Source organism: Pseudopodoces humilis, chromosome 3, assembly GCF_049639895.1.
Source record: "Pseudopodoces humilis isolate 2021_Gansu_Grassland_sample_001 chromosome 3, ASM4963989v1, whole genome shotgun sequence".
Classification (NCBI taxonomy): domain Eukaryota; kingdom Metazoa; phylum Chordata; class Aves; order Passeriformes; family Paridae; genus Pseudopodoces; species Pseudopodoces humilis.
The window spans coordinates 4,089,613-4,161,701 of record NC_142202.1 but is presented as its reverse complement, the minus strand read 5'-3'; the positions used below and the strand labels follow the sequence as shown (position 1 = coordinate 4,161,701).

Sequence of the window (72,089 nt, the reverse complement as noted above, 5' to 3'; positions counted from 1 at the left end):
CTTCAGGATTCATTGAACTTTGCTAGTCTTGGCAATGTCTCTGTTACACTTTTGCTGGGGTTTTACTTCATCCTTACAGTGCAAAAGTAACATCTTAGGATGGTAAAGACAAATTAAAGGGGAAAAAGAATTGATGCAGTGAATGAAGTTCCATTCTAATTTGAGTCTTACTTAACACACCTGTTCCCTTAGCTAAAATTTTGCTGAAGTAGCCATGATGTTCTAGGGAAAATTAAAATTTCCATTGTTTCAGGAAATGTTTCTTATTTGGACCTCTCTTCACTTCCCTTTCATCATCTCATGCTGATTTTTACAAAGGTTTTTGTGCAAAGCACTGTAATCTCTGGACAAATTCTGTTCCTTGGGATAAATGCTGTCTCCAGGTTTTGATGCCAAAATGGAATTGGTTTTTTTTTGCTTAGCATTTGCTCCTCAGCAGCTGTGGTTTTAGGCAGATGGTGACGGATCCAAAAGGGACCAAGAGACTGCTGCAAGTCAGTTAAGTCTGTCACATTGCACTTAAATGATATTAAATGAAGATGCTTTACCAAACACTTTCATCTGCTCATCGTGCACTGACAAATACCCTGATGCCACTGTTAAGTGTTTCTTCTATTCCTCGGACTTCACAGATGGAAAAACTCATTCAATTCCCCATGATGTAACTCCTGTCTTGAAAAATCTAAACAAGTTGGACATTTTTTTGTTCCACATCTAAGTCAGGTCATGACAGTGACCTGCAGTCCTTCAGAGCAGCAGGATCATTCTTTGTAGCCTCACTAGGAATGAGAAGTGGAAACAGAATGTGCAAAAAAGTGTTATCAGAATACCACCAGCCTTTTCTTCCTGTGTCATTTTCATGTCTAGATACAGGAGACAATAATTTCTACTGGTTACTATGAGAAGGTAATTCTAACAGACCAAAATTAAGGAGTTACCAGTATTTACAGAAGTAAATAGCACAGTGTATCAAGCACTAGAAGAACCTTTCCTCATAAGAAAGAAAGGGCCTATTTACAACTCATCTGTACATGCACAAAGTATTCTGCCTTTCTGGTCCTTGGGTCAAATTTTGTGTTATAAACCCCAAACAGATTGTGTGGTTTGCAGGGAGCTGTAAAACTAAATGAAGCACATTCAAAATACATTTTTGGTCTAATTCCATTTTCCAAATCCATGTATTAGACATGAATATAACAGCCCAGGTTTCAAAACCAACAATGTTCTCCTTAGAAAGCAGCATCTTTGTTTGCAGAGGAGTTCCCAGAATTACAGCACTCTCCTGGCACACTGGGGTGGGTGTGGGTGGTGGGACCCTGGCCTTCACGGAGCTGGGAGAGCTCAGGACATTGGGAGAACGTGAAGGTTAAGAGGTAATGGGCAGGTTTGCAGCCTTCATTGCAAGTTTCTCAAAATGATTTTCTCAGCTGGGGACTCAGATTTAAGTTCCAGACTTCAAGGATGTAACTACTTTTCTAGAAATAGCTCTGTGATGCAGCTCACCATTTTCTGTTTGTGGGCTGTGCCCCTTTGCGAATCCTCAGACTCTCCAAGTCCATCATCCGACATTTCCACTGGACCTGTGGGAACACAGCAGTGGGGCTGACCACAAAAATGTGCTATTTGATTGGCCATGGGCAAACAAATAAGGCTTTGGTCAAAATGGTTACCAAAGACCAAGGTGACAAGCTAGCCTTTCTGGAAGTCTTGTGAGTCCTGGGGAGTTTTGGGCTTAGCTGGAAACCTTGGATGTCATTACTGAGCCACTGTGTGTTACTTAAGAGCCTTCCTTCAGTGTAAGGTTGAAAGGTGAAGGAAAGAAATCCCAGACCTGCACACCATGCTGCAGAACACACATATTTCTCCTGCACACATCTCTGGAGGAGTCCCCCACCAAGCTGACACTAACCCTGACAGCCAGATGTGCAACTCGGATCAGACAAAAACCAAAATAGACTGTGGTTTACAACTGCTTGCAACAATAAACAAAGCATATCAAAGGATCCCCCAAAACACACTTTCTCTGTATAAACCTCCATGGTTTTATTATTCTAGTCTCCAGCTTTAAAGCATTTTTGTAATTTTTGTAGAGCAAGAATTAAATAGTTGCAGATTCCAACCAGGGACGATTGTCAGGGACTGGACTGGGCTTACTGGTCAACCACATCCATCCCAGTGAGACTGTGCATCGTCAGCAAAAGTTTCCTTAAGGATGATGTTACTTGCCAAAATCTGCTTTCTTCAGTTTGTAATGAATTTTTATAGGGACATTACTTATATAAAGCTCTCCCCACTGCCCCATGCGAATAATTACAAGTACCATTTTATGTAGCCCCAGTTGGCCTGTGCAATATTCAGTCTTTCCCTTGGCTGCTGGTGAGTTCTTTCTGTTAAACAGAATGAAACAGGAGCATACATCCCCTCCAAGCAGATCTTAATTGTTTTCTCCAGGTAAACATAAATATCACAGATTGGCATTACAAAATGTCTTAAGTCTTGGAAACACATTTCAGTATGAAAGTGTATAAAATATATATGGTGTAAGTTGGAAGTGTTGCCCTGCAGAAAATTAATTCATCTTTGCACACCCATCTGGATGAACTAAGCTGGGAAGGGGAAAGTGAGAAAAGCTACTCTAATATGAAAACAAGTAAAGCTTCTGTTTCAACCTGCTTTTTTTTCTTGAATGTATTTTAAATCTTTAGCGTTCTTTTAGCCTCCAGATTTCTATAAAGTTGAAAGATGTTTTGTTCTCCAAGGCTGGTATTACCTTACTAGGAAAGCCATGGAGGAGGACTCATAATGTCTTCTATTATACAGCTCTATCTCTACTTAATGTTGACATGAAATTCTTTGCTAAAACTCTGGCAATAAAATTAGAGAAACTTATTCTCTAAATTGTTTCAGCTGATCAAGCAAAATTTGGAATTCTTTCTATGTCCTGAAACTTCAGAAAGTTAATAGTTTGTGTTATCCTGACTCAGTCAAACTCTTGTCACTTTCCTGGAATCTTTGTAGGCTGAAATACTTGGGTATTTTTACTTTTGCAGACATGTACATTCTCCTGTGGAATTAAATGTGAGAAAATGTTAGTTGTATTTTATTACTTCAGCAAGAACAGACAAAATAATTGTTCTTGGATTAGTTTCTTCTGTTCTGGCCCTTCCCTTTTTACCTTAGTGTACCATTTCTCAGGTCTCTGGCTTTTCTAACTCAAGCTAGGAATAATCATCAAGCAACAAAATATGTAGGTGATTCTTTCACCCATCCATGCTAGATCTTCAGGTTTCAAATGGCCATCCAAAATGTCATCATTTCCTTGGTTCTTGAGGTCACAATTTAGGAAGCCAGTTGTTAAGGGAGGACATCAGTAAAAGAATTCCTGCAAAGAAACCTGTGAGCTCGCTGAGTTACAGGAGAATGAAGGGGGGAAGCCACATGACAGTCCTTGTCACAGCAGCCTTTGTCTCTGGTGGGTGTTGCTCCAGATGGCAAAGTGGAACCTGTTGTTCTTTAACATTGAAGATGAAGCTTCCTTGGAAGGTGAGATACAGGAAAAAATGGCAAAAGGAATCAAAGCAGATCTGCCTGTCAGAGTTGGTGGCTCTAAAATTCTAGGTGTGAACAATTGTGACCTCTGGAGTTTTAAGATGAGATGAAAATATTCAGAAAGTAGAGACAAGGACAGGCTGTACAGGTGCTTCTGCTCACTGTCCTGAAGACCCAGAGAGCTTGACACTGTTCATTGCACCACAGCATGGCTACAGAAACAGGGAGAGTTAATCCTGGCTGCAAAGTGGGAATAAACAGGAGACTGAAGAAGGCCAAGAGCTTCTGCTTCCCACATTCTGGGCAGACACTGATCCTGGTGTCACCTGTGAGAAGGGCAGGTAGTGTTTCCTGGGAGTCTTTATCACCATCTGCATATTTATTGTCACTACTCTAGGTAAGCCAGGAGCTGGCCCACTGTCCCACTCTTTTCCCAGTATTCCCAGTAGACTTGTCCATGAGTCGGAGCGGGCTGGAAGCTGGACCGCTTCCCTAACTCACTGGATAGTCTTTACATGCTGCAGCAGACAAGCTCTTGTGGTCATGGCATTAAAATATTACAAGCTATGTTTTGAAACAATGACACAGAAATGTTCGCAATGACTCCTTGTGCAGTGGTTTGGGATTTTAGCTCATGTCTGGAAACCACAGTTTCTAGATTGCAGGACAGCTCATAGCTTGGGAATTTCCAAAGTGACTATTAACTGGAATGTCAGTTTATATAACTGTGTCTGTGTTAGTTCAAGGTTTGTCCTCTTGCAGGTGGCAGTGCTGCTGGGCAGGGAAGGGGGAACAGGAGGAAACCTCTCACCATTCATTTTGCGTGGGTGCGGTGGAAATCCAAATTTTGACTAACCCACCATGTCTGGAATTAATCTCTCTGGCAAACCAAGTACAATCATGGCTAGAAATTGTACTTGCTGTGCTGAAGCCTTTCCTATGGGGCTGATCCAGCTTCTTATGAGGTCAGTGGAAAAGCCTTTGTAGGCTTTGCTGAGTGTAGTGTACTAAGTGGGTTCCATAGGTTCTTCAGTCTTGAATGGATGCAAGAGCCTCTGTTCTATTCTGAAGTTCATTCTGAACCAGGCACTGCCAGTGGGTAGGTTCAGAAAGAACACTAGAGGGGTCAGAGACCCTTTGCTAAGAACAAGAGGTACCATTTCTGCTTGGGCTTGGTCATCTCTTTTTTATTCAGTAATTAGTGCTAAGGTAGAGCACTTAGTGAGCCCTTACGGAACACTGGGAACTAAACAAGGTAACAGCAAGAAATGTCTTCAGTCTGACCTTCTGCTCCTGCAGAGGAGCTGCACTGCACCTGTCCATCGAGTACCCAGCATCAGGCAGGGCTTTACACACTCTCCTGTTACTGCTTTGCACAGGGCTTCTTAGAGATCTCAGCTTAAGAGCTCTGCTTTTTCCTTTTCCCTCACCTTCACTGTTCATGAAACTAAGGCATGAGTTCAGCACCACCAGTGCCAGCTGGCACAGTGGTGCCCAGCTCTGCTTCCTTATGGAATTCCTGCTGGAACTGACCCACACAGCTCCCACTCTATGGAACAGCATGGCTTCTGAGCATGAGGCCACAGAAGGGCAGAGAAGACTGAGAATCAGGGACTGTTATTTTCTAAAGACACCATGAGCTGCAAGAATCTGTGTCCTCCAAACTCTTGTTCAGATTCTGAGCACGTCTGAGCTGCCTGTCCAGACACTAAGGAGTGAGAAAAGACATTAGAGAAGAATGACAGGCAAGAGATTCTGTTCAGAACCTAATTTGTTTGTTTGGCTTGTTCTTCTCCAAGATGAAGATGGAAGATTCTTCAAGCTGTGTGCTCTTCTGCTTTCATTGCCACTTTTTGTCCTGCCAGGAGGGGTGTCTGCTGCAGATTTTGTGCCTTGGGAATGCAATAGGGAAGCCAGGAAAAGACACAGAACAGCAGGACACTCAGTTCAGTGGAGTACAATGAACTTCTGGGGAAGAGCTGCTTCCAGAGGACCAAACACAGGAACCCAGGGAGGTCTCAGCTCTGGACAAACACAGCAGGATAAGAATGGCTATCCTGAATTTTTCTATAATTGTCTTTCCAGGCTCCCTAAATAACAATACCAGCCTAAATTTTTAAAAAAGTACCAATATAGCCATAGTATCGTACCATAGCATTACCACTGAATTATTTTGATTTGATTTCTCATCCATTTCACTTGAAGGTGACTCATTCTGTGTTGCTTCAATCCTTTTGGAATTGGATACACTTAGGATCCCTCATAAGAGGAACACCAAACTTTCTCCAGTGCCTATTTAGTGCCTATCTTCAGTTCTCAGTGTTTGTTTTTTTTTTATTTTTTTCTCCTATCACAATTAGAAAACTTTGCCTTTAAGGTGAGAGGTCTGATTTCAGTTTAGTATCTGACTGGCAGAGCCAAATCTTTTCTACAAGAACTACAAATGTTGAAGGATTCCTAACACAGCGTTGTGAAATGCAAACTTTAAAGTGGTACAAATGTAGTAAAATGAAAGCTAATGAACCCTGCTGTAGAAAATTAAAGCTGCATTCATAGCTGAGACCCTCATGTCACAAAATGTGATGGCATGCTTTCTTCATAACCATGTGTTAGCAGAGTTTACAGCACCCTGAACCTGTTGTAGGTATTTGCCAGAGTTGAATCTGCTCAGACTCTGTGCACCTGAGGTTTCATGGACAAAAAAAGGGATAGCAATCCTTTCTTCTGAGTAGATCTTGGATTACTTTGTAAAATGCAGAATTTTGCTAATACCTTAAATGTAAGAAAAACAAGAATGAAAGGGTTTTAAGGTGGATTTTATCTTTACAAATGAGTGATGCATTTTAATGCACCATAAACATGTAACTCTCACCTCTCCTGCATTGCAAGGTAACATATTGTTTTGTTTTCATTTTACCTCCCACCTTCTAACTGTTGTTCTGTTTTCCATTACTGCAACTTGCAGTGTAACAACAGAATCGTTGAATCATATGAGAAGGGTCCAGCAAATCTTATTTGTTCCACCAAAATTCCTTCCATGTGTTGAAGCTTCCTTTTTTCTTCTGCTAATTTTTGTCATGTGCTTAATTTTAGTCATTTCTCCCACACATTGGAGGCCAGCATCCTTCCCTCACCACTGACAGGTTTCGAGGCCTTACAAGAAGTAACTGAAGCCTGTTGGATTTACCACATCCTTAGAAGAACGTAACCATGTGCATAACTTGGAGCTGCCCTCACAAAGAGGGGAGAGCAGAAGAGCAAAACAGAAGAGCAGGAAAATAGGAGTTGGGCTGGAGAATGCAATTGTGATTCAAATTAGAGATGCTAAATGGTACAAGAAGAGAACAAGACAAGAGCTAGGCCTCTCTCTAATATTGGAGGAACGTGCTTTGAAAATGGCTGTCGAGACATAAAATCAATTATCTGGACTCAAATGAAGGGAAATGTTGCACCTCCAAGGTTAACTGAGCAAATTCCCATGGGATGGTGCCAGGAAGTGTGGGATTTTGAGCCCATTTCTGCTGGAGGCCCTTTGAAGTCTCTCAGCTTGAGCTCAGGATCATACAGGATTTGGGCAGGAACTACTGTGCACTTCATTTGCTCAACACTGCATTTTGTGCATATATGTTTGGAGGCAGATTTCCAAGCTTTGAATACTTCTTTCCTTTGCAAAAGGATAATTTGGGTCATTGGTCTTCAAAGAACTTTTTCCAACAACGGTTTTGATTTGCTCAAGGAAAGTGAATGGGAATTCTATTAGAAGCAAATGCATAGCAGAGACATCTACTACTGCCCTTTAACTGCTGGAGACTTTGCTCTTGTGTGTTTTATTCATCTCATAAAAAACAGCTTAGAACCTTGTAAAAAAAAAATATCACAGAAAAGATGTGAGACTTAGCACAAATATATACCACACACATAGGGTGGTCTTTTCTTTGCGTGTATCCAATAAACTTCCCTTTTTTCTTCATGTTGTTTTTGCCAACTTCCCATTGTTTCCTCATATATGAATTTCCTTTGGCTTGGGCCATGCTACCCCCATTGTTGTTGTAGGCTTTTTCTCTCACTATAAATTTATAGCTCCCCAATAAAAAAAAAAAAAAAGAGAGTGAGGATACACTTTATTAGCAGAGCCAAAGTATGTAAATGTTTATAAGAAACGATGCTTATAGTAATCCTAAGTAAACTGTAAGAACATATAAAACTTAAATGATTAAAACTTTCTGGACACTACATTTTGGTACAGGATTAGAACTTTTGCTAGCCAAAATGTTAAGGATTAGAGAACTGGAGCTGTGACCTAGTGATGTCCCATATAAGTTTAGAATATGGAAGGTTTTTTAAAACAGTGTTTGAAAAAAGCATTTGGGAATGTTTTGGTGATGTTTATCGCCAGGCCCCAGAGGGATCTTTGGATTCTTCCATTGGGTCAAAGGCCTGGATTTAAAGAGGTGGAGGATCCAATGGGCTTCTCATGACCAGGCATCCATCAGTACAACTAGTGTCACACTTGTGCTGATCTGCAGTTGCTGTTCCTCATTCTCATTCTCATGGAGAAGCCAAAGATTCCAGAATGTGGGTGCAGAAGCATGGTCTAAATTATCTGTCTTTTGCAAAGCAGAAGTTTGCTTTTCAACACAGTCTTTAATTGCACAGAAGAAGTTAGGCAGGGTATTTGCACCAGCATGCTACTTATTATCAACATGTTTTTCATTTGAGGACTTTTTTTTTTCATTCAAATCTGCTTGAGAGTACTCTCCTTTTCTAAGATGTTGGACTTTATTTTCTTAATCTAAGGATCTCTCAAATTTCCTGTAAAGGAAGAATTCATCCATGACCATCATCTATCTGTTTTATTCTGCTCTTATTCATATGAGATGAGTTTGTACTGCTGTCTTTTAGCATGGATGAAGGCTTTCAAGGGTCAGAAAAACCTGTGCAAATCACTATTTTGATGTACTGGACATCACTGATATTTAAAAAGCACAATTGTATCCCTTTCTGGAGGCAATAGCTACAGCTAGACTGAAATATTCTAGCGGAAAAAAACCTACAATTTTGACCAATAAACCATTGCCATTCTTTGGAAGTACTGCAGCAGCCTCTGTAAGTTGATTTTTCTTTTTTAACATTTTTTTGTTTTTTTCACAAATGAATTTTTTGTTGGGAAAGAAAAGTGCATTTCTTCCTTCTCTCACCTGTGTGAGCATGACTGTGCATTTTACCAAAGCACAAATCAATCCCAGTGAGTTTTTGAAAGCAATTGGTAAACTGTAAAGTTGTCTGGGGAGTGGTAGGGATTCCATGGGATTCCCCCTTCCAGGCTATAGTGGGTAGGGTGTGCTTGTGCTCTCAAGTGTCATTTCTTGTTTGTCCCAGCAATGACACCCCCATCTCATGACAACTTCCAGGTATCTGAAATTTCTCTTTATTCTGCTTTGGAATGAAGACACCTCCATGCAAACCAGTGGCTCTTTCCATGCTTTCACAAAAAACAATGACTTCTATTTCAAACTGAAAAACCAAAATTTTGGAGCAAATTCCTTTTTCCTGAAAGGGATTAGAAAACTCTCCTCCATGTTAGGAACATTACCATCAAAATCTCTTTCCATGGGAAATTTATCAGAATTATCTCCTTTTATGAAGGAAAGCTCTGTGAAAAATATTCTGGCCATCTCCTCCGAATGTTTCACAAACATTTTTTAAGCATCTTATTTGGATTTGCACTTGTGGCTGGGTTATGTGTCTACAATGAAATGTGTTGTTATTTCTTTGGACAGTTGCTGTTTCTCTGTTGAGTCTGAACTGAGAATATCTCCTGTTAGAGGTATGGGTTCTTTTGTGCTGCTTCTCACCTCCTTCAAGCTAAGCCACCAAGGAAGTGTCCCAATGAAACCTGTCTTTATCCATTCCAGCTTGTTCTGCTGGCTGCAGAAACACTGTTCACACTTGAACAACTTATTGAACCCTCCTAACTTGGATCTTTTCTCAGTCATCCTCTCTGTCCTAAACCCAACCAAGGAAAAGCTGGTTTTATTGAAGCTGAACTTCGAAATCTTCATTACTTAAGTAGGTTTGATACTGGTTTACAGTCAGACCAAAGGAAAAGGACTTCACAAATGTCCACTAATAATATTTCCTTTTCACTGGTCTCCAGCTGTAGTTGTGTCTCTTTTACAGCCTGTGTCTCTTTGGTGGTCTTAAACCCAGAAGACTCCTTCCAGAGCTCTGCTGCTCATGCCAGATGCCTGCAGTGAAATTCAAGGGTGGTAGGAATGGGCTCCAGCCATTATACAACCACAAAAATCTCCTGATGATTCAGAAATTTCATTTAAACAATAAAATGCAGGGCACAGATAACAGAGAAAAGAAGAAAAAAAATAAGATGCAAGTGTCTCTCCCTTCCATTTCATAGCTGACATCTGGTGTAACTAAAGATTTCATTAGTGCAGCTGTTGTACTGCACTGTCTGCTTTATACTCAGTTCTTCCTATGAAAATGTAATTCGCTAAATCTGGGCTGACTGCATTGAATGTCCTGTTCTTAAGATACTTGTGTGACTGGGGGGGTTGCTCTCACTTTATAGATCAGGCTATTATCTGTGTGGAGCTTTATAGGATAGCAAAAAGGGATAGCGGTGGTGGAAGTTACTTGAGTCAGCAGCTGGGGGAAAAAAGGAATAAAAGATTGGAACATTTCTTTTTATATGCTTGGCAATAAAATTGAGACCAAAGGCCAAACTAGCAGCTGCTCATTCTCGCTGAGATGTAGAAGTTTCTTGGGGGGATCCTGAGTCCCATTTTCCACTTGTGACAGCAACATTAATCCAATGATTCTGGCACAGGGGGTGTCTGACCTCGTGACTTTTCCTTAGTGATTGTAAAGCCAGAGAAAGACAAGGACTGCTCCTCTAGAGCAGGAGTTCTCCTGAGTGCTTCTAATGTGCACAGCTTTGTTGCTGATGCCTCTGATACCAACTCTCATTTTCAACTCCATCATGATACAGATGGGAGACTGGTTCTGAATCAGCTCCTTGGCTGCCAGGAGTCAGCAGGTTACCTGTCAAAGGTGGAGGTTTGCTGCACAAACCAGGGGACTGAAGGTGACCAGCTTCAAGTTTTGTCTGCTCCCAGCGTTTTTGGTACGCATCAATTGACATGAAAGAAAGCCTTCATGGTGGAAAGGGAAAAGAGGAAACCTGTAGGAACTTAAAGGCAGTAACTGCCTGATGATGGACAATACTGTATTTCACAGACAGTGGGGGAGGCAGCTCTGGTATGAATGATATAAATAACCAGCTTTTTCTACACTGACTTTGATTTTTTTAGTCCTCTGCCAACAGTGCCCCTTTTTTTTGATGTTCCTGTTTCAGGTGTGGCTATTAAATCCTCTCTGGTTGCATTTTCCAAGAATAAGTAGCCCAGTCCAGTGTGTGTCCCAGTGTCAGTTGCGAGCAACATGCCCTGCGAGTCACTGTCATGACTATTCACAGTTGGCAACACACATTTGGACACACAGAGGAGCTGGAAACAGTGTTACAAACCTGTGGGATGAGCTGTCATCTGACCATGAATTTTGACACAAAATGTAGGGTTACATGCAAGTTAATTGCTGACATCCTTTTTCTGGGTCTAGTCTTGGTCCCCCTGTTCCAACCAAATTAGTTCTTTGTGCTCCTTTGAAAAACCAAGCTGATGACTGTTAAAAGGCCTAGAAATGTTTTGCCTTTGCAGGGAAAAAAAAAAAAAATGTCTGAATCCTAACTTTGAGCTTTGTGTACTGGGATGAAGAATGTTATCACATAATAATTCAGGGGAATTATCTCCACTGAAAGCATCTTCAACTGACCACAGATATGTTCTATCACATTCTTTGATACATCTTTAATGTGTTAGTGGACTTTTATATCCCATTCCATTTGTGCCTTTCCTCTTGGCCTGTCACGAGAATTTTTGTTTCATCTAATTCTCCAGCTAACAAACAAGGTTATAAGAATAAGATTGTTCAAATTATTTGCTGTTGGGAAGTAAGTTTTAATCAATCAAATGTCTTACATGTTTAACGACCACTTTAAAACAAACAAAAAATTTATGGGGGAAAATCCACACACAAATAATGATGGCTCTAGTTTATGTTCTTTATTCAACTGAAAATACCATTGAAGTCACTCACATTTTTGGAGAAGTGAGAACACAGAACATCAAGTCTTGATTCTTTTAAATATGGCTTTTTACTGCATTGACAGGAACATGTTTTCCTTTGATATTTAAGTTCTGAGAAAACTCTATCAACTGGCAGCAATGTAATTAAGGAGAAGAACAAGTGAAATCCTCTCCAGGCTAACCACAGGCTTTGGAGAAAGCTTAGTTTTCTCAAGCACAGTAGCAATTAAAATCTCTTCACTCAGCTCCATTGCTATAAAGCGTGATGGGTATCTGCAGCTGTTTATTAACACCTACTCTGCGTATTGCCCAAGGTTCAAATGCCCCTGAAAAACAGAAAGTTACCACTTAAAGTGAACCTGCTAAGCTTCCAGGCAGATAATTCTCTAATTATAGAATCACAGAATAATAGAAAGGTTTGGGTTGGAAGGGAACTTAAAAACCATCTCATTCCAGCCCCACTGCCATGGGCAGGGACACCTTTCACTATCCCAGGTTGTTCCAAGCCCCATCCAACCTGGCCTTGGACACTTCCAGGGATGGGGCATCTGCAGCTTCTCTGGGTAACCTGTGCCAGGGCCTCACCACCCTGCCAGGGAACAATTTTTTCCTAATATCTGATCTAAGCCTATTCCCTTTTAGTTTGAATCCATTCCTCCCTGTTCTTGTAAATAGCGTCTCTCCACATTTCTTGTAGGCTCCCTTCAGGTACTGGAAGGATGATATGATCTTCAGTGGGGCTCCATGTTATTATAAAGGAGAGACAGCTCATGTTTGTGTTCCTTATAGTGCTAATAAAAAACAGCTGAAGAAACCCTGATCAATTAAGCAGAGGACAAGGCAGGAATTTTTGAGGAAAGTGTAATTTGGAGATTCTGATTTTTTTCCAAGCCAGAAGAGTTTCAAAGATAGAAGTATGTTTCAATCAGTTTCTGGTTTTTACACTTGATTTTGAGCAAAACCAGCCAGAAGTTGCACTTTTGGCATAATTTATGTGAAATACTTAGTTTTCCAGAGGTAAATAATTATTTGTGATGCAAATGCCTGTTTAAACAAAGAAGTTGACAGTGAAATATCATGTATCTTAAAGAAGCAGTTCTGTCCAGCTGCTGAGAGAGAGGGTTTATTTGCTTGGTCACAGCTCTTGGAGCACAGGCAGGTGAGTTTGCATCTGCTTGTCCAAATGGAGGCAGAAGTGTCATGTGGCAGCTGCACAGTCAACCACAGGAGTGAAACTATGTTGTCTTGTCCAGCCTGGTGCTCACATGTGTGTATCTGCTTGGGAGCAGGTAGAAAATATCGTGGGTAGAAAATAGCAGATAGAAATAGAGGTGAGAGTTGGACCTTCCCCTCTATTGTCTTCTGGAAGTCATCTGGTCAAGCCTCTTGCTCAGAGCAGGTCAGCTTCAAAATGGATTCCAATTCAGACTTGGATCAAGGTCCCACTTCAGGATTCCAGACAGCAATTCACAGGGTTTAGGTGATGTTTTGAGCAGATTTGTATTCCAGCTCTGAGAGAAGCCATTTTACAACAATTTACATTTATTATTCAGATAATGTGGGCATTAAAGTCTCACAAACTCTGTGAGCTGTTGAGATAAAGAATGGAAGTAATGCCAGTTCAGGTCAACATGTAATATCTGTGCAAGCAGACACCTGATAGAGCAGCACCAAATGCCACGATAAATGGCTGCCTGAGAGGAGCAGCTGCTTTGTCAGGAGAGCAGCAGCAGCTTGGAGCACGCTGGCAGGTGATTCCACAAGCACTGGCCCTGATGTGGCACAGCACAGTGCTGCCAGCAGCCCAGCACAGGTGTTGGCAGCTGGATGAGTGACTGTATTCAGTGTCTCTGTGCAAATGGGGACAGTGGCTCAGTGACCCTCTGATGATCTGGCCAGTCTGTCTGGGGCACAGCCCTGACTACGAAGCTGTGACACAGTTCTGGAGCCTGACACCCTGCCAAGTGCTCCTGGCTGGGACCAACCACCCTCTAGAGCATCTGCTCATCTTTTCTCTAGTTTGCTTGAAACTGTGCCCTCCTGTTCAGGCTGGCCATACTGAACTGCTGTGACCTAACCCAAGAGCTGCTCTGACAGTGATTCCAGGAATGAGACAGATCCCTGGGGAAGGTGGTTGTGTACAATGGCTTGTGACCTCTGGCTGTGGTTGCAGCTGAGAAGTCGCAGTGGGGTGTGGGTTGTAAAGCTCGTGCTTGTGGAACAATCTACTCAGGCAGTCTTGGCATGGGATGGGGATTTAGCACTGAAGCACCATGTTGAGACAGTAACTGGTTCATGGGGAACTATGCAGCATCTGGATCACCTCCAGAAGAGTCACAGGAAGCTTGGGAGGGGGTGAGACAACTTTTCATTTGCAGGCACTGTCACTGGCCCTGGCTGTGCCAGCCTCCCTGGGGCCTGACGGGCTCCTGCTCTCTGTGCTAACAGCAGCAGTGGCCTTGTGGCTGCCTGGCCAGTTGCTCCTCCTGCCACCTCCCACTTGCTGGACTGAGGCAGGGAAAGCCAGCAGGGACCAGCAAGGAGCAGCTGCAGCCCAGAACTGGGTGTAGGAATGGGAAGGCTGTGAGGAACAGTCCGCCAGGAGGCCAGGATGTGGGTTTGTGTGTTGGCATGGAAGGGATGCATCTTGCAAGTAGCCTCTGCAGGGAGTGCTGCTGTGGACATTGGGCCATGCCCCTCTGACTGTGGTAGAGCTAAAAAAGATGAGATGAATATTTTCCTTTTAGAAATGTCCTAGAGGTGTAGTTCAGCTTGTGGAGATAATAATGTAAGAATTCAAAGACAATTGCTGGCAGAAGGAGAAGTTGATGTGGCCCAAAGCATTAGGAATTTTTTCTTGAGCAAAAACTTCTATTTTAGTGATCTTGAGACTGAATAAGATCTCCTAGGCAGTAAGGGACTGCAGGTACTAAATGCAAGTTGAATAATTATCCATACCCTCTGACAAAGACCAATAGGACAAACTCTCAGGGGTTAGAAATGGGTGTGAAATTTTAGAGAGTGTAACAATTATTGTAATATTAATAGTTTGAAGTACCTGATCAGAGAAGCTGGTTGCTGATATTCTCAAAGCAGGTATTGATTTAGATGGGTAGGAAAGGATATCACAGTGTTCACAGTTAAACTGGAATACCCTTTGCATCTTATGGGAAGTACAAAGCCAACTGAGTCTGGCCAGTGCTGTCGTCTGGTCATAAAGTATTTGCCCTACTGAGGAGTAGGTTCTGGTGTCAGTACATTGATATATTTCAGGAATGCCAAAAAAGAGGCTGAAGGACAGCTGTAAGAAATTTAACATTAGAGTCACTCAGGAGATGCTTATGAGTTCAGTAAATTGTTGCGGGGATTGTGAATGTTTTCCAGAGACTGCCAGTGAATATGTCAGTGCTCAGTACAGGATAACCTGTGCTGGGGAGTGAAAGTTCTAGCAGAAATAATGCTGAAAATGTGTCAGTATTACAGAAGGAGCTGGGAAGAGACACAGCCAACAAATCCATGTTCTACAATATCCTTTGGATTTCCTGGAGATGAGAAATAGTGTGTCTGAGCTACTGCATAGGCTGGGAAGGTGGAATCATGGCAGCTGAATACAGTGAAGGCTTTGAATACAACAGAATTCTGAGAGTATTTCTTGTATAAGAGAATGTCTAATCTTTGTTCCAGAGCTTCAGCCTTGTTAAAGCCCTAATGTCAGCTTATGAGGAAGGACGCAGGAAATGTTTAAAAAACAATCTGAATAGTTTAACCTCCCTAGTGACTCTCTGCCCTAGGCAAAGATTTAATCTGTCATGTGATGTGCTGCCTTGAGGGTTGGGGTACTCCTGTCACCCTGTTCTAGTGATTTCAGGGAATACCAAATTGGATATACATCCAGATACTGGCATCATGATTTCACAGGGTTATGTGAAGTACATCCTGCATTTTTCATTTGGCTTGGAGCTATTTAGGTCACCAGGAAAAACTGGAAAAAACAGTTAAATATAATCAGTGTCACTAGTTATGCCAAGAGATCATCTTGCTCCAATACATGTTCTATGCAAATAGCTGGGACATCTGTGACTGCAAAATAAATACTCAGTGGCCTTCCACCTTGGGAAAATGGCATCAGGATGTGCACACTGAAATAAGTAAAAGAGGATGCTACATCTTTCACTTTGGAAAAACTCACCCATTTTCTCACCAGACATGGACAGGACACTTGCTGAGCAAAATGAAATTAAATCTATTCAAAATTTCTGTGTCATCCAGGTTCAAATTACCAGAGTGGGATAATCTCTATGGTAGAGATGAAAAATAAATGATTAATAGGAGCTTGGAAATGATTTGTTTGGACTGTTATGAGCCCAGCCCAGATTTTGATAGGAAGGAATGTTAGATTCTCAGCATGCAAGTGGGTGTGAAAAGGAAATAATCCTTCGAAAAATAGTCCTGGAACTTACAGTGGAGACCAAAAGTTATTTCTGAAGTTGGGTCAGTCACTAGTAACAAGTCAGTTTCTAGGCTGGATGCTGGAATGGCCTGGATTCCTGGTTCTGAGTGATGATCATGAGAAGTTAATACCAGGATTCCTTGGGAGTTACGCAGAAACAGCAGAGTTTTTGCACTCGGGTGGTGACAGGAACAGAGGCCAAGAGGAGATGACATTATTTTGGGAATGCCCAAATCAGACACATGTAGAGCTGCTCTGCCAGATGTAGCCTCTTGGCCTAAGGACAGAGCCAGCAGCTGTGTTTAGACTCTGCCCTTTGAAAGAGATGGCTGTGATGTGGATGGAGAGGGGGAGGCTTAAGGAGAACAGCCGTATAATCCAGAGTATTGTTGCATTATCCAGGATATTACAGGTGGGTTCTGTGCTTTGCTCCTCCCATATTTACATCCTGCTTTGCAAGTGGAATCTCAGGTTCTCCTCCAGATACCCTGTGATGGTGAGAGGTCCTGCCTGGGGTACTTTGAAGGAGATCTTAAGGAGAAAAGGGGGACTGTACAAATGGCTTGGGGTTTTGTGTGTGTACAGTGCTGTTTAACAAGTAAATCCCACTGCTTGTTCCACAGCTGAAAAACAACCTCAGAAAAGGGTTTGTCAACAAGGGAAATAAGACTCATTTTGAAAAAGGCAGGAAGGTCTAAGGAAGATCCTCAATGTGAATGAGAAAGTATTCAGCTTGCTGACATTGGGGATATCTTGATTTGGGGGAAGTGGAATAAGGAAGTCCCTTTCTGCAGGTGCAGTTTTGGCCATGCCTGTGTTTTCCTAGACATGTTTCCATATGCCCTGTATAAATAGACATGATCTTCCTCTCAGCTGGAGCAGCTGCTTATCAGGTGGAAGGTTAATACCATGGAGAAGGTGAATTTGAACACAGCAGTTTCTGGAGCTGAACCACACCCAAAGTCCAAGGGATTGTGGTGTCCTTTTGCTGCTCCATTTTTCACACAGAGGAATTGCCTACTCTGATGGCAGAACTTACAGTGTGCATGGAAGGCACAGGGGGCCTTGACAAGTAACCAGTCTGCTATGTTAAGCTTCTGGAAATGGTTCTTCATTGAATCCCAATGAAAAAGCATCTGGTTATTTCCTCTAGAGATGTGCAGTATGGATTGATAAAAACACCTCTGTGCTGCCCATTTGTAAGGTCATTTTTCATCAAAGGAAGCCTTTACACAGAGTGTAATCATCTCATAATTCAGGAAAAAAATCTATGAGAAATATGTGATGGCCTCTCCTGATCTTCAGGCAGGGGAGCACAGAGAAGCAGCTTCTGCAGCTGTTGGTAAATAACTGAGAAAACATATTGTTTACTATAAAATAAATGAACAAACTACAAAGGCTGTGATTGCATGCATGGAACAACTTGAACATTTTAAGCCTGTTTGCAGAATCCAGCCTGGCCCTGTGGAAGCTGCACAGCCATTAGAGGATCTCATGGAAACAGAGGAATTTCCTCAGAGTTGTCATAGCTAGCAGCAGCAGAACTGGCTGCATGTGGATCTGTAGTGAACAGACCACTGTTTCACCTTCCCCAGTTTTGCCTCTCTCCTTGCTGGCCCTCTGGAGCTGTCCAGCAGAAGTCACAAAGGTGCTTTGTGACAGAGCCTGGTGGGAGGACAATCCTCAGGCTGATCTCACCCAAAGTACCCCGGAGGAAGCCCTGGCATACTTTCTGCTTAGACAATCATTTATCTTCCATGACAGCTGACAAAAAGAGCTGAGCAACTTTCCCCTGAATTTCCATCTTGAAGAAAACCTGACAAACTGCTGTTTGTCTCAGTTCCAAATCTGAATGAAAAAATAATATAATGGAAGATTTCTTGTGGGTTGAAAAGCTCTGAGGAGTTATCATGAGAAATAACTCCTTGGCAGAGTAAGGCAGTTTAGTCAAAACCAGTCTGTCCTTCCACACACTGTGCACAAGTCATGGAGAGCTGTGGTTTCAGGGCTGTTAACTTATTATTTTGCTTTTCAAGTCATGGTCTTGACTTTGTGGATGTGTCTTTTCATGCCTGTCATTCCTACCTTTGACCTTATTTCCAAACAGAAGTATTGTTGGTCTGCAATTTTATTATGAGCTTGGCACAAATAAAGACTTGATTCTTCATTGACAGTACAAAATGTTTTCTTAAACAGATGAAATGAAACTAGACCAATGGTGCACTGACTTTTGCTTCTGGTGTATTAAAACAAATGAATGTGATTCCTCCTGTAGCTTTGTATTCAAACAATAAATGAGGCCAGAAAAGACAATCCAGACCAAATCTTTCCCCATTAGAAAATGGGATTTTGTTACAACAGAAATAAATCTTTGCATCTGTTTTGTGGTGGTGTCCCATGGGACCCATAGTTCTGAGCCTCTCCTGTTTTATTCTCTCCCCCAGGACCTGAGTGGTGTCTGAATTGCACTGCAGGGGCTGCTCTGATACCACACTGTTTTATAAGTGATGAGGTCTGGCAAGAAAAGTAGGTTTTATCATGCAGTTGCTGTAAGACGGAGCTATTCACCTTCAGCCATAGAAGGGATTATTTATTTACCAAGATGGATATTGACACCCAGAAAAGTATTTGGATGTAATCTTTCTTTCTGGTGACAATTCTTGGCAATCAGTTTTTTTCTTGCAGAATAATAAGAATGTAATTACTGCTTATTTTTCAATAGGAGAAATAATTCTTTGGGGTGTTTTCTAATTTGTTTTTCTTTGGATTCCAGTCACTTTCATGGGTCCCGTCTGTTTGAGAGTCGCTTCCCTGGGCATTTTGCATCCTCTCAGTGAGAATCAAATGAAAAGTTGGGGAGTGACTGGACATGTAGATATTTTGCATTCCTTTCCTGAAGAAAGTCTGTAAGAGCAGGATTCAGAGTTGTTACAGAGGTAACAGAAACTGAAGCATTCGAACCAGGTGTTCTGCAGTCTCAGGTAAAATAAGTTTTATTTATTTGAAATAAACTGATTTCAATTACGTTTTCTTATCTCTCAAATATTCACTCTGCACTGGAGGTTTCTCACATCCATCTGACGATACTGGTTTTTTGGCCAATCCAAATCACCCCAACTGTTTCATGCTCCTGCTGATGTCTCTCTCCTCTGCCAAGGCAGAGCCCTCTCTTTGCCTCCCTCTCAGTAAGGAATCCCAAAATGCTTGAAACTCTTCAGGGAATGTAAACAGCAGGGTTTGGTCGAGTGATTGTCCAGTTTCCCTTCCTTGTTTCTTGTATCAGGGACAGATCATTAGGAACTGAGCAATGATACTGTAGTGTGCCTTAAAGGGAAGGGTAAAAGGATGCCTAAGGTTAGGAAAGAACACTAGACCCATCTACATCTTGAAGCCTCACAGAACATATCTTTTACTCCTCATCAGCCAGTAGCACATAATACGTCCCTGTTTTCTGTATGGACATGATGGAATTATTAGAAATGGGCAAAGTGCTGGACATAGCATGACTCCTCTTGAGCTTCATTTATTCTGGTGTGTTTGCAGTCTTGGCTAAGTATTGAACCTATTTAGAGAGTGGTTTTGTGGCTTTGACATGTGATTGGGTGATATTGCTAATTTCATATGTGCTATAAGGGGGAGAGGGAAATAATTGGCTGCTCTGATATTTCTTGAGGCGTTGGAAATAAAGTGTTTGACTTCTGCCTAAAATAGCTCTGGCTTGGTTTCCCAAGATGCTGCTAAAATATCAAAATACCTCTGCTAAAATCAGTATTTCAGAGTGCTCACATGAAGGCAACCTGTGGGTAACCAGTTCTTAGTATATAAGGTGCAATAAATTTCTGAAGGAAGATAAGTCTTTAGTAAAACTAAAATATCGTAGTACTCCTTATTCTGAATTGTTATCAAATTCTTCTCAGTTGTGGTTTCTGTGGAAAGCTGATTTTCTCCATTCCCTGCTCCAAGAAGTTTCTATTTTCATTCACCCTAAGAAAATAAACTCACTGGAAGTATATATAAACATTTGTTTCAAGCTACTCCAGTAGAATCCAATCCAACGTGTACAGAAGTCTTTCCAGTGACTGCAGTTTGATCATTTCCATTCAGTCCTGTAGTGAATGACAGTTCCGTTTAAAAAGAAAAAAGAATAAGAAGAAGGTTTTGGTGAAAAATAACATTTGGAATTTGTAAAATGAACCAAGTGGAGTTGCTTTTCTGCTGTGTTACACAGTTGGGTTGTGCACTGTACTTTCAGCAGTTCATATGTGTGCAGAAATTTTGATCTGTAGTGTATCCACTAGTGATCTTTGACTCCTCGTGCTTATTAAATACATACCTATGAAAATTCTTCACAGGAATGATTTAACTCGATTCCTAGTATATTATTGTTTTCTCTGTACCAGGTACTCACTATTTTGCAAAGCCATCTGAAAAAAACCATGTACTAAAAGCAATCCTGAAGAGTCCTGGTTACGTCTGCTGGGTTCAGAGGGCACAATTCTTCCCTCACTGGCACTGTGTAACTCAGATCCACATGGTCACAGCTTCCTCAGCTGTGAAAGGAATGACTTTACAGGTCCTGGTCATATTTTGGTTTGTAATCATGCACCAATTTGTACTTAATCAGTACTTCTGGATTTCTGGGATGTAATTCTGCAATGATTCCCATTTCAAGAGGAGCAGACTGCATCAGGAGCTGTGTTGTTGGACATACCAGCAGGATCACTTACCCTCTGTCTCAGGACAGACAGATCCCACCTGTCACCGTGGGAGGAGGCACCTCAGCCCTTATTTCACACTCTTCAGCTGGAGCAGGACTGTGGGGTGTGACCTGTCACCTTCTGTTGGCAGGGCAGTGCCCAGGTGACCCCTGGGATTCCAAGGTATTTCAGATGGGGTTGATGTGCAGATTGTCAGTTCAGCAAAACCACAAGGAGTGCAAAGTACCCCAGATGGAGGACTGCATTGTGATAGACATCTGACCTCCCCTCCTGCCTTCACATTAATCTCATAGGGCTGCTTCTTTACATGTCATATGTTTTCATCCTGACCTTCTTTACCAGTCAGACCAAGTTCACACAAATTTCTTGTCCAGGGCAGGTTTTCTCTTCATGATGTGTTATGCAGAATGTCCCTTTCCTCTAGCCAAGCTCAGATCATATGTCAGTCATAGGAAGTGAAAAAAATATGTGGTTCAACCACAAAACCAATTTCCAAGACAGAAAATCAAAAATAGAGATGTTGCAGAGTGGGATGCCAAAGTATCATTGCATCTGGGAAGGGACTACTGGGTAAATTAAATAGAATTTTTGTGTGGAGATGTTAATGGCAAGGGTGTTGCAAAGCTTGCAAAAGTCTCTAGTCCTTGGCTTGGGTGAATGATAGACTGGACTTTGAGTGGCTGTACGACATCATAATTATTTATGGAAAAGGTAGCATTAGGTTTTCCTAGTGACCTTTGCTTAAGTATTGATTTTCACTTGCTGATTGTCAGCCCTCACATATGAGTTATTTGTGTAGAATGAAAGCACTAACACAGAGGAAACTGGAAGTGTCTGGTGGCGTTTCCCCTTGCCCTCCTGGCTGCACATGTGGAAGAAAACAGCCCTTAACTCCAGCATTGGCTTTCAGTAGTGAGCTATTGCTGCCTGCAGTGCTGATTCCTGGTGCTTGGCCCACTGTCAGGGTGATGTGACTTACATTAACTGCAATGTCCCATATCCACAGAGGTATTAAAAAAATAAGCAGTCAACAATCGAAAAAGTTCATTGCTTTTATTTTGTCTGCTGACTACCAGAAATGTAAGATGCTGTTGTTCGTTGCCTAGCCTAGAGCATTAGGTGTGACCAATATTGCTGGGGAAGGAAAAATGTATATAATGTATATGTGTATAAATCTTGGATTCCCAGTTCATAAAAAAAAAGTAATAGAAGGTTTGGTTCAGCTGTATGCCTTTGCCAAGGGGAAAATGGACCTGAATACTACATCGTGTTGAGATTTCCTTGCTTTTGACCTTCTCTCTGGAGCCTTGGAGTGGATGATTTCCAATGCTGTGCCAGCTCTGCTCTGAACCCCTGTACCAGGTTCCTGAAGTCTTCTGCTTGCTCTTCTGGCTGAAGAGGACCCAACTGACTTAAGCTCATATATCCAAGGGAGGCCTCCCCGCTAAACACCCAATTCTCCAATGCTGATTTTTTTTTTTTCTTAGCACTTAGTACATCTGAGAGGGAAGGGGAAGGGTGTTATTTCTCACCAAGAGCACGGCTCTCAGCAGTTTTGTTTTTTTCATCCCAAGAAGCCCAGAGTAAGATGAGCACCAAGTTAAAGGAAACAATGGGAGTGTAAATGTCATTTAAACATATACATCTGCAAGCCATTCTCTCCTGAATGCTTGGAAAGTTTACTGTGTAAATATTGCTTTTTCTTACTCCTTCCCTGCTCTGCCTAGCTCTGATTGCTCTCAGCCTGGGGACATGAGGAGGGTGCAGCACACGATACCAGGCAGCACCATCATTGCAGAACCCTTAAAGTCCAGATATCACCCCGTGCAGAGCAGTTGAAAAGCTCTGCCATTAAACAGGCAGGTGGAAGCCTCGGCAAGAAGCCCAAGACAGGAACTAAACCATTGCAGGCATGGCCCCATTAAAGTACCTTTCAGTCTGGAAATGAGAAAAATGCCTTAGGCAGACCATTCTCAAAATAGCGTTGCAGACACAAAGCCAATATAAACATTAGATGCTCTTAAAGCGCATTTGTTTGAATCATGGGGTTGAATTGACTCCTTCACCACTGACAGACAGTGCATATATCTCACTAGCAGCTCTCCAGAGGGTTCTCAGCTGTTTGTGTGGGGAGACAGAGACTGTTCTTCAGGGAGGTTTCTGTAGCATGGCTGTTTCTAGAAGGTAAAAGGTCAACAGCAAATCTCTGGAAATGCAGTAAATAAATACTCTGACAGCCCTGCCCATCATCTGTGTTGACAGAATTCTTCTGAAGTTATTAGTGTTATTTATTTGTTTTTACAACAGCAGCACTAATTTATTTTTATTAGGAGCCCCAGCTGTGGTTGGGGTTCCATTGTCACGATCAGTGGAGGGGCATGTCATAACGGGCAGGTCCTCTTTGAAATATTAGTGCTTTATTCTGAGCAGCAAGGCTGTGTATGGGAGGTAAGGAGGATTCTTCTTTCTACTCTACAACTAGAAAATGGTGGCATGCAAAATTTCGCAAGTTGGCCAAGGCCAAGGCCACCCACAGTCCAGAAACTGCAAGCTGGGGATTGTAAATCTGTCAGCTTTAATGAGGTGTCTGGCTGGGGAGAGTCTCATATGAGTCCAGTTTAAAAGTTAAACAGAAAAAGCCCTGCAAATGTACTATAGGCAGCACATGGTGTGCGTGGCCAGTCCTGTTGAAGGCAGCGCAGTGTGTCCCATGCACTCAGAGTGAACGTGTGTGCGCACTCCCCTCAGTCTGGGATGAGGCAGAAAAGGGGAAGATTTCAAAAGAGAGAACAGGGTTTGCTGCAAATGCAGACCAGACAGTCCTGAAACTAAGGATTACCTCCTTTCTCAAAAACGAAGCAGCCATAACCACCTTTACTACCACGAGTGGTGTTTCTGACATGTCCCTCTGCCACAATGAGCACAGGCTGCTTTTCCTGGATGTGCCGGGTGTTAATATTGTAAATCAGCAGAGAGTTCCCTGACCCACTCAATGAGGTGTTTCCCCTCACACCTGCAGTTCTGCAGGTGCTCACAATTAGGTGGATGATGTTTCCTGACTTTCACCAAGAGGTCAAATACAAAACGCAATGAGATGGAAAATACTGTAGCGTGTGGTGGTAGAGGGGGCAAAAAGGAGTGGAAAGAAAAATTATTTCCATTCTGACTCAAAGAACTTTCAAAAATTCATTCGTGAACGCTTAATATTTCCTATCCTCCCTCATTCTGTATTTTCTGAAATATGAAGACAGGATGTTCCAGATGGAATGAAGTTGCCAGGATGACGGAAGGTTGTTTGTGCAAACTGAAAATCTTAAATGTTTTCCTTTCTTGGGTTTAGGATGATGGTATTCACAAGGTAGCATTTGTGTTGCCAAGACCCCTGAAAGCCTGGGTTTTAAAAGTCATGCAGATAATCACGGATTTTGTCCTGCTTTAGACACTGATCAGCCAGTCTGAGCTACTTTTTGAGAAAAAGCATCTATAGGAGAAAGCCTGTTTTCACCCACAGAAAGGACAGAATGTTACAGAGAGGATTTGTGTTATGGATCATGCAGAAAGTCCAGTTTCTTCTGTCACTTTGCATAATTTCCATTTCCTTAATGGCAGCATGAATTGATCTTGTACAGGTAAAGATATTAGCACACAAGTGATTCTAATGTTGTAAGGCTGCCAATGGATCTGAAGGGGAAACAAGGAATTCATCTAAGGATGACCCTGATTTTCCCAAGTGAAGTCAATGAGAAGACTTCTATCAGCTCCAGTTAAGCTTGGTTTTGACTGCCATAATTAAATTCTGCCTTCCCGTTTTACCTTCCAGTGGAAATGAATCCTTTAAAATCACAAGGATTCCCTTCATTTATCAGGCTTGCTGTTGAGTGGGATGGGAGGTGCAGTTTTGGAGTTTGACTCCATCTGACAGCTGGGAAGAGACTTTAGGTCAGCCTGAAATGACTGTGCCACCCCTCTCAACTGGGCAAGGACCCTGTGAGTGACAAAACCTTTTCCACACCTTTTCAGTGTGATCAAACCTCCTAGAAAGAGGCAGAATGGCTTCAGCAGTTCCTTACTGTCACTGTCTGGGGCCCTGAGGGTACAGCCCTCCCCATGAGAAGGCTGATGAGCAGCACTGGCAGCCCAGGCCTGGGGCACATGGCCTGTTCCAATGCCACCCATCAAACCTCTTGGCACAGTAAACAGGGAACACTTGATTTCTCCATCTCATCTGCAAATGGCTGTATTAACAGTTCACACTGCAAGGGGAGGAAGATACTCCTTTATTGAGTGCTAAACCAGGCTACTTCAGCCCAGTTCCACCTAATTAAAAACACCTTGTTCATCACTACCTAATTTTCCTTCAGCTGTTTATGTTTGTTCTTGATTGTTTGCTGCTCTTAAATAAAGGAGCTTTTCAATTTCAAATAAAGAACATTCTAAAAATAACTTTGATTCTTGTGAATCTGAAGGTTGAGTGAAACATACCTCTATACACTTTTTATCCCCCTTCTCCTTATTGCAGCTATTTTAGAGCAGTCTGAAAGCAAATCCCCTCTAGTCCCTGGTAGGACGTGGGAGGTGTTTGCACCTTCTAAAGGTGGCCAGCCCTGCTCAGTTGGCCACACCTGCACTTGGTTTAGTAGCAAGGAAGGAGCTGGCCTTTTAGGGAAAGGCTGGCGTGTAAGGAGTGTGCTGATGCTGCTTTTATGGAGAGCTGTAAGATGAGGAAGGGCTAAATTGGGAATATACTGCTCTGTGAGTGAGCTGGAGCACTTCTGAGCTTGAGGTAGAGACCTTTTTATAGGGTGATGATGTTAAACTGAGGAATACTGCCTGGATGAAAGCTGCTGCTGTGAAGGTGCCTCCCGAGGAAGAGGGAAGAGTGTGGGGAAGCAGTGAGGAGTGGAGTGCAGCTCTGCACGAAGTTTCCTGATATGTCAGAACTTTTTTCCCCTTGGAAAAGGGCAGACTGCTGAGAGCAAGGAGTAAGAATGAAAGACTTGGCAATGTGGTTACAGCCCTGGTTGTCCAGTGAGTCTTCAGAGGAATGAGGCCTGGCAAGATCTGCCTGGTGCAGCTGGAAGATAGCAGCAAGGAGAGAAACCAAACCCTGCTGACTGGGACTGAATGGGAGATCAGAGGTTGCTTTTTCTTCAAGAAAATGCTCCTTTGAAAGTCTGGGGTCTTGATCAGCCCATTTGCTGTTACCTGTCCACAAATGGCTCCCAGATGAGATCCACTTCAGCTCCTGAAAGTGATACAGCATTAACAGGTAATTCAGAATGGTGAGTCTTAGGGGGGCTGCATTGGCTCTTAAAGCCCTAAGACTTGTTTGGGATGGTATCACAGTCTGCAATATCCTTGGCAGGGATGATGGGCACTGGATGGCTTTATTTTATGTACATGTATACAAGCAGGTGCATAAATAATCATCAATAACCCCTGCAGAGCTGTGGTGAGTCTGCCAGCCTGCTGTGGGTGGCTCTGTGTGCCCTCTGCCTGTGGCTCACCAGCGAGTGCTCCGTGCAGCTGAGCAGGAAGGAAACATGAGGCTGAGTCTTGTGATGCAGTCTGATATTTGAGCCTTTTGTTAAACTGATGGCATGTTGTTGGGGTAATGTCTGTGAAGTTAAAGCTTTTATCAGAACAAGCAGTGGTGCTTTGATTCCAGTACAAGGAGGATGTTGTAAATCCCGGGATATTGCAGGTTCAGGGAAAGGGTGACATCACTTAGACATGCTTTTTAAGCAGGTTCACTAAAATCTGCAGATATTTATTGGTCCAGATGAGTTTGCAAGTGTCGAATGCCTAACCTTCATTTCTGTTGCACTTTGAAGCAGTGAGACAGATGTTGGTACCTGCTGTTGTTAGTGACCAGAAAGAAAGGCTTGAAATCCTTTGTTCTAGGATGTAAAACTCCATTTTAGTTTAGTTACCCAGGTTAATTAAGATACACTTAATTCCTGGAGCATTGACTGTGGCTTGTCATCACCATGTGCAACGTGATGGCTAACGGATTATTATTCCACAAAAACTCTTCTTTTGCCTTGCACAAGTCCCTTCTCTCTGATAGCTGCAGGTTCCATCTGTTTGATCCCTGTAAAAGCCATTCTCTTAAGAGCTGGACTCGAGGATCCTTGGGAGTCCCTTCCAGCTCATGATATTCTGTGAAATGTGTGACCTGAGCAAGACTTTGGGGCATATGTTAGGAAACTTGACCTGAAACAAGAAACAGGAAAAATTTGTATAATCAAATTTGTGATGATGGTGGCTGTAGCACTGATGAACTGAGTTGTCTTCCCTGTCTCCATGCTTGGGAAAGCACTAGAATCCTGCTTGGCCTTTCACATCCTGAGCTGAGGATGTGTTTCCTCCACCTGATTTTTGTTGCAACTCTTTAGTACGTTGCTAAATTAATTTTTGGCTTCTACTTCATAGATACCGTTCCCTTCATTATGAGAGTGAAAGGTGGGATTTTGCGGAAAATGGGAGAGGCATTTTAAAGTTACAGGATCATCCTTCCCTTTGTTCCATTAGTTGCTGTTGTCCACTGGTATTTATCCCTCCCAACCAATGGAGCTTGCAGGGTGATGAGGAGCACAGTCCAAGGATTGTTTGGAATTATGTTGTGCTGTTTAATGTCTAGGACAATAGAAATTCCTGGTTTGCCTGCTCTGAGTGATGCCTGATGCAATTTATCACTTTGAAACGGATTATGGTTTAGGCTGGACAGGGGGACAGAAATCATTTATCCAACCTAGAACTTCTAGAAGTTATTCTGTTCCTTCGTGGATCAGCAGGGACACTGAGCAGTGTGTTCATGTGTCCCAAAGCTGTTTATTGTTCAAAGTGTATCGCTTTGTGGCTTATCCTGGCCACTCCTGAACTCCAGACTTTTAGATGGACTTTTTTTGGCGTTTTGGTTTTGCTTTTATCACAAAAACGTGGTCTGTTAGGATTGTGTCCCACAAACCTCTGATCGGAGCAGGAGATCGTTTCTGCCTGCAAATCGCTGGATCTACGTGAAGACAAAGGAGGGATTGTCCAACAACAGCATCTCAGTAGAGGTCTGGGAGCTTCTGGTGTGTGGTGTGAGCCAGGCTGGAGTGCAGTTTCAGGCTGCCTTGTTGCCTGACTCTTCCCATGCCCTCCAGAGTGACAGTGCCCAAAGCCTGCAACCCATTAGGAAGCTCTGAATCCTTCCCTAGAAATGTATATACACTTACCATCTCATTTTATGTTTTTCTAACAAATGTTTTGGCTCAAGTGATAATTTGCTGAGGTAGGAACCTGTCTTTTTCCCTGTCATATCAGCTCCAGAAGCTGAGGGAGGCCTCTGCAAAGAATTTCTTCTTGAAATAATTTTCTGGAGTCTCAGCAGAACAGCAATAAGAAACAGAAATGGTGGGAAGCAGTAAATGCAATATGCACGCTGTAATGGAGGAATAATGGTGTTTGACAGTTGCAACTTAAATTAAATGATTTTTCTAACATCATGACTTAAATTTTGTGGGATTTCTGGCCTTGGAAATGTTCAAGACTCAACTAGACATGTCCCTGAGCAGCCTGGTCTAATTACACCTGCTTTGAACTGGATGTTGGAGTAGATGACTTCCAGAGGTCCCTCCTTACTCAAATTATTCTGTGATTTTAATAAGAGTATCCCATACCTTGGTCCCTTTCTCTCTGTGTGGTGTGTGATATATGTTACACTGTTTTGGCAGGGATTTTCTGTCATCTAAGTCATTTATACTGAAATAATTCTTGAAAAGATTAATAAATGTTATACCGCTCTGTATCATTTTACTATATGTGCTACTCTTCATATCAGTGCTTGGCTGTATTTATGGCTGCTGTAAATCACTTTAGCCTTGTGGATAGTTAGTTGCAACTCTTTAATTTAATTTCTTTCATATATTCACATCTGAACCTTGGTTTTCTTAGTACTGTGTCCAATGTGTGGTGCTTAAAAGGAGATTAATGTTCAGGGGTTATCTATTAGCTCTTAAATTCATAAAAAAACCTCTCTCAAACTTGGGCTAAGGCTCCTCAGGGGCAGCCAAATAAAATTCAGGATTGCTTCTGATCTTTTCCTTATTGCTATTATGATTTAAAGATCCTCTGTCTACATGAGAACTCGGCCCTAGAATGCTTTCATTTTCAGACAGGACTCCAAAGAACTCATATAATGTTAATATTTTTCACGCTGGTCAAATGTCACTGATTTTTTTATTGGCAGAGAATTTGGCCTATTTTGCAGTGTTTTGGGGTTGACAGATTGAAGTTCCAACCTCTGCCAGTTGGCTGGGAGGGAACACCGAGCCTTGGATGCACATAATCTTGTGGGAACAGTCTACTTCTGGAAATCAGGAAATATTTCCTTAAACTGCTGATTACTTGGAGGCTGTACCGCAAGGAGCATAATTCTCTTGCCTTGTTTCTGTTCCTAAACAGCTGTTTCCTGGCCATGGCTGGACACAGGGTACTGGGCTGGAAGGACCTTGGATTTAGCTTGGTCTGGTATTGCTCTGGCTGGAGCTGTGCCTAATCCTGGTGGGTGAAGGAGGACCCAGACAAATGATACAGCTGGGGACTGAGGGAGGGTGGTTGAGAAGAGTGATGGAGGTGGTCATCCTTGACTGTTGAAATGAGGCTTAATTGCTGCTGTTCAACAAACACTGCTGCTGTTCAACACATGTCACAGGCTAAAATCTCCCTTGATTTTAAGGTCTTAATCATATTGCCCTGACAATCAGCAAAATGGACATATTGTGCAGACCGCAAGATGTCAACAAGACACACCCACTCTCCACATTTGGCAGCTTTTTTTAAAAAGTGAAATAACAAGCGCCAGGAGAGCCAAACCAAACCTAAAATGAAGACAAAACCAGAAGGACCATCCAGATGGGTGTGTGTCTATTTGAAACAGACCTTTTTTCAACAGGTCTCATGACACACTTGTCCCAAATTGGAATCCAAGTCATCAGGTTTATGGTAACGAATGATTCAAAGTGAGCAACTCCCTCCCTTCCCCTCTACTCAGGTTTTTTGAGACTTCTATGGTGAGATGAAGGAGGGAAGAAACCTAAGACTGTCTAACCTCAAACCTCTAATGCACAATTCTATTTCTGGTGATGTGCTGTGGGCACACCGAATGGAAAATATATTGATTAGGTTGATACATGCCCCAACTCAGGGTTGTCTCAGACTTATTTGGGGAGCCCAGGTCATTCTTCTAAAGGATTTAATGGAGACTTTTGAAGCCTGAAGACCTCATTGTGTCCCATAATAGACGGACTAAGATGATCAGGGACCTGTCTGTATACATTGCTGAACATTCTTTACTTACTTTTTCACCTACTGCCTGACTATGAATACGTATAGACAGTTAATTCTTTATAACATTACGTTTTGTGCACCTTTACTTATGTAGAAGTGATCATTTTAAATTAAACTTTACTGTTTATTGAATATTTAAAGACATTATTATGAAGTATTCCAGAGTAGAAATCAATAGTTTAGTTGCCCGTAACCAAAACTCGTTAGATGTTGTAAATGGAGGAGCTCTCAAGTTTTTCCTCTTTATTGAAATATTAGCTAGAACAAAAATGATTGCTGAACTTTTTTAGTTCAGTCTGACTGTTGTAGCGCTTTCCAAATCTGCCGTGGTCAATTAAGGATCACAGAACTTGCCATTTCAACTGAAGTTTTGTAGCTGTGGGTTATTGAAACACGTGGGGGTTTCCTCTCTTAAATATTGATGCCTTGGAAGCTTCTACTTTGTGCTCTGCACCCTCAGCCATAGAGAACAGGGTGGGAAAGCAAAAGTTTCCATCAGTTCATGACGTGTGGTCAAAGTCGCATTTCAGCATGCACTAAACAGATCCGATTCTGTTTGAGTTGGTTGACATTCAGGGATGGAAATGAAATTATAAAAATCATCCCTTATTCATAAAGTCATAGAATGGTTTGGACGGGAAGAGGCCTTAAAGATCATCCAGTTCCAGCCCTCCTGCCTTGGGCAGGGACATCTACCACTGGCACAGGTTGCTCCAAGCCTTGTCCAGCCTGGCCTTGGACACTTCCAGGGATGGGGCAGCCACAGCTTCTCTAGACAACCTGTGCCAGGGCCTCACCATCCAATGATGAAACATTTCTTCCTAATATCTAATCTAAACCTACCCTTTCTCAGTCTGAAGCAGTTCCCCCTGTCTTGTCACTCCATGCCCTTGTCAAAAGTCCCTCTCCTGCTCTCTTGTAACCCCTTTAAGCACTGGAGGCTTTCTGAGGTCTCTCCAGAGCCTTCTCCAGACTGAACAGCTCCAACTCTCTCAACCTGTCTTCAAAGAGAGGTTTTTCTTTTGCCTTCCTTAACTGCAGTGGGTGAGGATGTGTTTCATTAGAAAGATGCTCTGTATTTGCAGACCAGCGTGTTTGCCAAGTACTGCTGTGATTAGAATAGTAAATATTTGTTTTTGATTGAAAACTCAGTAAATATTTGTGTATAACCCATATAAATGGCTAAAGGCATTTTACAGCTGAGCAGACACAGCCTTGCACTGACCTTTCCCAAAAGTTTTCCTCTTTTTCTGGGAACTAAGTCATACAGTTAGAACCAGAAATAGCTGCTGCTCTCTTCATCTTCCAGGGAACTAAGATCAGGGCAATGAAAAAACACAGAAATAAAAATTATCCCCAAATGTTCAAGCTTGCCTGAATTTCTGTATTGAGAGAAGTCCTGATCCAAATCTTTGCACCCCAAGCCCCTCTTTAGTTGCAGGGCTGGTTTGTACTTTGCAACTTTAAAATGTTTGTTTCTTTCAAATGGGGAAGGAAGGCAGCAGAGCAGAGGGGTGGTTATTTATGATGCCCTGAGAAAGAGATGCTTGCTCCTTTTTCCTTAGTTTACCTTGGGAATTATGCTGCTTTCATTGTGTTTCTGATCTTCTGCTTGCTCCCCAGATATACACTTTATCCTCTACTGGAATTTAAAAGGGCTATTTCTCTAGAAGTCATCTTGTTGGTGCTTTACAAATAGGACTTCTCTCAATAAAGCTGCAGCTGTCGAGATGCATCAGTGTGTGATTCAGTTTTGTTCTGGATTCCTTGTGGAATCTTCACAGTGGCATTAATAATGTAGTCAAAATGTCTTCTTGCTTCTCCTGTTTCAATGGAAACACGGTGGTGTCTCCCTGAACTGACGTGGAAACTGGTTAAGATGCTGAGGCAGAGTTTGTGCAGTGAGGTGACTCTGCTGCAGTCTGGGTTTAACAGCAACAGCGCAGGAAATCTTTCCCTGCTGCTGCTGGGCTTTGCAGGGGTATGAAGGGAGGGTTTCTCCTCCTCTATGGGGAGTCTAAAAATTATGGATGAGGCTAGAGCAGAGGAAGAAGTTGGGAGTGTTACAATGAGAGAGTAGTGGTTGTTCAGCCACGAGAATGTGCCTGTCGATTGTGAGAGTTCATTTCTCAGGATCTGTGTGCAAGACTCTTGGTGGAAGAGGAAACATTCCACACACACTCTTTCCTGCTGGTTTTTCACCGGGTTTGCTCTGTTGCTCCAAGCACCTTGTGCAGGCAGATGTGTTCTCAGCACTTGCTCAAAGATCACTTGCTGTTCTGGCACAATCTAGCAATTTCTCCAATAGATTCCTAAAATGTGTGAGTGTCTAAATGTCAGAGTGGGTAGAGCAGTAACCAGATGTGATGGGTTTCTTTCCAGATCATTGATAGGAAGAATATAAATTCCATATGAGCAATAACCAGATTTGCAGCCCCCCAACTCAACTTCTCTCCAGGCTGTAGAGTGATTGTCTGCAGTTATGTTAACCCAGGCATGGGGGTGTGGTTTTTCTCTTTATAAATATCCCTGCCTCAAGTAATTGCAGAGGCAATCATCTCTTCTCTGCTTCCATAACATGAAAGCTTTTATTCCATGGCACTGGACTTGCTTAGCAGTGCACAGTTAATGACATGTGTCCCTATTTCCCCCCACTTGCTGAAAGAGAGCAGTTGTTGGGTTTGGTGCTTGAAAAATACTTCCCTGGTTTAAAACTATCCTTTCACTAATTTAGTAACAGGGCTATGGTTATTTTTGTATTTATTTTTAAAAATTCACACCTAGGGGACTTATTAAGTATTAAAACCTAGCAAGAGTTTTTGTATATTCAGATTAATGACTATCCTTGCAAAAAAATTGAGGCTCCTTTTTCAGATTTCCCACCTTGGATCCAACTAAATGGAGTCTTTTGTTTTTTAAGTTGCAGTCTTTCAATGCTGGTAATACAATGAAATCGCTCAACCTTTGTGTTACAGGATTTAGATTTTCCTGGAAAAAACAATTTTGATTTTACTGGAAAACATCTGTTAAAGGTGTTACAAAATCACTAATCGGTGTCTCCTTCTGTAGACTCATCAGCCAGTTCTGAATGAAACCTAATTTCTGCAGTGTTTTTTACCATTACATTTAATTTAAACTTAAAAAAGAAAGGTGCTGGGCACACCTGTGGATATGATGGATGCCTCAAATCATCTCGTATTACATACACACCCTGCTGACCAAGTGTGCTTGAAGGGCAAAATCTGTTATTTCCAGCATTTACAAATAACTGACTGGAAGGTGTAACAATGTAGCAATCAAACACCCATCTTGAACATGCTGTGGTGAATATCTTCCTCGAAACTGAGGGTCTGGAACCACACTTGAGGAAAATTCAAACCCTAAGAAATTTCAGGTGCATCCATTTGATGAATGCATCCATGCTGTGGACTCCACTGGTGACCAGTCTCTTCAAAACTGAAAGAATAATTAAAAAAATGCAGCTGAGAGGGGTGCAGTTCTGCTAGGGCATCCTCTAACTTTGAGCAGGATCAAACCAAACTATGTCACTCCTTAGAGATTTTCATTTAACCTGTCCTTAATTCTCCTAGTGGTAGATGTTCTGTCCAAGAAAAACATTCTTGTGCTTCACTACTCCTTTACTCCCAATGTTTTCTCAAATATGTATAAGTTAATCATATTTCTATTTGCTCTGACCACCATGGATTAATTCTTTCCTCTTTCTTCAGCAGTCCATTTCTCTTCACTTAAAGCAACCCCAGTTTCTCAGTCTTTTTTGGCAGCTCATGATTTCTGAACTTCAGACCATTCCCATGACTCTTCTCTGGAATTTCTCTAAATGGTCCAAATCAGAGTGTAATTATTCAGCTGAGGTCTTGCAAAAGCTGAATGAAGTGGGCACTTCATTTGCCTCACAGTTTTTACTCCTGGTTATTTTTTCCAGGACGATGGTTACGGCTTTATTTATTCAAAAGCCTGGTTCTCTTCATGCAGCCATCACTTCTGCAAGGTCCTTACCTCTTCTTCTAGCCATAAATGAGTATTCCCACTTCAGTGCAAAGATATTGCACTTACTGAATTTTCTTGGATATTGTTTCTTGCCAGGTAATTCATTCATTTAATCTGGAACTTAAGTCTTGTCCTCCACGGCAGATTCCCTTACAGCAGCAATGTCATCCATCTAAGTTATAATGTCTAGGCCAGAGAATCTACATTAGTGCCAGCTTGGAAGTTGGGAACTGTGGTTAAAATGCAATTTAGAAGTCCCATTTTGACTTAAATTCCTGGTCAGTCCCTCCAGGAAAAGTGCACTGAGAGATCTGCATTACATTTTATAAAGGAGAAAGCTGAGGCCCAGAGGAACCAGCAACTTGTCCAAGGTCACGGAGGAAGATGGCAGGGGAGCAGGGTCCAGTCCCAGCTGTGTCAACTCCCAGACCAGGGCCTCAACCACAAGCCCATCTCTCTGCCCAGCTGAGTCTGTGTGTCTGCCTCCTGGGCAGAGCCCAAGCCCTTGGTGAAAGATCAGGATACAGTGTAAGCAAAGTTGTGTTTATTTTAAAATGCGGTCCTCTGCAGGCTCTGGGATGTCGGCATGGCTGCGGAGCCGCCGGAGATGTCGGAATGCGTCATGGGGTTTGTGCTGCCTCGGTATGTGGATAAACCCTGGGACAAATACCAGCCTAGCCAAGGCAGGCTTTAGGAAGCAGGAGGCACCTCACCTGGAGTTGATTACCGCTTCTGTATATCCTGACAGCTTGGGGGAAATCTGAAAAATGCATGTTGGGAAGAGTGGATAGTAAGAATAGGAAGGAATTAGTGGTCATAGGAAGGTCAGAGTGAGTGGCATAGCTTGTTAATATTAGTCCTGAAGCCAGATGGACTCATAAGATAAATTGACTTTGGGAAAGGTGATGCAGTGCTCCGTTTGGATACCTGTCCTGTGAATTCTCTGTGGGATTTGACTGGAGCAGCTTCACAGGGATGTGTGCTGTAACATGTGTCTTGGGAGCAGACAGGTGATTATGCCCTGCTTAGTTTTGTGGCTCGTTATCACAGGAAGTGTATGCCTACTTCTCTGCTGGCCTGTCTTGCAAACGTTGCTGCAGTACTGGGCCCTAGAAACGTGAGGCAGATGTGGGTGAAGGGGAGAGTTTCTGACTAAGGCTAGTTCTGTTGCTGGGGATGTATCTTAGAGGAAAAAAAGGGACATCTGAAAAAAAACCCCATACTTGAATATAAATCCAGAAAAATAAGGCCATCTCTAAGAAGAAATGTGTAGTAATTATGTGATTCATAGCGAAGATTCTCTTCTAGTCCACTTCATCTTGGATCTGACACCTGTAGTTGCACTCTATACAGTGCCAGGGTTAAACCTGTGCTGTGTGAGCCGTGAGTGATACTGAGATGTTCAAAACGGTAGGAACAAGAGGTAATGTTGTTTGTGGGACACTTGGGAGAACTATCTATGATCTAAGATCCTCTGAATAGTAGAAGGAAGGAAAGAAAGAAAGGGTTAATGCAGCTTGTGGGGAGACAGGAAATGTCCCAGCTGGAACTGATTAAATCTGCTGTGTAGCCTAAGCTGCCCAGATGGGAGACACATGGCAGAGTGAGATGTGTTGCTCAGCTCCAAAGGATGTCTTATTGCTAAGTGGGCCTTGAGCATTGATTGGAAGTCTTCCTCCATACTTAGGATGGATCTCCTGGGCTATCAGCAGAATGTCAAACCTCATTTTTAACCTTTTCCACACAGAAGTTTCATGTGCCCAAGAAGAGGCATGTGAAATGAAAGGTGTTTTCCTGCATGTGGCCACCAAGCCATTAGAGAGGCTTTAGAGCTGCTGGATGCCTCGTTGTCCCTGCCCATTCCCCTCTGTCTCTAGGTAGAGCAGTGACATGAAGTGTGAGGCAACCTGGACTGTTTAGAGATGGGAGAAGGACTGGGACAGCCCTGCTGTCTTAGAACCTGACAGCTGTCAGGGCAGTGTTAATTGTGGCTGTATCTAATTAGCAGGGCCTGTGACCCCTGCATGAAGTCCTAGTTCATGAGCAGTTTCAATTTGTATGAGTTACCTTGGAGTCATTACAGCAGGTCTGTGTTTCTTCTAAATCAGCCCCAGCCATGGGCATAATCCTGTGTCCAGCAGGGATTAGTTCCAGGGTCTGCGTGGAGCTCTTCCTTACAAATAGCTGTGGGACAAACCACCTCCAGAATCCTTATTTGTGGCTATTCTAGTTTTAAGAAAATAATTTTTTACAGAATGCATCCTTAATTTAAAATTATTATTTTTTTTATTTTTACAGTTCTTACATATCTCAGTTCTGAGGTAGGAGTTTCTAGAAACATTCCACACCAGGCACCTGCTTGGCTAATTTTCTCCATCTTTACAAGGTGTCTCACAACCTCTGTCAGATCCTGGAGTTTTTCTTTCGGCTCTGTCTGGTGCAGCTGGGGTGCATCAGGGCTCATGCACTAAGGCAAGGCTTTGATGTTGCTCCAGTGATACTGTTGATAACACCTGATTGGTTTCCATCTAGATCTTCTCAGAAATTGATCTTGATCGAACACATGTTAGGCCCTGTAAAACTAGACAAAAGCTCCTCCAGTGGGGCTAAAACAGCAGTTGCACAGCTTTGGGTTTGTTTTCTTTAATAAACTATTTTTCCTTTTTTTCTCTCTTTCACTGGGGGCTGGGAGAAGCAGCAGATGTGGGGAGAGACAGCTCATGCTGGGAAAGGAACTGATCATGTTCCTGCTGATTAGAACTGCAATAAAGAGAGGAGTTTTGGCCTTTGAGTAGGAGCTCTGGTATTACCATGAGAAAACTGCTGCTGAGTAGTGTTCAGTGGCCTGGCCAGGTTCAGTTCCAGTTCAGTTCTTTTGCAGTAAAAGGGCTTTTTACCAACCTGTTCCCTTGTTCCTTAAAGAGCTGTCTCACTAGTGATTCAGGCTTTGTGCCAGATCCCAGTGATATGGGAAGAGAATGAAGATTTGTTTTGAGCACGTGCCCTGGAGTTTTGACTCCGCATGGATTTCAGCAGGTACAGGTTTTCCTCAGGTCTGGGAAACAAAACAGGACACCTCTTCTTGCCAAAGGAAGGTGGGCATCTGTCCCTCAGCTTTAAGAACTGCAAAAGCCAGACACTGTTCCAGCTTCTATCAGTGCTGAATCTGACCTTGGAATAAAAAGTGCCTGTGTAACCCCAGCTGGAGTCAAATTGCTGGATCTTTCTGTCTTTTTTATTTTGCTCTTTACCTTGAGAATGTTTTTGAGGTGGCAACATATGCACAACAGGAACCATGGAATCTCAGAGTAATTTCTCCAGAATAAAACCCACATACTTTCAGTTTGAGGATCTAATCCTATATATGTGTTAGTCTCTGTTTCCTTTATCCTTCATGTTGAAAAAGTGGAAAAGGGCACTTGCAGGGGGATTTGATGGGGAGAAGGGTTCCAAGCCTGCCCCAGACAAGGAAAATGTTTTAGTGGTTCTTGGAAGGGTCTGTGAGGGTGGATGTCTTGCTACCAAACCCAAAGGGAGAATGAAATTCTCTCCTGAGCAGAGGGTGAGCACGGAGAGCGTTTGCCACTAAAAAGGGCTGGGTTGAGCCAAAAGTTATCCATAGGCCCTGCTACCAAAGGGTGGCTGATTCCTATGGAATGGTACTACTCAGGATAATTAGAGGTGGCAGTGCTGGTCCTGGCTGGCTTTCATCTCCCCAGGCAGTTCAGGACATGCACAGCCTCAAACCCTGCAGAAGTTCAATTGACTTGAGCCGGCGCTGCTGAAACCAATGGCAAAGCTCCCACCTTGAGTTTCATTACAACAGCATCAACATCTGCAGGAACCCCCTGGGATATGAACTGCAGCAAAGGCTGCATTAGTGGGAATTTCTCCTGCATTTGTGAAATGCAGACACCTACACCATAGTGTGAGGCTAATGCTACAGTTTCCCATTTGTTGTTCTGACCAGTAATTCACATTAGTTTTGAAATGCATGGAAAGACTGCTGGCAACACAGGCAAAGAGTGTCCTGCCCTGTTAGTTTTTTAGCATGCAATAAAGCCTGAATATGTGACTTCAGCTTTTTTCCCCTGGTGGAGTTTGCCTTGGCTTGCTGACTGGACCACTTATTCTTCTCTTCCCTGCGAGTTTTATCCGGGTTCCAACACCCTGGCAAATGCATCTTAAATATTTGAGGCCCTTGAAGTTTTTCTTAGATTTAAGTGTGGTGACACAAATTATGTAAAAGCTTTTGCTACGTAATTATTCGAGCCTTAACATCTTTAAGTGTTTTCTGATGTTCTGCAGCTCAGTATGAGACTTGCTTTTTTTCCATGATCTGCTTTTGTGGAGATCTTGACATCCTCTGCTTGCTTGATGAAACAAATCTGGAGGCAAAAATTAATCTTTACAGAAAACATCTTTGGTTCCCTTAATGATGATGATTTAAATACCATTGGTAATTAGATTCTAAGTGACTCAGAGCAGATTTTCAAAAGAGCAGTGGCCTAATGATTGAATGGCTGTTCCTATTGAAATAACTCTCAAAAATGTTCTGGTTAGTAAGAGATTGCAAGAAAGAACCTGGAACTTTTTTAATAGATTTTGGGACTTGGTCCAGTCTGAGCATGTGGCCAAAATACAGCTGATGTAGCAATGCCTTTGCTGCAGTGCTCTGACAGATGAGTAACACAAGCTGGGACTGCAGCCTGGCTGTGAGCAGGTGAAAGCAAAGGTGGGGTGACCCCCTGGTCAACCAGATCAAGGGGGGAAGGTGGTGATCTGAACAACTGGGTAATTTTCATTCCCTGCCCTAGTTTTCTCTCTTCTGCTGCAGCAGCAGCATTTTATTAAGAAATACTTGCTGCTGAAACCAGATGAGACTGTAAAGCCCCATGGGAGGAAAAGAAGGAAAATAATTCCATTTTGAGTTCTAGCATGCTATTAGTGTCACACAATGGGAGGGAGTGGGTGAGACTCAGTATAGCTTTACCTAATGCTGTGGGTCATGTAACTGAGGTACTTAATGGTCTGGTCAGCTGTAATGGGAAGAAAAATATTATGAGATTCTTAGCTCATCTTACCCCCCAGTTGAGAATAAAGTCTCTTTCTTTACAGATGAGCAAACCCCAGTCCAAAACAGGGAATGCATTTCTGCATAAATGTGGCTTAATGGATAAGAGAATGTAACGTTTTATGTGTGAATCAGCATTCTGGCTCCCAAAAGGTTATTCAGCTAGTCTAAAATATAATATGCTTGGAACAATGACAGCACCCCTTCTGTTATATTGTAGATACTTTTGCTGTATTTTGTTAAGGATCACTGAAAAATGAAACATTACTCCTTAATCCCTGAAGAGCTGTCTAACAGAGCAGTTGAAACGCACAAGGAATAGCTATGATGAGGAAAATAATGGACTGGCTGTTTAATCCAACAGAAGGTCTTAGGTGGCAACTCCTGTTTTGCTAGGAATAGCAATTTCTCTGTAGACGTTTTGTTTTGTGTTGATGGAGGGCAGTAAAGCAGCAAAACTTTGTACATGGCCAGAAGTCAAATTGATGGTTAGTTGTGTACACAAACAGAAAAGGTTTGCTTTCTACCTCTGCCCTCATAAATCATAAAGTGTTTGCACTGAGAAGATGAGCCCTAGTGCATGGGAGCAGAGGATCTGTGTTTCTGGAGGCCATCCTATCAACAGGGAAAGGCATCATCAGTGTAGGGATCACAGACATCTCCTGGACTTCTCTTTTGGCTTTTTTGGCAAGGACCTAAAGCAGGTACCACTGGCCTGTTGGCCCTTATGGTGTGCCCATGTAGCACCTGGGGAGAATGGTTCAAATCTGCATAAAACAACGGGACAGGAGGTTCCTGCTGGGATTATCTTGGGAAACAGAATGTCTGGTTCTCCATGGGGCTCTGAAAATTGTATCTTTACCAGCAAAGACGGCAAAAAGGCTTCTTTCAAAAACTGCTGAGATCTGCAATGCACCCTGAGGTATTCACAGAGGCAGGAATCGAGGATGGGTTGTATTTCACGAATACATTAGAAACATAAGATCTAGTGATTTATTTCTCCCCAATCCCCCAGCAGTAGCATTCCTAAATCACTTCTGTGCTTAAAATTCTTATCATTAGCCTATATGTAGGATTGTTTTAAGACACTGTTTTGCCTTTTGCTGCTTCCACAGTTACTAAACCTTGGGACTCAGGAGGATGTAGACATTAAATGCTGGCTCGTTGTTCCTCTGGGGAGAAGCTGAGGGCTACTCGGAGCCACTGCTAGTGCAGATCAGTGTGCAGAGGAGCTGTCACCAGCTTAATAAATTGACTAATCCTGCCTCCCTTTTGGCTTGGCATTACTGGGATCTGGAAAACTGTGCATCCAGACTGTGCCTAAAAGTTAATTTTGAGCTTGGGCCAGAGAGTTAGCATTCAAGAGGTGAAATCTTACTCACAAGCTAAGGGTCTCACATGTTGTTCTGCCACTTTTTACTCATATTGTGGATCTCATTAAAAGGTAAACCAATATCAACCCATGCTATTGACTTGACTGCGGTGTACACTAAATTTAGAGCAGATGCCACAGTATGGTGTTTGTACTGTATCATGGCCAATGTTTACTTCTAGTGATGCCATCTGTGCTTCAGTGTTGCTCTCTTCCAAAAGCTTTTAAAATGGGTAAAAGAAATTCAAAGTAGGGGACTGACAGTTAAAAACTGTTGTAATGCATTTGACATACTTGCTATTACCAAGGTGTGTGCAGAGTTGTTTAACTTAAGACAAGAAACTGTAGAGAGTTAACTCTGGCAAGCAGGTAGCAAAAATAAGTAACCAACAGTAGGTTTTTGCTTTTAAACAGAAAAGGAAAACCACCAAACCTTCCTGTCCCAAATGGAATAAAAAAATCATTGCAAAACAATCCATCACAAAAAGGGAATGCTTAGAAAGGACTCTAGACACCTCAGAAGGAAGAGAGAGCTGCACGTTTTGCACCCTAGTATGTAAAGACATGACCCTCCAGCTGAATGCATCCCTTAAGGAATCATCCTTTCAGTCAAGCAGCATCTGTCAGTCTGGGGATGGTGCTGCTGTTTTAGCAAAGCTGTGCTTGAACACTGGAGGGCAGATGGACCTTGCTGCTTTAGGATTTGGGGCAAGCAGCTCTAAAGACGTTAAAGGATTGTTGCCATGTAATTCCTCTGGGGAAAAGAATCCATTTATAGTCCCCCATGTCACCCTGGATGTTATTCCAAGTCCATTCTCTCCTTTGTCTGTGTGGAGAGAGTGGCCAGCAGGTGAAAAGCTGACAGTGCCTCTTCTAGTTCCCACAGCACAAAGTTTGTCTGTAATAATTTTTGTTGTGATAATTACTCAATGAATTTCTTGCTGAATTTTATGTGTGATGTTGATTTTTATCCTGCAGTTTTTTAATACTTTGAACCAAAGCTATAGGCAGATTTGGAAATGTGGGCTTGTGTATAGTATCATGCTAGAGTAAGCTCTTTTGGTTTTGAAATTATCCTGATTAAATTGATGAAATTATTGTGACTTTTCAGATGGATAATAAGTAAGCAAATTGACCATTTTAGAAAAAGAAAGAACTCTAGAGAGGAAACATCTCCAGAGGCTTCTCCAGCTGCCTGTTCAAACTTTCAATGGTCCATAGAAACTGCAAATAATACATAAGACTGATACTTTTTGCAGGCACTGAAGGCATCCCATGAGCTTCATTCCAGGAGTGAGAATATTACACTGACAGGATCCTGATACAAATACAGAGTTACAGTGGGCCAGCACTGGACAATTCTTCAGCTTTTTGTGCTTTTTCTTGGCTTTATAGGTGGTCTAGATCTACACTTAATGAGAGCTTATGATCTTATAGGTCTAGTCTTGTAGATCTTAACGTAGGTGGGAAGACCAAAGTAAAAGGATTCTAATGCTTACCAGCAAATAAAAAACGGATAAAGAATTTATCATTGGAAAACAGACATGTACTGAAGAGAAAGGGATGTAAAATGCTAATCAAAATCTGCTCAGGAATGTTCTCAGCTGGTTAACCAGAAGTATATGTTTATGTTGTTGTTAGTCTGCTGACTGGAGTGCATAACTGCAAGTCTTGAAACTGGGAAAAGAAAGAAAATAATTCTTCTTTCTGCAAATAATACTTCTCTGATCTGCTGTGCATTGCTAGACTGGTTTTAAATGGAATAGAGGGACTAAAAAGAGTCACCTTGCACAGGCAAACCCTTTAGTGCCACATGTTACACAGAAAAAAAATGTGATCGGCAAGGGTATTGGAATCATTGGCACAAAGTCTCATGCTTGAGGTGATGTTCATAGAACAGCAAATGCCCGTGCTGTATTTCCAAGATGATTTGCTTTGGCATGGCTGGTGTGCAAAAAAATCTTGAAATGTCGCTATTCTATTCTTAGCAGCTTTTTTTTTCCAAGAAGCTTTTATCTTCTGTAATTGTTTGTACGGAGACTCTCTCGCAAAAAAAAAAAAAAAAAGACCAGTATTAAATACCTTTTTGCTTCTTACTACTGTTTTCTAATATTGACCTACTTGTTTTGCCACTGGTTTTGTTGATCCTGCACACAGGGAGGTTCAAAGACCCACTGTGGTCCCTTTTAACCTTACCCATCCTGTGGAATGCTTGAATCTCCATGTGGAACAATATGTAATCCTCAGTACCTGGCTAAAGCTCACTTAAAATGTTTTTGAGATGGAGTTAGGCTGCCAAGCTTTGACCCTGTGAAATGTTAAATTGTACAATGCTCTGCTAGGTAATGAAATTAGTGGAATTGATGAACTTTAGAGAGGATATGGGATATTACCAGTGAGAAAGCATTTCTGTTGCCTGATCTCCTCCTGTTAGTGGTGAAATAAAAGCTGCTGCTTGAACAGGAATGTGCAGGAGGTCAGCAGATCCCATGTAGCTACTGCTGATAGGCTCAGAGCTGCTGAACAGTTGGTGATGGGGAGAACTGAACTTGAGAAAACCCCTGGCTGCTTTCCTGAGAATTTAGACAACTGAGTTGCTGCACCCTTGCTCAAGGCTGGTTGTGCATCAGGTGAAATGGGTGAAAAATTATTTCTTCAAGTTACAGCCAAGAAACTACACTTTGCATGGCTCCCTGCTTCTTTCTGGATCAGGAAAATGTGAACTAGATTTGATTAAACTTTGCTGGTGATATTTAAATCATGAAATGTCTTGTTAGATTCAGCAGGCAATGAGACTGATGGGAATTTTCCTCTGCGAGGGGCCCGAGGCTCTCAAAACCAAGGGACTCTTGGCAGGACATCCAGTGCATGGCTTCACAGGCTTTTGTATTTCTTAAAAGCTAATGAAAGAAATGAGCCTAGAAACAGCCTCAAGGACCCTGTCACTTAACTGGATTTAATTTGCCAGGCAATAAAGTGAGAAGTGTTGACCTTGGGTCCATATGTGAGGAAGGACATTTAGTGGGGTGAGGGGACGGTGAGAGCTCAGCCCAGGTGATTTAGCTCTGGGCAGGACTCAGGTGCTGGAGGTTTTATGGAAATGCACCGCTGGTGGCCAGCCGGGCTGGAGCAATGAGTGTGCTTCCCATTAGCGTCTGTTGTTACACAAGAACACAAATTACTCCTTTGACAAATGACATGGGTCCCTTGCCAACGACAAGTTTTGTTCTATGTCAAAACTTAGACATTATGCACTTTTTTTCCCTCATATGTAAGAAATTATATTTCCTGTTTTTTCTTTGCTACATGGTCATTTTTAGCCCTGGACTTTGACATGGAAGGCCCAGAAGGACTGGCCAGCTAGTATATGGGGGTCTTGTTTATATTTTGGGGAGGTCATGATGGCCCAGTGAAGGTCTTTTTCCAAGACTTTTGCAGTCCAGCCTATCATCCATGATCTAAAAAAAATTAATAGCAAGGTTGAGGTATATCACCTCTGATACCAAGATCTACAAGTGAAGCTGTCAGCTTACAAAGGTGCAGAAAGATCTGATGATAGTAACTGATAAAGTGATGTTAAATATAAATAAGTTCTCTGCTACCCTCCAGCCTATAACAAGCAGGTCTTTTTCCTTCCCTCAGCAGCTGGTTCTGAAGAAAACACACTGATGAAGTCTTTTAGCATCTATAGCACCCAGTTCACTTTGGTCTTGCAGTAAATTTTCCTAGATCCTGCTCTTTTCCTGGAGACTGAGAAGGCCTTTCCAGGCTGGAATCTGGCAGGAAAACATCCACCAGTACACTAACATTAAGTGTTATCAGCTGCCCTGTCAGGCAGGTCATGTGCCTTCCCACAGGATTTAAGGGCTGATATTTGCTGTGGCTTGAAATGCAACTTGTGGGGAGCTGCGGTTGATATCTCAGTCCCATCATCTTGTGGGTGTTGCTGAGGCCTGTGTCAGGATGGAAAAGGTGGGGTCAGCCATAATTAGCCCTTTTCCAGAGGTAATGCAGTTAATGCTAGCATTGGAAAAGGGGAGGGGATGGGAGCATTTGGCAGCACTGCTGGTTTTGATGATTGTGCTGCCTGTCCTGCCACCACTGGCTGCTGTACTTTGGGCAAATGCATGTTTCTGTTTGCAGGTCAGGGGCAAAAGAGAGCTCCCGAGGCCTGAAACACGAGCCATGGTTCTTGTGTGCTCCTTTGTGTGCAGCCTAACCTTGGTGTGAATTGTATGTGCCATGCTGTGTCTTGGTTTGGTTTTCTGCCTTCCTCAGTTGGTGCCAGGCTGTTTAAGTAGCATCAAAAGTAGTTTTTGGTGCTAGAGCCTTGTCTCGCTGCAGATTCTGCTAATGTCACTTTCTCTTGCTGATTGCTGTTGAGACTTCTGACCAGCTGCTGATAGACACAAATCTCTGCATGATTTGTTACAATGGCTGGACTTAATTCAGAGCAGAAATAGATCTCAGAGAATTGTTGTATCCCCTTGTTCCTAGTAAAGTGTGCGTAGAGCTTCCAATGCCCACGAGCACGTATGGCTGCTTAGCGAACAGCATCCTGCTCGGATCCATCCTCCTCACTATTGATCCCAAATTCTGTGGCTGCTGCTACTGTGGTATGTTTCCTCCCCACTCCACCCACTCCAGGCTGCTGCTGGTGGTCTCCAGCTCCATCCTTCCTTCATCAAAGACCAAAATGTCCATGTTGCAGATGGTGTTAATAATAACAATTGTGTCTCCAACAGCGCTAATGGCCGTGGGCTTCCTTTCATCCATCTCAAATGTTTGAAATCCTCTTCTAGCACCGACCACCCCTTTTTCAGGCAGCTCAGTGGGGTGGTTTTGGCTTCTGGCAAGAATACCAGCAGGCTTAGTGATGATGAAACAGAATCTTGATTGCAGTATTGGGTGGGTTCCCTCTTCTCACTCCCTTCTTGCTGCAAGCTGTGGAGAGAGATAGCAGCTGAGGCAAGGCCTTGGACTGTGGGCTCGGGAGCAGCCTGACTACGTTTGTCCATCCAATGTGAGCTCAGAAAAGTTTTCTTTGAAAATTTAATATATTTCTAGGCTTTTTATATGCTACAGGGAAACCCCCGAGAATGAACAGAATCTTGAAAAATGCAGCCTTTTTCAAGTGAAGGTCACATCTTGATTTAGGAACAAACTTCTGCTTTCATCTATTTTTACTGTTCTTCTGTTTCTCTGACCTTTTCAGTCTCTCTAAAATGCATCCTTTCTTTTTCCAGTTTGTGAGTGTAAGACTGGAAGGATGAGAAAAGTTGCTGGCTCTTTCAGGAACAGCAGCAAGTTTTGAAAGGATAAAATTGCTGCCATAAAAAAGGTCAATACAGCCTTCAAATCCCTGAATATTCCAGCTAAATCAATAAATGTGACATTACTCTGGTTTGTGTCTGACTCAGTGTGCAGCACTGTGAGACCTTCTTTTGGGCAATATTTTCAGCCTCCTGAGCCATTATGGGAAAACATGAGATAGTTCTTGGAGTTGTCTCATAGAAAACTGGGCCAGGAGTCAGCTGATCAAGATCTTAATTTAGGCTTTTCCTCTGCTCTGCTTTGTGTTCATATGGATAATTTTCTTTCTATTCTTTTCCTCACCTCCTGAATCATGTCTGGTTTCATAGTCTCTGATCTACTCTGATTTATTTTCTTGGGCTGCTGTGGTGGATGCAGCCAACTGGTCAGGATATGCAGCTTTTCAGGTGGTACTGAGGTGATATCACTGACCAAATAACAACAACTTAAAAGTACAATGCCCAAACCATATTGAAAAAAAAATTCCCCCAAAACCCTGCCAAACAAACTCTGTCACATTCTGATTTTTAAAATACCATGTCCCTGGTGAAGATTTTATGAGACTTATTTATGTCTTATTGGAGAGGGGAGATTTATGATAATTAGGTAAGAGAAATACTATTTCAGTGTTTCTGTAGACTTGGAAACTGCTGAAAGTTAAGCATGGCAGGTCCCAGCCTCAAGGAGAACTTGGATTTAAAAAACATATTCAGAAAGATGCTTCCTTTATTTTGTTTAATCTGGGCACTGCATTGCATTAAATGTGTGTTTTCTCAGTGACCTTTTTGTTTAATTGGAAAATAGGGTCCAAATGAGAAGATGTCTTCTAAATGTTGATGGTAGATGCCAACCTCAGTTTGAAATAATTGCAAATTGAGAAAGAATGGGTTGTCTGTTTTGAACCACAAACTATAGAGAGGAAAAGTAGTAATAATGTATTCAGTATTCATTGCTGACCCCAAAACTTCATAAAACCAGTAAATATTCTGGTCAAGGTCATTTTTACAGTGAGTTTAGTAAAGCAAAGTCTCCTAGGAGAAGAGTGGGAGGGGGATATGGCATAAGGCAGAACATACAGGTCATGATGGGTTAAAACAAAATGTTCAGGAGCATTCAAAGCAATCCTTTTCTTATCTTATACACGTGCAGTGATGCTCCTTGCAATCCACAGTGTCATTCCCCAGTAAGCTGGGAGGTGAGGGAGAGGGTGTATGGAGTTACAGAGAGCACAGAGAGATGCCCATGTAAATATTTGTGCAAACAAAGCTCTTGCTGCAGGCCTTGTGCTTACCTGGCCTGCAAAGCCCTTGCAACCTTTCTCCATGAACTCCTAGTTTTGTTCTTTTGCCTGAAATCTTCCCACAGCTTGATCCTACAGGCCAAAATACCAGGCAGTGTGAGAAATGGACGGAGTATTCAAACTGTGTCTCTTTGGGGAGGAGGATTGAGTGCTAAACTGCTGTCCCTCCACAGGGGCTTTACTGGAGCTGTGAACTTCCATGCTCCAGAGTACCAGGCTTCATGGGATTCCAGATTCATCTGTTACAAAAAGCAAATGACCCTGATTTGAACTTCCTCCATGCCTTCCTCTTGTTACTCGAAAGCCTTTATTCCAGCCAACTGAGCAGCAGTTCAATCCCACCCCTTCTCCCTCATCCACTGCTTCAGTCTCTGGAAACTCTCGTTTATCTTATGAGATACAAGTGTACATTCCATATCTTGAACCAAGTCTTGCTACTCCTGGCGTTTCTGGCAGAAGGATTCTGGATTGGTGTGGGAAGGGTTGCCCAAGTTTTGGTGCCCCTGAAGGAGGGATGTCCCTAGAGCTGCATTGTGAGCAAAGATTTCGCAGCAAGGATGTGGAGTTTCCAGAGCCAGATGGCAAAGGTTGCCCATCTCTGCACGATTTGCCTGGGAGACAAAATAAAGGAGGCATTCCTGTTAACTCCCTTGGATATAAAGATTTAATAGAAGAAATAGTGTTGTTTCTCAGACTGCTCCCCCAACTTTTTGTGGGCATTGGTATTGCTCCTGTTCTCATTTAGGGGCGTTTCTTAATGGTTTTTGTGATCTCCAAAAATCTTTGATTCTGGCTCTTTACCTGCTGCTGTTGGTTTAATCTTCATTTATGTAAGTCAAGAAAGGGGCTGCCCTTTAACTGAGCAATGCTCCCCCTTTCCTTCACAGCTCCCCCCAAAGTATACTGGGACATGAATATTCTCCTTTCCCAAATGAGCATCTGTGTCTTTCCTCCCCTTTCTTTCTTTGGGAGTCCTAGCACTAGGCACCTCAATTAATCCCTTTGCAATCAGCATCAAAGCCCATCAGTTCTATCGAAAATGGCTTTTGCATGAAGACATGGCAGTAACAGGGTGGGAGTCTAAGTAGACCTTTATTTTATTATGTCTTGCAAAATCTCTGATAACTGGAAAATGGAGAATCTCTGACTCCATTGTGAAACTGCATAAATTCAGAACTTAATGAATTGTAATTAGCGGCATCATAATGGGCTCCACATGTTAGTAAGTCATTTAGGAAGAAATACAGTTGTTTGCCATTCTGCACAGCACTGACAAATTAGGATTCAAACCATACAAGCCCCTGTCTTTCACAGATCCCTTATACAATGTGTTTGTCAGGAATGTACTCGTATGAAATGATGTACAGAGCAGGATGCGTGGAACAATCCTCTCTTGTTTCCATGTTGCCTCTTTGTATGTGAGGGAATTGAGGATGTGCATTCCTGGCTCTGTGTTACAGGAGGTTCCAACCATCTTGAGGCTTGGATAAAGGAGTGCTCAGGCTATAGGTTACCTTCTATATTTCAGTACATCCTGCACTTGGAAAATAACTGCTTCCCAGGGAGAGAAGTATTGTCTAATAGATCTGGTTGTCATGCCTGAAGGTGCTGTATAAATGACAAAAAGACATATGTTTGTATAATCTTCATTACTTTTAACATGGCTCAATATAATTTCACAAAATGTTTCATTTATTTTTATTTCAAAGATTTTGACAGTTAGGATTTTGAAGTACAAGTTGCCATCTGCAATCAATTTATGATCTCTCCCTAGTGCAATTGTGGAAAAAAAAGAAGAAAAAAAAAAGAAGAGGGGAAAAAAGAGAATTATTTGGAGTAAAAAGCATTGAAAAACAAGTAGAGTGGAGTAATAGCACATCTGTTTTCATAAGAAATCATGGAACCTGGACTTTTTTCAGTGTGGTATTTTACTACCACATGGCTTTAATCCTACATCTGGGCCTGTTGTTTTATGAAATATTTCCCACAGATGATGTCAATTATAATTTTTGTCCCGCTCGTCAATTTACGGACTTTTGGAATAAGACAAAATGAAACAACCAGAAAAAGAACAACTTATGTGGTCTACTCTCTGACAAAATTATAGCTGTGTGATACACTTCTAAAATCAATAACTCTGTTAATGATTAGCAGAAAACATTGCTTAGTTTATGAGCAGAGATGTGGCCCACACTCGCCAGATGTTTGGCTCTGAGTTGCATTCTTGTTTGCTGTGTATTTACCAGCAGATGTTCAGCACTTTATTTAATACCTCTTGTATGAGCCAGTAGTAGGGCTAAGTCTGTGTGACATTTATAAGCCATCTGCCAGCAATACAGGTGGAATGCTTTTATGATTTCTCTCTTTTTTCCAGTCATGATCTATCAGTGAAATTGTAGATAAGTCTTTATGGATTTATATAGCTATTAGGAAATAGAATCCTTATCTTTGTAGGAAGACCCTAAACTGCATTCCTCAGCAGATGCCTTTTCAGCTAGTCTTTAATTATTATTTTTATACTTAACCTGCAGTACTGTATGAAAGATCTGATGAAACTTTCCTCCTCAGAGATATTTGAGCTCTTTTTAAATTAAACCCCTCATTCAGGTATGAATGTTCTGAAGGCTTATGCTCGTTGGAGTTGGAATCTTTTTTGAATTGACCTTTGAAAGCAAAGATCCAGCTTGTGTTCCCAGCTTTCCCAGAGGTGAGGAGTATTTGAGTTTAGGGTTTACAATAAAATAGACTCAAATTGTTTCAGTGCAAGGGCATGCACAAATTCCAGTGCTGGTTTTAGTTGGAAATGCTCACGGGGTCTGATCCAAATCCTATTGAAGTGAGAGACTCTTGCTGACCTCAGTGGGCTTTGGATCGGGTCCATGGAAAAATGTTTCTATGAAAAGAATGCATTTACTGTGGCCCTGATTCAGCAAGGTATTTGAGCATGCACACAGAGTTTCTGCGTGTGCGTGGTCCTGTGGGCACACACGTGGTTATTGTTATCAAAGGTTTGCCTTGCTCCTTGAATGGCCATCGAGAACCTTCATTGTGTGCAACTTGGGTTGAGAGTCTTTTCCCCGGTAGGAGCAGGGGTCAAGAGGTTTAGACCCCAAACTCTGCAGATCTTTGGAACTCTGATCTCTTTAAGGGAAATCCGTGCAGAATCTTGTATTCCTGGCTCGAGGCTGTCCTGACTGGTTCTCCAGAAGCCTAGCTGGAGTGGTTAATAGGATATCTTCTTGCTTTTAAGGGCATATTGGACCAGACTGTACTTTAGAAAGTCCTCTGGGAGAGATGATCGAGGAAATGCAGCTGGGCAACTGCAGATGCAAAAGATAACCGAGGCTAAAGCCACCAATAAACTGCAGAATCCTACCACAAATTATATCAGCACATGAATTTAATTTCTAGATTGTTCATTAATATCATTTGGATACATACATGCTCCTCCTGGGTGTTTGCCACAGTATCTAAACTGGTACATAAGGAACTACTTTGGTAGTGAGTTACAAAAATGTTTATTGCTCTATTAGAGGAAGAAATATCAGAAGTAGAGGAGTAATATGGGCAACAGGCAGAAATAGAGAAGCCATTCCAAAGGATATGGTAATTGGAACAGTCAGTGAGGTTATCACTGGCTGGTGCATATTCTGCTTGTGGGCGGTGTTGCAGCAGTGTCTGGACTTGGTTCCTTTCCTTGTCCTTACCCCCATTGTGCCAGCCCTGCTCAACCCTAAATCAGTCTGGATGGAAATTCAAGTATTCCTTTTCAATAAATAATCTAAGGTTTGTTGAAATTGACTGCTGGAAGTGGGAAGAGCGTGAGCTGAGAAAATAATGCTGAGGTATTTCTTTACCTGTTCTAGTTGAAAGTGTCAGCTAATTAGCACTGTAGTGAACATACAAACTTTATGAAGCTTCCAACCTCTGCTCTCAGTTCAGTTCTGTGACAAGTGTGACCTCTGGATATATATAAGGGTTTATACCAGCAGTGCTTTTGTCTCTCTGTGCTGCACCAAGACTTGCAGGAGAGTCTGGTTTGTTGATATTTAGGATTAGATCTAATGGCTGCTCAAATTCAGACAGCTTCAGCCTCGGGTGAAGGTGAAATTTCATAACAGTAATGTAATTCAGCCCTGGAACACATTTTAAAAAGGAAAAAAAAAATAATTTAAAAATTGTTTTTTCAGCACCTCAGGTCCTCAGAGTGAGATTGAGGACTTGATTCAGTTTCTTGAAGAGAAAAAATCCCCAAGGTGCTTAAAAGCCAAGATCTCAGAGAGATGTGACTGAGACTGCTCTGAACTAGCAGTGCAGATACGTCCCTCTGGAGGAGCCAGCAGATGAGATCTCACCCATCTCCCTTGCCCAGCACCCAAAATAACCCCAAATATCATGCAACAAAAGCAAACTCAACGTGTCTGGGTGAAGAATGCTGGAACAGTAATCTGGCTACAGAGAAAAACTCTTTGGGATGTGGTGGTAGCCATTCCCTTCTTGGGGAGAGCAGGAAGGTCCGTACTGGTTTCAGTGTGTTCCTAACTCTTTTTAAATGGAATGCTGTAACCAAATCTCATGTTTCAGGGTTTCAGCCTGCAGGACTTGGGAAGGATTTATTGTTTGCTTTCCTCTGAGGCACCAGATTTTTCCCAGCTGGAGACATGACACTGGAGGTAGGCCAGTGCTTGGACGTGGTACTTAAAATCCTCTTTTTGCAGAGGACTGGCTGGTCAAACTGATTTGATTAGCAGATTCTGGAAGAAATTTTGTTCTGCATCACTTGGTAAGGCCTAGAACCATAACAAGGCCTTTTGGTTGGAAAGACAAAGTAGAGAAAGCCCTGTGATGTGGCAACTTGAAGGAAAAGCAGCTGAGCCTGTGGACAAAAGGTCTCAGTGGTAGACAGAACTTCAAGGAGAGATGCTCAAATCCATCCCAAATGTGAGTTCAGTAAGGTGTCTGTCAGCCCTCTCCCCTCTCTGTCCCTAGGAAGGGAGCAAAGCTGGCCTCCACTTAGAGTCCAGGGAATGGTTTTGTCACACTAAAATTAGTGACTCGCAGAGGTCATTTCCCTCCAAGAGCCTTGCAGCCCTTGGATAACCCAAGGTTATGCTGTCTGGTTTCCCTGCTGCTCCATAAATGCTTGTTCTCCTTCCTTCTCAAGGGATCACATCTCTTGGAGCTTGCCAGGCAGTGGTGTGAAGAAGCAAGAGTCTCATCAAAGATGTAAATTTATCCTTAACATCCAAAAGCAGCCCTGGAATGCTCTGAGTTCTGCTGGCAAATTTGTGTGCCACAAAGTAAAGCCAGGCTAGTGTTTCCTTAACTCAAAAAGCCATTTTGTCACTAATTCTCAAAAGCTGATCTTGCTCATTGCCTTGTGAGATGCCTCTTACCAGCACAGATTGTTGTCAAAGCCTGCAGGATTGGGGTGTTCATTTCAAAACCCCCCAGAAATGGAATCCCCAGGTCATCTAGAAACCTTTGGAAGTCTGGCTGCTATAGCTAACTGCACTCAGGCTGTATGGGAATCTGGAATAACGCTCAACAGCAGGATCTGTTCAACCAGCTGAAACAAAATAGCTGTACTGAAACTGCCTGTTGACAGAAATCACAGGTTTTCAATTAAGCTTACCTTGAAAAAGGCTTGCTTTCCAGGGAAACCTTTTTCTTGAAAACTTTCTTGAAAACCAAAATGTTTCCATCTGTGTAATCTGAAAGGGTAGTGTGGGAATTTGCTGGTATTCTTCAGCCTCAGATCCCCATTCATTTCTCTAGTGTGTGTCCCACCAGGAATTAGGGAATACAACTTCAGTGATGCAGCAGCTTTCATCTGGAAAAAGGGAAATCAGCTGTATCATGGGGCATAAAGGGAAATGAGAGCATGAGATCTGGAATTCCATCTCCCAGGACACCATGCAGTAGCATTTCCTAATGGAAATATTTTGGGTTTTGGTTGAAATATTTTGGTATTTGAGTTTCAGCCAAGAAATTGAAATTTTTCCTTTGAAAAATTGAGATGAAAACTATTATGTATTTCCATTGATGTTTTGCCCAGGAAAAATCAAGCACTTTCCAAGCAGCTCTACAGAAGATCACTTTTTTTTTTTGACCATTTAAGCAGCTGTTAGAGTATTAAGATGGATGCTAAAGGCAAGAAAAATAATTGAAAAGGCAGTCTATCAAACAAACAATGAGGGCCAAATTTTTTTAGAGTGGCGTTTCAGCTGTGGCAGTGAATTGTGTGAATAAATGTGCCTCTGAAGGATGAAATTGTGCAGGAGATGTTATGAAGGCTTGTCTGCTTTTTCCATTCTGTATATGCTACTGTTTGTCCTTGGTCTGTGTCGAGGTACATGCAGCACTTCAGTGAAACCTGGGTTTGGAAAATGTTTTTGGGAATGTGGGCTGTCTTCTGGAGTACTTCCTCTATCCCTCTTACCATTGCTGGCTAGAGAAAAGAGGAGCTCAGGGGGCTAAACTCTGACAGCACACTTGCAGTTTTTACTTTACCAGGAGATGTATCTGGCTGTTTAGAATATCAACAGGTTGGCATGGCTGTTGTTTTACTCAGTGGGTGCCTTGTAGCTTTGAGTGCCTGTCAAATACATGTTGGAATAGGTGAGTGGAATAAAGTTTGGCTACGAGCAGCATCCCTCCCCACTTTGCTTTTTTGAGTCAATTACTAACAGAGGGGCACCCAGTGATGAGTGACCCACCCAGGGCTTACACAGGCTCCAGAAATTATTCAGTAATCCCTCTGATGTGATTTGAGTTGCTCAGTGATTCCTCTGCTCAGGTGTGAGCCAAGCCAGCAGTGCCTGTGTGTCACTGCTCTGATGGATCACTCGGGTGTGCTTCACACACCGGCAGGAGCAGAGCTGCTGCTGTGGCAAGACTAGAAGGTGCAGGAAAAGCTGATCAAGGATTCCTCGAGGGGAAAAGTTTACAAAGGGCTCATCTTTGTGGGATATTTGAGTGGAATTACAGTCATGTAACTTGTGCAGATGCAAGTCCTTGTGTGGATGGCTTTGTTCCAAAATAAGTCTTTCTCTACTTAAGGCATTTATCCAGCGTACAAGGAAAGCCACGAATTTTTTAAAGCTTTAACGATCTATTGTGGCCATGCCATTGATAATTACAATCTTCATAATTCCTGTCACAAGGTCAAAGCCATCCTGAAGGTGTCCTGGTCACAAAGCCTGCTGTAATCATTTCTGAACATGGTTGTTGTTACAGGTTTTTACCTGATGTATCAACATATCAACTCAGTTTATCCTGAGTAAACTGCTGCTCAAGGAAATGAAACCGTTTCCATCCATGTGTGCAAAGACACAAATGTGGCCTGGCCACTCCCTGTACTGTGACATCTACCCCTGATGAAGAGATTAAATCTTTTTTCACATGGCAGAAGGACTCTTGCCTTTGGTTTTAAATATTTCCTTTATGTAGTATAGAAACATCACCAGGTGAGTAGAAAAGCTCTGAGATTCAACTAAAGGGTTTAAATAGCTCTACCTGTGCTCTACAGCCATGTTAAATCACCAGCTCTGTCCCAAGCTCAAATCAAATAATTTACAGTGATTTACCCTCTAAAGGATCCCAGTTTGCTGTCTGCTTCACCAAACATCTTGCAAGAGCTCTGTTTTTAGCTGCTGCAAGTATATGACAGGTATATCTTAACCACTTGTGCTGTGGATCTGTTTTAGGAATTCAGCAGATATTAAAAATAGCATGATAGTGTTTGTGGGCTGTAAATTAATTTCCTGCCTGGACTTCAAATCACAGAATGTTTTTGGGCTAGAACAGACATTAGAGACCATCTTTTTCCAACTGCCCTGCTGTGGGCAGGGAGAGCTTTCACTAGACCAGGCTTCTCAAAGCTCCATCCAGCCTGGCCTTGAGCACTGCTAGCGATGGGGCATCCACATTTTATCTGGGTAACCTGTTCCAGTGCCTCACCACCTTCACAGTATAGGTTCTTCCTGTTTTCTAGTCTAAATCAGCCCTGCATCAGCTTGAATCCATCCCCCCTTGTCCTGTCATTCCAGCCCTTGTGAAAAGTCCCTCTCTTGTAGCCCCCTTTGTGCTGGAATGCCTCCCCAGAATTTTTCTTCTCTGGCCTGAACAGCCCCAACTCTCTCAGCCTGTCCTTACAGAAGAGGGACACTAGTTTTGTTTTGTTTTGTTTTGTTTTTTTTATTGTTTTGTGCCTTTTTTTTCTTAGAAAAGTGACTTGCTGGGCACAACTCATTGTAGTTGTGGTAGAGTTCTTGCAAAGGAGAAAAGTCTTGGAGATAATTGGAGTAACAGCATCAGACTTATCCTCTGATCATTTAGAAATGGCACTGAACCTGTGAGTGTTTGTAACCCCAGCATTTGAGCACCATTTCAAACACAGCTTCTCCGTCAGTGCCGTGCCTTCAAAGCCTGGAACATGTGAGAGTCACTGATGGTGATATGTGATATTGCAAGTGAACTTCTGCTACTAGGAGTGACTCAGTGCCGCAGAGCAGAGTTCTTACTGAAAAAGCTTTACTATTAAGTACAGGCACTGCTCCAGATGCCTCTGAGACATTATTGAGACAGAACTCATCATTCACCTCTTGGAATTAATTTGTGGATGAAAATTTAATTATAGCAATGCATTTGTAACTTTTTGTTCTTTTCCCATTAGGAGATGAGGAAAATGTAGAGTCGGTAATAACTGTATGCCACAGCTTTACCCAGATCACAGCTCCTCTGGGACACTGCTTTGTACTTCCAACCCAGAGTGCAGCCTTGCTGTGTTCATATCTGCATGGAAATACACATCAGTGCCAGCAGGAACCATGGCAGTCTGAGCAAGTTTTGGTGGCTTTAATGCTGCCTGTGATCTTCCTTCTGCTCTGATTGCCTCATTACTTCTCAGTATCACAAAAGTGCCTTTTGCTTTATGTCTCTTTTGGCTCCTCCTCACTAATCAAGGCCAAGCTGCTTCTGTTTGCCTTTATTGCCTTCCCTAGACACTGTGCTCTTGGGAAAGGTACAGCAGATGTTACAAAAGATATCCGGATGCATTAAATCCCCCTTTGGGTAATCTTACAGTAGAATTTTGGGGGGCCAAGAAGCCTCTTCATCATCACCTTCCTAGTTTAAGATTTAACAAACTGCATCTATGGTTCTTACCATTTTTTCATGCTGTTTTATCCAGTCTTCCAGCAAGAATTTCTGAACAGAATTTATTTTCCCCTGCTTGCTATTCCCAAATATATTCAATGTTAATTTTCCAGTCCTATGTTATTCCATTATACATACACACTAACCTATAATTTTGATTATGTCTTGATGCTTTCAGTTCCTCTTTTTCATTTCCCATACTACTTGCCTAAACATGCACACATCAGCAAATCACCCTCCATTTCCCTTTCTGTCCCTTGTCTAACCCTGTTATCACGACCCACATTCCCTTCCCGAGGGTTAGGCTTTTTTCCAGGTCACCATGTTCTCCCTGGTTGCCCTGACATTACTTCAGCAGCCAGGCATACATGCACAACCCCAATCCAGACAATCTCTTCTCAGAAATACTCAGTAAACTGGTTTTGCCTGATCGTTCTTTCCACCCACTGAAGAGTCTGAGAAAGAAAACAGAATTGAGGAACAAGCAGGGAATGAACATTTAAGAAAAATCATTGGGGTGGGTGGGAAACTCTAGTTCTTTATTAGCCAGTGTTTGTGATTTGTTGAGGGGCTGCTGTGTTTAGGCTGAGTTATTGGAGTGCCAGAGTGTGTGTCCCACTGCCTCTGTCAAGCAGTTCTAGGAGGTTTTATGGTCTGTCTTGCTCCAAAATTATTGCAAGTGACATAGAACCCCTTGAAATGGAGAATTTGCTGGAGGAGCAGTGCTAATGACATGGGTGGTCTGGGGATTACTGAAGTGACTTTGAGTCATTTTAATTTTCCCTTTTATATCTACCTGTGTGGCCCTACAGGAAGGAGAATAATGAGGGAAGCACTCATTAAATGTGGAAAAGGGATCTAGTTACCCATTTTCAGGTGTGTCGACATGCGTAGATCCTGTATGGAAAAGTCAATGTATAAATTAAGGGAAAAATATGTTAAAGTGAAAGTTTGAAATTCTGCAAGCTTTGCACCTGCCTTGCAATGTGACACGTGACAGGCAAAGAGGGGAAAATTGGCTGAATTTTGCCAGTAAAACCTAAAATAGTAGTGGGAATTTTCATACAGCAGAAATCCTTGTACTTGTAGCAGGCCTGAGGGTTTTTCTAAGTGCTGGGGGAACAGGGCCATCCAAAATCAAGGGGTTTCCATGCGTCAAATGTGTGCACAACCTCTGTTATTGTGGTGGAGAAACTCAGGATAGCATTGCTGACATTCCTGCACAAGCCTCTTGGTGTGGGAGTGCCCTACTTTCCCTGCTGCCATGCGCCCTGGGGAGCAGTGATGTGACTCCTCCAAGCTGGGGAATGCAGCTGTTTGCAGGTGTTGGGAGTTCCTCACTCAGCTGAGGCACCACCCTGCCCCATTCCCCACCTGTCTGTGGGATGGATGTGGGGCTGGATTGCTCCCAATGGCCTTTGTGCTGCCTGACTCAGCCCCTCAAAGCTGTCAGCTGTGCACTTCGTTCATGCTGGGACCTAAAAGTGAAGATATTCTTATATCTAATATCTTTCCTTTTCAAGTCATGGCGGGTAACAAATGTGTAGCATCTCCCATATGATACCCATTCCATTTTTTCCATGTTTTTCACATAGTTTCCACTGCAAGAATATTAACGTAGCTACATTTTATGGGTCCACCTGCACCATCTGTCCCTTTTGAAGCTCCTCTTTACCTCAGTGGTGCAGGATCAGGCACCTTCTGTGAAGACTAGTCTGGCTCCACTTTCCATTACATGGCTCTCTCTGCATGGAAATGCAGCAGCAGGTAACACAATAAGCAAACACATGGTAGGAAAATTGTCCAGTGCACAAAAGAGATCCTGGATGACATTAAACAAATGGCCCAAAGTAGCTTTAGAAATGGTTTCATGCATCTCAGGCTGTTAGCTGGTTTATGTTTCCTGTCTGGAATGAAGAGAGAGACAGGGCAAAAGAGTCAGGCCTTGTTTATGCTCATGTGTTTATTGTATCAGAGACATTTAAGTAGGAGGATATGACAGGTTTTCAAGGGGACAAGGTATGACTCAAATCCAGGTGCAGCTTATTTTCCATGAAATGCATCTCTTGCCTATTAGACACAGATTTACCGGCGGCCAAAACAAATCTTGGCAAACTTGGCATTCTTTTTACCATAAATGAATGGCATCCCAGCTTGTTATTGTTATTGTACAAATATAGCAGGTGTTGCTGATTTTTGCTTGATAACCTGCTGTTTAAGGGGAATTTATTTAACTTTTATGTACAGATAAGTGGGCTGCTAAACCAAATTCATCCCAGGTGTAAGTGCAACTATTTTTTTTTTTTTTGGTTCCTAAACTAGATTCTTATCCTAAATCTTATTTATTAGAACTGGACAGACGTTATGTGTTCTTCCTAAAATAATGGCTTTTGAGGTGTGTTTGCTTCAAGGAGTTAAGCATTTTTCTTTTTTTTCCTCCTCCAGTCCTTTTGATGCCTCCTATTCATGCATCTGTCAGAACTTCACATTCTTTGAAAAATAGACACTGGGCTGTGGACATGCCAGGAATTTAGGACACAAATGGGATTTCAGCCTGGAAATGCTTCTGTACTGTCTAAGGTAAAAGAAAGCTTATTGGAAAAACTTGAAGGAATTCATTTGGATCATAAATATGTTTTAGAAATCAGTGTCCATTGAGAAATTAGATTAACGTGGACTGTATTAAGAAGCAGCTAAGCTAAGGTAATGTTTTAAAACCTAAGCTAATGAAGCTATCTATAGGCCATACTGGGTTTTAAATTTTTTTGGTGAGAGGTGGGGAAATGAAACAAACACAGATACTGGTAATTAAATCCAAGGGAATGGTATTTCCAGGTAGCCTGCCAGAATTGGGTGCTGCATGCAACACAGCAGATAAGATCTTCAACACTGTTTAAAGATATTTGAACACTCCCAACATTTTTGCATGTTTCCAAAGAGAGAAATACCACAGACCTGAGGTTACGGGTGTCTGTGCTGGGTTTGATGGGAGGGAACAGATTCATGCAGTCACCCCACGGCACTGAATCATTATTTCCAGAAATGTTGCCTCCTGAGTCAGTCAGTAATTTGGGGGTATCCACAAGTCCATGCCTGTAGGTGGGTATATAAGTACCCACTCACACCCAGTGCAAATAGAACTCCTGCCTGAGTACTGTGCAGTGACCCTTTAGGAGCTCAAGAGTTAATGTTGCCTCAGTGGTCCTTTGGTTATGCTAAAAACTGCTCCCCAATTACTCTGTGGATAGGGACAGCTTGCCTAATTTATCCTTTTCTAATCTGGATTCTGGTAATGGTTTTACAGTTATTTCAAGCTCCATCTCTGACATGATTCATCAAATCAGTGTGCAGTAGAGCACCACTTGGTGTTCCTGGCTTTTGTATCTCTTGGTTTGGTTCTGACTGATCTTAGATCTTTACCATAAGAGTTTTGGAGGGATTTTTTATTTCCCAGAAAAAGATGAAGGTGGAAAGGACATGTCTCTCGGTGAAGCTTTGTAAATTAAGATATGCCATTTCTGCCTTCTGCTAAATCAGTTTCCTTGTTGTATGGGCTTTAAAATACATACAGCATAAAGGAGACTCAATTAATTTGTTTTTAAGGGTTATTTGTTGCTATAGACTCTGGCTGGTATGGTGGCCTCTCATGCTTGATTCTACCTTTCTGAAATTGAGACTGGGTCCTGGAGTCCAGAGCTTCACCAACAGCAGCCAAGAGTGACTCTGTTGAAAAGCACTATAAGCCTCAGTTTAGAAATGCACAGCAGTCTTGGAACACAAAGCAAGTGGCCAGTAGGTGACACAGAGAAACTGGCAGAAGCAGGAACGATCTGATTTTAGAAAAGAGAGAGAAAAGTCAGCCATTTACTTTAAGGATGAAACCTCTGACTTTATGCTCTGAGTCAGTAGTTTAGCACTTACTGATAAAACATTATTCCTCTGAATTTCTAATAGGCCAACAAGAAATAAGATGCCAGCAAGAGCCTTGAGGCAAATATATCCAGTGATGCTGGATATGCAAACATAAAGCCAGTCAATGAAGCAGAAAACTTTTACTTGTTTATTTAAATGTATTGGTTTGGTGGTGTTTCTTGGGGGTTTTGCATGTGTTTCTTATTTATTTTCATTTATCCCCAAGCAGCCACAGCACACCTGATCCTAAGCACACCTAACCTAAACTTGGTTTCATTCAGGGGTTTGTTGCACTGTGCTGTGTTTCCTGGTACAGCATTTGAGTGCCTCCTGTACCATCAGTGATATCCTATGGGATCTCTTCAGGGGAGTGATGTGTGCCTTTGGATTCCACTGTGTGCCAAATGACTTACTAGGACTTGAAAACTTGTCTCTAATCTCTAATTTATCCCTCTGCATTCCTTATATTATTTAATCTCCTTAGGACAGCAAAGAGTGAAGGAAAAAGTGTTTGGATGGTGGCTCTGTTCCCTTAGCTTGTTCTTGGTGTGCCCTTTCAGAACAGAAACTCAAATTCTGTCTTTGTAATTGGACTGGGAGATATTTGTGTTCATGTAGGGATCTTAAGCTGCACCCAGATGTGAGCTTCCCACCCAGAGGCAGCTCTGGGGGTGACATTTGTAGCTTTTCAGAAGAGCTGCTTGCAGGCCCAGACACCCAACAAACTCAGCTTGAACTGAAGCATAACCAAATGGGTTGGGTGTCACTATGAGACAGCCTGACAGTTCAGTTCTGGCAAAGCTCTTTTCTTCTCCTGTGTGACTGATTTGTCTGTTTTCCCCTACTTTCCTTGCCAATTTATAATGGCTTCACAAATATCTTTCCTTTTGTTGCTCCCTACTGTGAAGTCAATTAAATTTGTCTTAACTCTTCTTTCTCCTGGCCAGCTTTTTTCCCTGCATTTCCTTTCCTCAGTGGTATCCCCACCCCCTTATCTAAAGACTGAGCTATCGAGGCTGATCTCAGATGCTCTGCTGATTTGGTAAATGCAGGTGTATAAACTAAAGCCATCTCTCTCTTTGCTGGGTCATTCTTTGTGGTCTACAACTCCCTTGGAAACAGCTGTTGTCTTCTTCTGTGCCTTTAATCCAGTTGCTTCTTGCTCAGGGAGCTGCCTTTGTCAGACAGGACTCTTTGGGGTTTTTTCATGAACTCAGTGTTGATGTTGCAAAATACGTTTCCATGAGACAGACTGTGCAGATGGCAAATAATAGCTGAGTCCAGCCGGGAGGAAACCCATTTGTCACCGTTTCACCATCAGTCCCCATTGTGTTGCCATCAGACAATCCCATTCATCAAGACAAGTTCCAAAGTGCTGGTGTTTACCAGGGACACTGCACAAATCCCGTCTCTGTGGATGTAAGTCCTCCCTCTGCGGTTTCTAGCATTGTCCTTTATTTCTGTTTACAAGGATGTCTAGAAAAGACTACTTGAGGTCAGCAGCCTGTTTACAGGTGATGTTTGATCCCTGAATGCATTGCTGGCAACAGGGGAAGAACCTGGGACCTTTTCCTGACAGCCTGTTCAGCCTAAGTGGGAATAGGTGGCTTTTATTTATTGACATGAAATAGAATGTGAGCTTGCGAGTGCCATCCTCGGCGTGCTGCCCACCACACCTGCCAAATATCTTGTGCTGAGAGGAGCTGGTCTCCACTTAACCTTTGTGGAAACAGGTGGAGAAAAGTGTGAAAAGAGGAAAAGATCTTTGTGCTTATCAGGGTGACAGCAGAGCTGGGACTGGACCTTAGTCCTCCTCTTCAGTGTCCTGTCCACTCCTTAAGGTTTTCTTCTGAGACCGAGTTCTTACTTTGCTGATGGATGGCCTGAACTCTCTAGAAGAACGCGTGCTCTGAAGGCCAGGAGGAACTTCTGTGATCAGGCAGACAACCTGCAAAGCCCAGAGCATAGGAGAGGATCCTGGAGACGAGGAGAGAGCACTCTGGATCAGGTGGCTGTGTGGAGAGCCAGTGATTAATGCCAAGTGTGGGCTCAGGAGGGCTGGTGGGTGCTGCAGAGTCTGTCCCACCACCCTGAGCAGCTGGCCCTGCAGCTGGGGCAGACCTTGGCACTGGCTTGGGAACAGAAGTGGTTTTGGTGACACCAGGTGAGTTTTTGCTCTTGCAAGCTTTGCTTGTTTTGATTTGGGGCTTTTTCAAACAGCTTTCCACCATTTCTGGAGTACCAATAAGAAGTTGTCTGCCATGGAGGGGTTTCAAAAGGCTGAAAACTGGTTGAAAAAAAAAATTTACTGAGGTGACAACAGTGGTCACAGAAGCAAGATAGGGCATAAAAAAAAAAAATAATAAGAAATTTGAAGGCTTTCAATTTTGGGTGACCTGAAGAATGCAGGTAGAAGAGAGAGGCTGGAGAGAGTCCATGCACAAAGCCAGAATGTGCTGAGGTGGGAGGGTTTGTCTGGCTATTGTAGCAAATATTGGTGAAAGATGGAAGGTTATTTGGGACCACTGCTGAGGGGACTCTTGTCTTGGAGGCACTGAATTAAGGGGCTTCTGGCCAGGGTGTTTAGTGGGGAGTGTTCCTAACAGTGAGCAAGCGGATGCTGTTAATCAGAACAATATGGAGCAGGCAAATGCCCTTCAAACTGGGAGGGGATTTTTCCTTTCCTTCCCCCCTCTCCTTTCCTTCCCCAGCCTGGATATCGTGTGCTACAGGGGGACTCGGTGCTTTGCCTCAGTGAGGATAGGTTGCATTAAGTAGGAAACCTGCAAAGCAATGTTCTGCATCCCCCAGAAATCACAGAAAGGGTTAGTGCTCCACCAGGAAGCTGACAACACCGCAGTGGACCACAATTAAGACTTTAAAATATGTAACAGCATTTTTATGACATCAAAGTACTGTTGCTGCACAAGGCAGTGTTTACGAAAAGCTCCCTGCTTTTCACCCTACAATCATGATGTACATATTGGCAATAAGGAAGTCAGCAATAGCTATTTACTGCTCTCCTGCAGCTGTGGACTTATAACTTGGGTCCCTAATTAAGTAGAAGCAGGGCTAACCACGAAGCACACCACAGTGCCTTAAAATGGCTTTCATACTGCGGAAATCTGGTGTTTGGTTACTCCAGAGAGTGGGTTTTTTTCCCCTTGAAAACTATATTTGCACATTCAGAAATAATTATCTGGAGATTAAAAAAAGAAAATCTGTCTTGATGCACCAGGAGATCTAAAGAGCTTTTCATGGAAAGCATTTGAAAGAAAAAAAAAAAGAAAAAAAGAAAAAATCCGGCTCTATATGGGAGATATTGACACCAGCCCCATCTTTGTCATCAAATGTGAGTGATTGTTAGCAAAGAAACTGGTCATGCTGCACAAAGGAGATCACAGTGTGTGTATAAATCTGCATAACTGCATAATTGACTATCTTGGGAACGTGATCTTCAGCTGTAAAACTCTGCTTTTGACAAAACAATAAAGTTAAAAAGGAATGTCCCATCATTATGTTCCTTAAATGTCACAGGAACTGCAGTAAGTGCATCTTGGCAGAGGCGAGCCTACATCATTAGTTCCTCTCCTGGTTGTTTTTAGGCTTTTTGTTCCACATGGCCTGACTTGACAGGACAACAAATAGGCCTTTGCATCTGTACACATTTATTAGTGGATTTTATCGTTGGACATCAAGGAAATTCAGTCTCATCTAAAGGTTTATGGCTGTACACATCTGTGGACTTTACTACCCTTCCTTTCAAACAAACAAACAGCAGCAGAAAATTATTTTTGGAAAGCACAATTTAAGATTTAATAATCATTTGATGTTCTGAGAAGTCCTTGGCTGTTTGTCCAAATATTTGCTGAACGTTTGTTGAGAACTTTAGTTATTGGGAGGTCGGGGTGGGTAGGGAGCTGGAGGCAGGAATGCTTCTGCCTTGCATGAAAAGGTGATTTTTATGTAATCACAGCCTCCCTCTGCTCCCAGCATAGCTGGATTTTGTTGGATCCTGTCTAGAGATGACTTATCATTGGGAATAAGCCCTTTGTACACACGACAGTCCTGTCCCAAACTGATAACGTGCAGAGGAATCCTTGGGGTCGGACCAGCGCACAGCACTGCCCTGTGCTGCTTTTGCTCTGCTTGTAAATAAGTGAGGTTTCTATTCAGCTGGTTGGGAAAAGAGAGCCTGAAATCCAAGCTAAAGCAAGGCCTGCGCAGTCTGGAAGCCTTTCTCATGTAAATTCCCCCTGAAATCAGTGGGATAAAAGATTTTGTTCAAGATTTCCTTGAAGTATTGCAGAGTTCCTTCACACCTGACCATAGTCTGAGCTGTCATATTTAAAGAGAATAATATAAAAAATCAGAACCCTGAAGCAGCAGCTGGATGTAAAATGAAACAGTGCATGCCTAAGATTGCAAAGGAGCTTAGACAATAATTTTGCAAGAATTGCTGCCTGTTTTTTCTTAATGCTATGTTTATGTGCAAACTAAAAGTGACAGCTTACGTGCCAACACTCTGAAATATTTAACTGAAAGTAATTTGAGGTTCATACCTCCGAGTGTGTTTCACTGGAAGTGGACTGTCCAAGGTGAAAATTGAGGTCTTAAGTTAGTGGAGCTTGTTTTGATGGATTACACTTTTTTTCATGAATATTTTAATAGCTCACATAAGGGAGAAACTGGAAGCTGATCTTTTAAATTTGCTGTTTCATCCTGGTGAGCTGGATGAAGGAGGATTTTTCCATAATTTTTCTCTAGATTTGAGATTCTTGCTCTCAGTTTTATATATATATATATATATAAGGTTGTTTCATAAAAACATCTTCAAACAACTTGATTTCAACCTGAAGTGTTTCAGGTGAGATTAAGTTTTTAGATGGAAAGCCTGACTGGTACTAAGACCCTGAAAAGATGGTGCTTGTTATTAATTGTTTCATAGTGTGGAAATAGGGCTCTCACTGACCTTACAAGTTGATTTTGCTGTTTGCCCATCTGTTTGCTTTGAGGGACACTTACACACACCAGCTCATGGAGAAAGAGGTGGGATACTGGGATACTTGGTTCTTCCCTGGTGAGAGAACTCTCTTCCCTCGTTGTGTGCTCATGGTGGCTCTGTTTGGACAAAAGTCATCCTGAACTGCCCAAAGTTTGCGACAGGGCCTGGGACCAGGGCCTCCATACAGATACCCCAACTCCCTATGCTCTGCTCTGACCTGAAGCCCAGATTACATTGTCAGTGTCCTTTTGAAATGGTAAGTGTCTGGAGAAAGAGAGAGCAGCATGTAGGATTAAAACAATGCAATCATCCTAGAGGAACCGAGAGCTAAACTCTCTGTTGGGCCCAGCCCAAGAGCAAGTCTTCAGGACAGAGGATGGAGCACCACCTGTGCCTTTTGTTGAGCTGCCACAGCCAGCCCATTTAGCTGTGTGAAGGCAAAGTTTAAGAAATGTTACTTGCTGGGAAGAATAAATAAATGTATGTTTTCCCTCTACCACACAGTGCAAGTGAAACTTCCATTGAGGTGCAGAAAGCCTGTGGCAGTCCCTCTTCTCAGTCGTTTGTAAACCTTGGAATGAGTTCCCAATGAAATTGTTACTCCCCTCTGCAGTGGGCTACTTCTTGGCCAGCTCAAAGAAGCCCCAGAAAATATTGCACCCATATGCGCCTTTTTTTTTTTTTTTTAACATTCTCATTAAGTTTATAAAACCCACAAATTTAGACCATCTGTCCTATAAATGTTTCTAAACTACGGCAAGATGAAAAAGCTGTTCTAGCTTTTTGATATAAGCGGTCAGCAAACCAAACACAAAACCAGAGCAAAGCAAATATTTTCTTGTCATACATGCTTCCCAACCGTGACGGATGAACTGTTATTTTTGATGTGTGTTTGGATCCAAATTTTGGAGAGAAATGCCTCCTAGATATGTGCACTTAGCACCAAACCAGCTTGATATGAAGAATTCTTGTTGGGGAGGGGGAAACAGAGGGAAAGTTACACCACATGCTGCCCATGGTTCATATTAAAGAAGCTGTTTCTTCAGTTATTCATCTTCCAACTACCCTGCTGACTGCTTTAACAAAGCCATCCCAAGCATGGACTGTGTCAGCTCATTCTCAGGGTAAGGTGTGCATGCTTCCATTCTACCCACCTGTGTCTTGGATGTTAATCCAGGAATATTTATTGCCTCCATGTGAGACTCCAAAGTGGGGCTGGAGCAGGATAATGAAGAGAAGCTGTCTGCTGTGCTTTCCTGACAGGTGGGATTAAGCCCAGGTCCTTGTTTGCAAGCAAACCCAACAGTAATCCATGCATTGTGAAAAGACTCAATAAAACAAGTGGTAGAAAGTGGAAATCTCACTTGGAATCCTTTTTCCTGGTGTTTCCACGGACACAACAAATTCCCAGCCTGAACCCTTTAAGAATGGCACCATTTGAATTACAGACCCTGCTTTGGTATTTACAGCTAAGTGGGAAAATGAAATCTGTTCTATGTCCAATGGCATTTTTAACTTGCTTTGCTGTTGGCACATTACTGCTTTGATACCCAGATCCTGGGTCGAGGAGATCATGTCTGATCCACAGAGGATTAGTGGTGTGCTGAGGAGCTGTGGGTGGAGTCTGAAGGGGGACAGGGAATGCTCAGTACACCTGGAAAGACATTAAATCATCCTGCCCTTTTTGTGGACGAGGAAAAAACCGGTGCTTGACTTGTGCAAAGTGTGAGTTGGTGCATGTGCGAGCAGTGCTGACTTTCTGGTGTCACTGAATTCCACTCACTCGCCTTCAGGTATTTCCACAGCTGATCCAGTCCCCTGGGCCCCTTTTATCATTAACAGGAGATATAGGCAATTCTTAAACACATGTGGCTTGTTTTAATTCTCTGTCTTGGAGGTAAAAAGTGAGTTATTGTTCTCTGCTGTAATTGTGGAAGCATTGAGATAAACTGCTTGTAGAAGCCTGGGCTGAGGGATGCACCTGTGACTTTGTGTGTGAAACTTACCTCTAGCAAAATGAAATGTGTCTTTGTGAAAAAAAAACAACATATATTTAACTTCTCAGATTAGAGGGATGGAGCACCTCTCCTACAAAGAAAGGCTGAGGGAATTGGGTTTAGCTCAGCCTTGAAAAATGAGCTTAGGGGTGACCTGATTGCAGCCTTCCAGCACCTAAACGGAGCCCACAAGAAAGATGGGAGGGGACATTTTACAACAGCCTGGAGTGTCAGGAAAAGGGGGAACAGATTCAAACTGAAAGAGAGTAAGGGTTAGATTGGCTATGAGGAGGAAGCTCTTTACTGTGAGGGTGGTGGCACTGGAACAGGTTACCCCATCCCTGCAAGTGTTTGATGCCAGGCTAGATGGGGTTCTGAGCAACATGGTCTGGTGGGAGGTGTCCCTGCCCATGGCAGGGGGATTGGATCAAGGTGGTCTTTAAGGTCCTTTCCAAGCCAAACCATTCCAGCATCCTATTCTATTATCCTACTTGTCACTTCCCCACTGTACAGGCAGCTGTTTCTGTCCGTAAAACTGTAGTGCAAAACCCCCAAGCCATAGTTAAAACAAGCCCCAAGCTGAGCTGTGCTCAGCGCTGCCATTGCTACCTGACTCTCTCATGGTATTCAAATCTTCTCCAACTTTGCATGCCCAGCCCGAGCCTGACTCCAAAATGCACTTCTTCCAAACCTTTCTCGACAGATAGCTGTGGGTTTAACATCCTGACTTCACAGCAGGGACACCTGAACCAATTCCTGTGCAACAGAAGGTCAGTGTGTGCTGTCAGCGTTGCCTCCAGAGGAGCTGCCTGTTCTACACCTCTAGGATTGGCCTCCCCAACTCCCTGCTGGGTAAGACTCTTGCAAAAACCAAACAAATGAAAAAACCCACTGTTCTCCCAGTACAGTGCTTGGGAACAACACAGACAGGTGAATCATGCTGTTGACCAAGGGTTTTAATTCAGTTCAAATTTGCAAATGCAGCACCAGTTGTTTCCTTCCACCCTCCTGCTGCTGTGATAACTCGGCCTGGTCTCCCAGCCCAGGGCAGTGTTCTACCTGACTGTTGCTGCATAAAATACCATGTTTCATAGGCAAACAGCACTATTCCTCTTTATAGAATTCCATTTCTACTTTTAGTGAAACAAAATATAGTTTTTCCATTCTGGGTTCAAGCCTTAGCATGTTTTTGAATCTGCAGTTGAAGTACTCACCGAACAAAACTGAGTTACTGCAATGAATCACAGATTTTCTGGAATTCATGCGCTCTCTGTAAGGCTGGGACGAAGCAGTAAATAATCTTGGCTAAAAGTACTGGGTAAATGGAAGAGATACTGAAACTTTTTTAGTGCTTTATCACTATATTTTTGGAAATCTGAAGTGTCTAAACTAGGTTTTACCAGCTTAGAACTTTTGGCTTTTTAATTTGTACAAAGCATTTTGAACACATGAAGAGAAGTATAAGTATGGACAAATTCCTCTGGAAAACTTCGTTTTATCAAATGCAAAATTTAAAATTTCTGTTTTAAAGCAAAAATGATTTGAAATCACTTTAGGCTAATGAGGAATGACTTGTTTTTTACTTTGTAAATCCTAAAATTTGCATTTGATACAACCAAGCAAGCTTCATTTTCCCCTGGTCACCCAATGGGAGAGGTCACTATTTCTTCTGAAACTAAGCCTGAGTTATAAGTGCTGTGGAAGAAATGCTGCACACTGTAGCCTGTCAGAGAGGCAGAGAAATATCCTGGACAATATGCCCTGTTTCCTACAGGGTGTCCCAAATCAGAGTCTCTGTAGTGACAGCTCAGGATTTTAGATTTACAACTTGGTGGGAGTTAATAGGACTTCTGATTTCTGCAGCCTTCTGTGCACACCTTGTAGTCTTTTATAAGAACTGGAGTTGCATCATCAGGTTAAGATTGGTGCTTTAAAAGTTAAACATGCAAGTCATTATAAAAATGGTAAATGAATATACCTATGTATGAGAGTTTACATGCATAAATATGCTGTCATGCAGGACAAAGATCAGAATTCACTACTGAATTGTCTTCCTACTCTACATGGCTCAGAAGATCAGCAGCTCTTGATGAATCAGGTTGAAAAAGAAATAAATAAAGGTTTTGGAAGAACCCTTAAGTGTACGAGAAGGATTCAAAAGAAAAAAGATGTAATAAAAATTTAAAAAACCCAAAAAACCCACTTGAAACCATTTTGAAAAGATTTGGAGAAATCATTAATTCTGCCCTTTTTCTCCTGCCTCCCCTCAAAAACTGAAATACTAATTGGCAGTGTTCTCTTCAAAGGTTTGCAGAAGTTCAGGCCGTGTCAGGTTTGCTACTGAAGCTTTTTCTGTTCATTCATTTTCAAAAAAATTAGAAGGAAATTTTGCATTTCAGTTGTATCCAGCAAACCCCTGTCACACTGCTTTATTGCTTTACTGGGATTTCACCAGAGAGCAAATTCAGTGCATGCAGCCCTTGACCAGCTGACATGAACGTCTGAACTCGACATATAAACAGCTTGGGTTGTTTGTACGAGTGAGGGTATTGCCATGTTTATTTCAGCCACATTTTTCTGGAACAATATATCTGGATTTAAGTCCTGGCTTCATGTCCAGGTGGGAAGTCATCCCAATGCTCTGTGGACCATCCTTGGGACTTGGGTGTGTTTTGAGGGTTTTTCAGAGGAGGCCTGGAAGGGAGGAGAAGCAGATTGTGTGTTCTGCAGATTCTTATCGTTGCGTCTCTGCCTGATTGTGTGCTCCAGTGAGAAGAGGGTTTGCTCTTCTGTATCTGTTTCATTTCTCTCTCCTACCCTAGATGTCCTTAATCACAGTGTGCTCAGGAAAAGAGAGTAAAAAGATGTGTCTGTGCAAATAAAGCAGGGGCTTTCTCTCACTTGTTTCCCACCTCTTTTGTGAGTTATGCTGAGATTTCTGCTTGAATCTTCCTTTCTCTTCTTTCTCCTTTGGTGAAATATAGTAAGAGATTCAGGAGTTTGAGGTACCATCTGAAATAGAATTTATATGAAAGGTTATCCTGCAATATTTAAATATATCTGAGTTAATCCACGAGGTTGAAGCGTACAGGCAGAGATGCCATTTTTTCAGCTTTATTTGCTGTGTCAGAGCAGCCTTTTACTGCTTTGCACACAAGTCAGGAGTTCTGGCAAAGCCTTAGGGTGCTTTGTGGTGTCTGATGCCAACTTTTTTCCTCATCATGGGCAAAAGTCAGCTTGAGCTGTGTGTTGTCTCCAGCTGTTACAATTCTCTGTGTGTTGGAGACTTGGGGATAGGGAGGTAGAACCCTGCAGCTCATTGCTTGTGATCTTTGGACCTTCTGAGCCATATCTTTGTACAAAATCAAACTTCTGCAGTAACATTTTGGCTCAGGTACCATAGGAACTTGCACTAATTAATAATTTCGTGGCTTGGATTTATCTGCTGTGCCCTCTACCTGTAGTTCTAAGTGAACAAAACCTAAAAATAGCTCTAAATTTAAAGGTATGCTCAAGAGCACATTATAAAAAATATTGCTGTTACTAAGGAGAAATAATGCAAACCTATGTTTCATGTTTCTTTTTGAACATATTCTCTCTCAGCAACACTTCTTCCAGGAGTCTCCACACAAGCAGAGAACTTCGGTTCTGTGATTGGATTTATTTTTAGCTACTCCAATCTCCAGTGCATCAGCATCCCTTCATTTGCCAAATACGGGAATTGATCCAAAGCTCACAGGAATTAACAGGAAGCATTTCTGTGAACTTCAATGAAATTCATGTCAGACTCGTTCTTCAGAAAGGCTGCTTTGTTTTTCTTGTCTCCCAAAAATGAAGCAGGTGACTGTTGCAGGAAGCAGTGATAGTTCTCCTGGAGACCCGAGTCTTCTCCTGGAGGCACACGTTCTCTGCTGGCTGATCCACCTGCCAGGTGAGAGGTGGTTCTGCCAAATTCATTATACCTGCAGCGTTTGCTTTTGGACATCTTTGACATCTTTGTGTATATAGAAAGTAGGGATTTCCCTGTCACATGTCAGAAGAGGATCACAAATTGACGCTATTTTATGTGGTTTTAAAGTGAGAATAATACTGGTATACAAGAATTTTCTATCAACAGAGTAACGTTACTTATTTCATCTTATTTACTCTGAGCAGGATAAGCAGGGCTGTAAATAAATGTACTTTTAAAACTTTTCAGTAGACCACAAACCAGCGAGTCTTTGACTTCAATATGATTTTTCAGCTGGACAGAAATTGTGGATAGTGGTTTTGGACAAGGTATCCCAGTAATAGCATTTCCTATGATGAATATTCCACCTCTTAAATTGGGTACTCCTCATGCCTTTGCATGTCAGCAGGGAAAGGAAGCAGGTTACGATGTGAATGAAGTTCACAGAGAGGTTAATAACCTTATAATTAGCACTGGCTGGGAGATAAGCAAATCAGCACTCAAATATGCAAAGTAGAGTGGAAAAATGCCTGTCAGATTTTCGGGTTGCTCTTAGGAGGGTTTATTCCTTCAGTTTTTTGATGAAGAACAGCTGTGGGTTGGCCTGGGGTAATCAGAGACAGTAGACAAGCTGGTAGGGTCATTGCTCCTTTGAAATGCTCAAGTTTATGGGGTGTCAGAGCAAGGTGGGTCATGAACCAACTGGGCTGGCTTGGAACAATGGTGGAGTCCCCAAGGGCCACACCATCAGCTGCTTGAGATCAGCACAGTGCACAGAAATCCAT

At 42.4% G+C, this 72,089-nt stretch overlaps 1 long non-coding RNA gene across 1 annotated transcript; it reads left to right on the top strand.

The window, feature by feature from the left end:
• Positions 1-25,519: 25,519 nt before the first annotated feature.
• On the top strand, positions 25,520-63,858 carry LOC148184560 (uncharacterized). Its single transcript, XR_015772200.1, has 3 exons — positions 25,520-26,148; positions 58,887-59,021; positions 62,195-63,858. It is a non-coding gene; the product is annotated as an uncharacterized LOC148184560 (long non-coding RNA).
• The last annotated feature ends 8,231 nt before the right edge of the window (positions 63,859-72,089 follow it).